The sequence below is a fragment of the Megascapheus bottae genome, chromosome 19 (assembly GCF_031878675.1).
Source record: "Megascapheus bottae isolate mThoBot1 chromosome 19, mThoBot2.hap1, whole genome shotgun sequence".
NCBI classification, from domain to species: Eukaryota; Metazoa; Chordata; class Mammalia; order Rodentia; family Geomyidae; genus Megascapheus; species Megascapheus bottae.
Window position 1 is genome coordinate 24,946,477 of NC_143527.1, and position 72,089 is coordinate 25,018,565.

The window sequence follows — 72,089 nt, forward strand, 5'->3', positions numbered from 1 at the left end:
CTTTCAATTTCCTGAGACATAGGGGTGATAAAAATTTCTTGTGACATTATTCAGACTTTGTCTCTGATTCTTAGTATAAATATTCTAGAAAGTGAGGGACTTCCCAAGTGATAGGAACTGTCCTCAACTGTTCCTAAGTTTACCCTACTGATTTCATTAGTACAGGATAAAGATGCCATGGAAGAGATATGAATCATGTGGTTAAGAGTCAAAATTTAGAGATGGGGTCGGTGAAGGGAAATGGGGACAAAAATCATGAGACATGACATAAATGTGTGAGAAGTAATGCACCTACTACCTGGTGAATGTAATTGTAACCCCTCTATACATTTCCCTGACAATAAAATATTTTAAAACATGTAAGAAGATAGAACACCAAAAAAAGGGTCAAAATTTAGGGCTGCAAATGTGGCTTAGAAATAGAGTACTTGCCTAGCATGCATGAAATCCTGGAGTCAATTCCTCAGTACCATATATACAGAAAAAGCCTGAAGTGGCACTGTGGCTCAAGTGGTAGAGTGCTTGCCTTTAGCAAAAGAAGCTCAAGGATAGTTCCCAGGCTCTGGGACAAGCCCCAGGATGGGCACACACACACACACACACACACACACACACACACACACACACACATGTAAAAATTCACCCCAATCCTTCCCACACACCTCAGTCAAGAGGAATTGAGAACTTACAATTTATACATAACTTCATCTCCCATTACAACTCTATTTTGTTGCATATTAACATACTTTTATCTTTTTCCTTTTATTTAGTTCCTTTTAATAATACAACATGAAGAATGTGTACTGATTTTGAAATATTAACCAAAGTAGCTTGATGGATTTCCTCGACCATACCATTTACTGCCAACCTAGGACCAAAGCCATTAATGACCATAAACAGGTGCCTCTATGCCATTGACAGACATGTCAAGAAAGGATTCTTGTACCTCAAGCAACATAACTAAAGCTTTATGTACTCCTATGTTTTAAGCTATCTCCAAACATTTATATTTGTCTCTGCTAGCACTTGTCAAATGAGTAATACAGTATCTTGGAAACTATCTTGTGAACATGCCACCTCTTTATATATACAAAACATCTTTCTAACTTCCGGTGCTCACAAGATAAAAAAAAATTCTTCCTCTTCACTTGTATGCACTTCCTGCTGTTGTGTTGGCTTGCTTGAAATACAGCACAATTTTTGTCTGCAGCATTCTGTTAACATCTATTTTTCCCTGCTTCCTTCATAAATAAAGTCTCACTATGCTTTTAAAAAACCCTTCCTTACATTTATCATTCATTAATATAAATGTACTATTCGTCAATTGTACATTCAAGGTGAGTTCAAAACAGTGACTTACAGAAGAACATTATAGTATTTTCCATATCATTCTCAATCATATTCTTGGTTAATTTTTCTGACCCGCATTTCACATTGAAATATGTACAATGATGCATAGATCCTTTTTCTGAGAGGTTACAATGCAGGGTGAAATAAGAATACTTTCTAGTAATATATGACTTGTCACCCAGTGATTTCAAAGCACTTTGTTAACAAAGAAAGATTATTACCATCAATTTAATGGGAAGTGAGACACATAAGTTAAATTACTTTTTCAAAGTTGAACAGAAAGTAAGTTACTACATTATGAACATAATTCATATTCTTGTCATTACAGTGTTTAATTCTACCTACTGGAACACACTTCCTTTCAGACTGTCTTCTATATGACAATTTACTGCCCCCTGGGCAGAGGAGAGTATCAAATTCACGGATATGAGAACCTAGCTCTATCTTAGAAGTGACTAGGTTTATCTATATGGCTTTGACTAGATGGAGAAAGAGTAATCACTTTTCAAGAGCACATCATTTCCCATATACAACAGATCACATTCACAATAGAAACCAGGAGAGAAAATGCTGACCAACAATCAAACTAGGGAGAGAAAAGGAACAAGCATTCAACCTGCAATCTGAAAATCACTACAGTATTGATTTTGATACCTCTCTAGTTCGTTATGGGAACAGAAGATTATGAGCACCTGAAACATTTAGTATAATCTATATAAAATCTGTAGCTTCTGACAGTTTCATATAATATTGTTTTTAAGCACTTTGTATAAAGCAATATTTTTTCTTAGCTATTTTTTTATTTATTGTAAAGATGATGAACAAGGGAGTTATAGTTACAAAAGTAAGGTCACCATCCTGGCCATTCTAACTGGAGTGAGGTGGAATCTTAGAGTTATTTTGATTTGCATTTCTTTTATGACCAGAGATGTTGAGCATTTCTTCATGAGTCTATAGGCCATTTTTGGTTCTTCTTCAGAGAAGACTCTCTTTAATAACAGATGCTGGAGGGGATGTGGCCAGGAGATATCACTACTACACTGTTGGTGGGAGTGCAAACTCATTCAACCACTATGGAAAGCAGTATGGCATTTCCTCAAAAGATTAAACAGAGAGCTCCCCTATGACCCAGCATTTCCACTACTTGGCATTTACCCAACCATCCATAAACAAAGACATACTAAATCCACCAGCACAACAATGTTCACTGCAGCACTATTTACCATAGCAAAGATATGGAACCAACCTAGATGTCCCTCAGTTGATAAGTGGATCAACAAGATGTGGTATTTGTACACAATGGAATTCTATGCTGCTGTCAGAAAGAATGACATTGGCCCATTTGTTAGGAAATGGAAAGACTTAGAAAAAAATCATATTAAGTGAAGTAAGCCAGACTCAAAGGAAGTTAGGCTCAATGGTTTCCCTCATTCGTCATAATCAGTAGAAACCTTGGGCTCTACTAGCAGAGATCTGCAAGAGAGCAAAATCTTGATACATAAGGACATATAGTATGATGCTAATTGAAAGGATCTCTAGGATATAGAAACATAAGCCATATAATGAATGATTGTTGTTCTTAAGGTACTATGTTATCTCTCATCTCGTTTGCTGTCCCTTGGTTATCTCATATTGTTACAGTATCTCACTTTGTTACCTGATATATCGGATATATTTCTATTTGGTTATTTGAAATTGGATAGGGAAGGGGGGAAAACAAGATGAGAGGTGGGGGTGGGAGGGAGGGAAACAGGGACCAAGACATGTGAAAGGGTATCAATGTATGGGAATTAATGCACCTTCTATCTGGCAAATATCATGTAACCCTTCTATTAATTACAATAAAAAATATAACATATCAAAAAATTGCCATAGGTCTAGAAAAAAAAGTAACGTCAAGTGTACATTTCTTTTTAAACTTTTTTACTCCTCCCTCATTTTCTTTTTTTTTTTTTTTACTATTCCTGAATTTTGAATGTGACTATACCAACATGTTATTTCGCTTAAGGTAAATGTGTTTTCATGTATGCAGGCATATACACACATTGTTTTAGATCAGTTTGCTTAATTTTCCATATTACTTATAAATAATTTAAATTTCTACACATCAGTCAATTGATCAACATTGTCCTTTTGAATACTGCCTTTTGTATGATTACACAATGTAATATTCTACTATTATTTAACTCAAATTTTTGTTTGTTTTTACAAAAAAAATGTTTAAGGCTAGCTCATATAGTGTCAAATACTTATATTTCCAGCAATAGGGAAGCAAATGAGGTAATCAGCCTGGATTATGTACCTAAACTTTGACTTAAAATACTCTTTATTTTTAACATATATATTTTTTCATCTAAAGTTGGGATATAGTTCAGTGATAGAGTACTTTTCTACCATTTACGGAGTATTGAGTTCAATGCCCAAGAATACAAAAGGATTCTACTGAGAACATATCGTCATCGTTCTAGAATCATGTAAAACTAAACTTGTAGCACTAGAATCCAGATAGTTTCTGTAACACCTCCCAGTTAATTATAATATACAAATAGTATTGAGATAAACATTTTGTGAAAAAATTTAAATATTACATATATACACATGCATATATATAAATAACTATGTATAAAACAGTTATTTACTTTTCCTTCTTAAAATATTTAATTAACACAAACTTTCTTTTATCATATATTTTCTTCAATGAATTATAAGATTTAGTATATTGTTTTCAGAAAAAATGAGATTTTGTTGTTTTTGTAAAGGTGATGTACAAATAAGTTACAGTAATATAAATCAGGTAATAAGTACATTTCTTATTGAATAGTGTCATTTCTTCAATTGTTTTCTTTTTCAGTCTTTATTTTATTACTGATATTCAATGTATTTAAAAAAACAGACTTCCTCCACTTCTTGGTGGTAAGGCCTTTTGTGATTGATTACTAGAAATTTAATTGGCTTATGCTTTACAGTTTGTTATCTTCATCATCTTAACATTTTAGGTTTCGTTATCTTTTTAGGAGCCTTAGGTTAGGTTGGATTTTGAGAATATTTGTCATCTGACGTGATGTGTGTTCTCTAATGATATGATTCAATGTTTCAAATATGTATTCATGGAATACAGATAAGTTATTACACAGCTTAAATCATCTATATTACTAATTATATTATGTACAGTTGATAAATTCTGGATTAAAAAGAATTTTGTTTTGTTTCCTTTCTTTTATGGATTTCTCTGCTGTGCTGTTTGACACAAACATATATCTGCAAATGTGATAAGCTTAAAATTATACCTGTCTTCATTTCACTTATGTGATGTGTCCTTGTATGTGTTTCATTCACCTCATCAGATTTGAGGAAAAAATGGAACTCATTTATCTTTCTATATAATTCTGTTTTTTTCATATATTTTTTGTCATTAATAGAAGGTTATATTATATTCGCCAGATAGAAGGTGCATTAATTCACATACATTGATACCCTTTCTCATGTCTTGGTCCCCATTTCCCTCCTCCCTTTCCCCACCCCTCATCTTATTTTCCCCCTTCCCTATCCAATTTCAAATAATCAAATACAAATATATCCAATATATCAGATAATAAAGTGAGATGCTGTAACAATATAAAATAACCAAGGGAAGCAAAAGAGCTGAGAGATAACATAGTGTATTAACGACAACAATTACTCATTATATGGCTTTTGTTTCTATATCTTAGAGGTCCTTTCATTTAGCATCATATTGTATGTCCTTATGTATCTAGGTTTTGCTCTGCTATGAGAGCCCAAGGTTTCTACTGATTATGACAAATGAGGGAAACCATTGAGCCTAAGTTCCTTTGAGTCTGGCTTACTTCACTTAACATGATTTTTTCTAGGTCTTTCCATTTCCTAAAAAATGGGGCAATGTCATTCTTTCTGACAGCAGCATAGAATTCCATTGTGTACAAATACCACATCTTGTTGATTCATTCATCAACTGAGGAACATCTAGGTTGGTTCCATATCTTTGCTATGCTAAATAGTGCTGCAATGAACATCATTGTGCTAGTGGATTTAGTATGTCCTTGTTTCTGGATGGTTGGGTAAATGCCAAGTAGTGGAATTGCTGGGTCATAGGGGAGCTCCCTGTTTAGTCTTTTGAGGAACTGCCATACTGCTTTCCATAGTGGTTAAATGAGTTTGCACTCCCACCAACAGTGTAGTAGTGATCCCTCCTGGCCACATCCCCTCCAGCATCTGTTGTTATTCTTTTCTTGATCCTGGCTATTCTCACTGGAGTGAGGTGGAGTCTTAGAGTTGTTTTGATTTGCATTTCTTTTATGCCCAGAGATGTCGAGCATTTCTTCATGTGTCTATAGGCCATTTTTGTTTCTCCTTTAGAGAAGACTCTCAAGTCTTTGGCCCATCTTTAATGGGATGCTTGTTACTTTGGAAATTTGTTTTGGAGTAATTCAATTTTTTTGAGTTGTTTATATATTTTAGATATGAGGCCTTTTTCCGTTGTTTGGTTGGTGAAGCTCTTCTCCCATTATGTTGGCTTCCTAATTAATTTACTAGCTATGTCTTTTGCTATACAAATGTTCTTCAGTTTAATGCAGACCCACTTATCCAGCCTTTCTTTGATTTGTTGTGATGCTTGGTCCTTATTAAGAAAGTTTCGACTTGTGCCAAGGAGGCCTTGTGTATCTCCTATTCCTTCTTGTACTGCCTTCCTCTATGCCAACATTGAGAAGAATGAGGCAACAATCAGCAAAGCAACTCCTTTTGCAATAGCCTCAAAGAAAATAAAGTACCTAGGAATTAGCTTAACTAAGAATGTAAAGGATCTTTTTGATGAAAACTTTAAAACCCTGAAAAAGGAAATTAAAACAGAACTGAGGAAATGGAAAAGCCTCTCATGCTCCTGGATTGGAAGAATCAACATCGTGAAAATGACAATCTTGCCAAGGGCTATCTACAAATTCTACGCAATACCCATCAATATCCAAATGTCATTCTTTAAAGAAATAGAAGAGGCAATCCAAAAGTTCATATGGAATAATAAAGGCCCCTGTATAGCAAAAACACTTCTTAGCAGAAAGAATAGAGCGGGAGTAATTTCAATACCAAACTTTCGACTCTATTACAGAGCTATAATTATTAAAACAGCTTGGTACTGGCACAAGAACAGGCCTGAAGACCAATGGAATAGAAGTGAGGACCCAGATATTAAACCACAGACCTATGGCCACCTAAGATTTGACAAGGGAGTCAAAAAAATAGAATGGAAGAAAGACAACCTCTTCAAAAAGTGGTGCTGGCAGAACTGGTTAGGTATCTGCAGAAAACTAAATTTGGATCCTTCTTTGTCACCCTCCACTAGAATTAACTCCAAATGGATCAAAGACCTCGAGGTAAAAGCCGACACAATAATTTTGTTTTTTTTTCCCCCCAATGGAATTGGTTCTGAAGACATGATATAAGTGCTCTATTTTTTTTTATATTTTTATTGTAATTAATAAAAGGGTTACATAATATTTGCCAGATAGAAGGTCCATTAATTCACATACATTGATACCCTTTCACATGTCTTGGTCCCCATTACCCTCTCCCAACCGCCCCATCTTGTTTCCCCCCCTTCCCTATCCAATTTCAAATAACCAAAGAAATATATCCAATATATCAGATAACAAAGTGAGATACTGTAACAATATGAGATAACCAAGGGACAGCAAAAGAGATGAGAGATAACATATAGTACCTTATTCCACCTCACTCCAGTTAGAATGGCCAGGATCAGGAAAAGTAATAACAACAGATGGTGGAGGTGATGCGGCCAGAGGGATCACTACTACACTGTTGGTGGGAGTGCAAACTCATTCAACCACTATGGCAGTGCCTCAAAAGGCTAAACATTGAGCTCCCCTATGACCCAGCAATTCCACTACTTGGCATTTACCAAACCATCCAGAAACAAGGACATACTAAATCCACTAGCACAACAATGTTCATTGCAGCACTATTTACCATAGCAAAGATATGGAACCAACCTAGATGTCCCTCAGTTGATGAGTGGATCAACAAGATGTGGTATTTGTACACAATGGAATTCTATGCTGCTGTCAGGAAGAATGGCATTGCCCCATTTGTTAGAAAATGGAAAGACTTAGAAAAAAATCATGTTAAGTGAAGTAAGCCAGACTCAAAGGAACTTAGGCTCAATGGTTTCCCTCATTTGTCATAATCAGTAGAAACCTTGGGCTCTACTAGCAGAGATTTGCAATACAGCAAACCCTTGATACAAAAAGCCATATAGTATGAAGCTAATTGAAAGGACCTCCAGGATATTGAAATAAAAGCCATATAATGAATGTTTGTTTATTTTAAAAACCAGTTTTTACTTAGTAATTTTACTTTGGCTGAGTGCTGGTTGCTCAGACTGTAATTCTAGCAACTCAGAGGCTATGATTTTAAGAGTGCTATCCAACCCATACTTCAGTGGTTAGCAGGAGAAAATAAAGGAAATAGTATCACTATTTAAAAAGCAATGCCGTCATCACTTCATTTACTTAACTGTAACTCCCCTGTTCATCACCTTTAAAATAAATAAATAAATAAATGCAAAGCTCCATGCATTAGAAAAGGTTTTGAGACTCTGATCTTCAATTAACTAGCAAGTATTTTGGGGTGGAGCTGTAGCTCAATTGCTAAACAGCTAGCATTTGAGCAGGAAAATCCAAGCAAGAGTTTAAGTGCCTATACTAGCACAAAGTAATAACAATAATTATACGTAAATTAAGTAATATTTTTCTCTGTAATAAACACCAAGTTTTTGTCTTGAGACCCAATCAGATATAATTTATATTTTTTGCTTTTTCTCCCTCCACTATTATGAAATTTGAAAAAAATAATTGATGTTGGTCTATACTTACTGTTCTATAATAGTCTTACTTTCTCTTCTTTACATAGTAAACTTGCTGGTAAATGAGTATAAAGGTAGTCTAATGCAGACAAAAGTATAAAAATCTTAGAACCAATTGTTACAAAATTACTAATGGTTGAAATGTAACAGACTAAAAGAAAGGAAAAAATGACAAGAAAAGAAACAGAAAAACTAAGATGAAAGAACAGAAAATCAAGATAAATGCACCAACCTAGATTAAAAATAGAAAATCCTGAAGAATAAAGTCCAAACTATCAACAAAGATGAAGGAAATATAGAGATAGCCTTTACTATGAAAAACTTGATGGAAAAAGATTATAAAAAAAGAAAGATTCAGAATAATCTGGGCACATAAATACACATCTATACAATAATGAAAAATAATTTTAAGGTATTATAAATAGTGATATATCAGCAACTTTGAAAGCAAGACAAAATATATAAATGTATGGTAAAGGATAAAAACAGTGATACCAAAGGCAGGGAAACAAAAAATTAGATATCTAAAATAGTACAAATAATTGAAATTTTAGCCAAATTATTGCCTCTAATAAAGCCCATTCCCCCAATAATAGGAGTGTTAGATTCAGAGGAATACAGAGATACAGAGATTCAGAGATACAGAGGAATTCAAGCACTTTCAATAAGTCTACAACAGCTTTGCTTACACAATTAAGTAAAGATTATGCAGAAAAGGTGAATTATGAACTTGATTTATTCCTGAATATAGATCTATAAATTCTAAATATTCATTAAATAGATCCATATTAAAACTGCTCCAGAAAGATAAATCATTTTATGTTCCAAAAGAAACATATAACAAAGCCTATATAAACAGATATGTAATAAAAATCTGTAGATATGCACATTTTATGTATACATGTATTTACTTTTATCTAAATATGCATGCACTTTATACATATATATGTAGATTAGTAGTTATAAACACAATTATTAAAATCAACATATAATTGTACTTAATAAGCATTAATATATCCATGAATATACAAGCATAGTGAGTATATTTTAAAAACCTTCCAAGATGGTGAACACTGATGACTGAGTTTAAAATTTAATATAAACATATCCATTGTATCCCTGACTGTTTTACATGTGGGCAGAGAGACAGAGATTTTATGAAGAGAATCACATTATCTAAGGATGATAGTGCTATGTACACAGAAATAAATGGCTTCACTATAATACTTGAGTCTATCAATAAGTCCTGTCATCTATATTAAATTTCTAGACAAGAAGGGATACCTATATAACACATGAGAAAATGGAGTTCCTGGAAATCATATGAACAATTAGTGTATAGACTTTTATGAAGAATATATTGAAATTAAAAATGTAAGAGCCATGAATAAATCCAGTTATAAAAGACATTAATAAATATGAGTACTTAAAATCATAAAAAATTTCCTGTAAATATTATGTTCTTCCTAAGACTAACATTTGATTTTGAAAAAATTTGAGAAGTTAATACCAAAGTTTATGTATTAAAAATTCCATGGAGAGCTAAGTAAATATTTGAAAAAAAAGTAAAAGTGGTACAATTCATTATATTGTATATACAAGGCCAAAAGATTATTCCTATCTAATACAAAACATAGATATAGATAACATGCATTATGTAGGTTGATATATTAGAAATTAATATCCTAGTATGCATAGAAAAATTAATATAGTCATTCTTTTCCATTTATCAATATCAAATTAACTTTAATTAAATCCTAGACCCAAAAGTTGTAGCTTGAAAAATATTAGGAAATACAGATAGAATATCTCTTAGATTTTGGAATCAATAAGGCCATAAATCAAATAATAAAGAATGAGGGAGAAAAATCAATGAATTTAAAATGATATCATATATAATGACTTAGGAGTTATGATATTCAGAGTTAACAGACAATTGATAGACTGAATGGAATTATTTTTATTGCTTAGAATCAACAAGGAATTAATGTCTAAAAGTATAATGCAAAGCTCAGAGAAACCGCAAAGAAGGATGAAAATAATATAGGAAGGTCAAAACTGTTGAAAAAGTAATTGCCATAAAGAAATCACAGCATTGAAGGATATAGGCACTCTTACCAATAACCTGAGAAATAGACATTACTGCAATGAGATATGTTAAAACAGTCTTCGTAATGTTCAAAATGGCGTTCCCATATCATATTCAGTAAGGAAACTTATGGAAAGCAGGGAAATCTCATATGTAATACAATGCTTCTGTTTATGCGAGCAATCCCGTCTTAGTGAAAATAAATTATACCTATCATTCTACTTTGCTCTGTGGAAATGTCCTTAAGGATTCTTCTCCCAGGGGTATATGTGGAGAATGTGATCATTAGTATTCTATTAGTCCTAGAGAGATTATAAAAATGTCAGTGATGGATGCCAGAGTAGGAGATATCCATGACATTAGGCACATGCATGGTGCATTATTTGGATAGATGTGTACACTTTTAATGAAATATCATTCATTAGTCTGCTAGGGTTGGCATAATGAAACATCACAAAACAAATGAATGTTACTCTTTCATGTTTCTGAGGATGGAATTTTCAGATCAAAAACTGTCACTTAAGGGTAATTTCTCTGTGGCATGATCTCCAATGATAATCTTCTTCCTGTTCCCTCAGACTCTTTATGCTTTTGTCTAGCTGCTCTAGTATTTCAACATCATTTTAGAAATATAGCATTCATACTGGAATGTAACCCAATCCTGATTGTCCCATTTTAATTTAATCATCTCTTTAAAAATGTGTGTACAAACAAGAGGATGTTCTGAGGTATTGGAGAAGGAGGAGGAGTAAGAGGAGGAGGAGGAGGAGGAGGAGGCATTGACATTGCAATGTTTACATCTTGGAGAGCAGGATACAATTCAATCCACATCCCACAGCAGTCATAATGAATAGTCAAACGCGCACTTGACACTCAACACAATATGGAAATTACTGACAGAAAATATTTCAATCTTGTGAAACTTTCCAAGTTTGTAAGCATGGAACAATAGTTAGCAGTTTTAGAACTTATGTATTATTGAAGGATATAAGAAGACTTAATAGGAAACAAGAGCTGTAATTAATTCCAAACACAGGAAAGAGTAATGAGCAAGGAATGTGGGTAAAGAAGGGGCTTCTTTATTTTTGCATGAAGCAAATTGTTCCTTCCTTCATCTTGAACTTTTGGTTATTCCTGCTCTGAAACTTAGTCAAAACCTCTCATATTTAGACTTTCAGAGACTCTAGAGTCTGACTGGTGTGGTAGAAAGAAAATGGATGTAGAAATCAAATCCTGTTTCGAATTCTAAACTCACATTATCACACTGTGAACAGGGAGTTATAACTTCATTTTGGTTGTTTTCCAGTTGCACTCTATTTGAAAGGGGTAATATATATATTTTACCTTGCATATATAAGAATCAGATAAGAAGAAAGAATTTATAGGCTATAGATGCAGTGATGTAAAACATGATACTTATGTAAGTCTATTTATACTTCGTCCATTACCATGTGATCTTTGGAATTTTACAGTGAAATGAGAATGTGAACACTTCCTTTTCTTTTATCCCATTAAGAATCCAAATACTTGCCAAGAACCAAGACTGGCTTCACTTGCATCTATGGCTGTTCCTCTCAATTATGTTTTGGCTATGTTCCCTGTTGTTTTCAATTTATGATTACTTTTCTGCATTGTTTACACAAAGTTTTCTTGTTATGAGGCATTGTGTTTTGAATTATTGAACTTTATAATTACAACAGTCTATTTTTCACTAATTCAATGACACTATTAGTAATGAGATGCATCATTATTTTATGTTGTACTGACAAACAAAATTAGAACTCCAAGCTACCTTGAGCTTAGGGTGTCTTTCAGTGATAGAGGGTTATTAGAGCAAAAATTAATTTTAAAAAATATCCAGCCCAACTCAATCCTGGTTTTAGAATTGCTAAAATATCAAGGAATATTTTGTGGCAAGTTGTGGCTTGAATTTGTGGAATTATTACTAAAATTATTTTTAGGGGTGAAAACAGAGCACTTGTGATTATACATGAGTTCAGTGTTCAATTCCCAGCACCACAAGAATTATGTGCTGGTACATAGTATCTCCAACCACCACCAAAAATATAATTAATTATTTTGATCAATATATGTGGAATGATAATTTACAAAATACAAGTTATTGGTTCATATTTAGGAACCAATGACATAATAGTCTAAGAAACATCTTCATAACAGGTTTTAAAGTGAAATAGTAGGAGGATTAAAAAAAGCTTAAGAGCTATAAAATCTTGAAGATAGCAGGGATAAATTGAGATTCTGGACCACTTTCTCCATTAACACAAAAGTCTTTTCTACTTAGTAGTTTTTTTTTGCCAGCTTATACTGAGCAAAGTTTGTTTGACTTGACCACTTTGTGTGACCCAGTAAATAGAGATATTTAGGATGCTATCATTCAAAAGACGTTAGAGAATGCTAGTGGAAACATACAAGCACATCAATAATTCAGGTCTACCCTACTTAGGCATAATTTCTACTACATGGAAACATTAAGCAAAAGAAAGATAGTAATATAGTAACGAAATGCTATTCAAGATATGAAGAATTGAACCCATGCCATGTATGGTGGCATATGACTGCAATCACTGCTCTACAGGAATCTGAGATGTGAGGATGTGGTTGTGGATAACCAGGCCTAAATTTGTGGAGACTCTGCCTAAGAATATACATACATGCCTGTCATTCCACCCAGCTGGGAGGCAGAGGTTGAAAAACCATGCACTTGGGCTACACAACGTAAAAAATCATGACATATTTTCTGAAAAATAAAATGGCTTGAGACATGGCTCAAGTAGAGGAACTTGTTTGCCTAGCATATACTATGCCTTAGTTCAAACTCAAATTACATATATTTTTTAAAAGATGAGAAAGCATCATCTAAAAACATGAACACAAAAGCATTTTGTAAAGGAAATAACCTCAACCCGTTTGTATTTTGGTCACAGAAAAATTCTTATTGTAAGTCTTATTTCCTTACAAATGAGGTGTTGTCGTTCTTTTGCCAGACTCAAAGGACCATAGGCCCAATAGTCTCCCTCATTTGTCATAATCAGTAGAAACCTTGGGCTCTCCTAGCAGAGATTTACAATAGAACAAAATCTAGAGACATAAGGCCAAATAGTATGACACTAAATGTAAGGACCTCCAGGATAAGGAAACAAAAGCCATATAATGAGTGATTATTGTCCTTAATGTACTATGTTGTCTCTCATCTCTTTTGCTATTCCTTGGTTATCTCATATTGTTACAATATTTCACCTTGTTATCTGATATATTTTATATGTCCTTAATTGTTTACTTGAAATTGGATAGGGAAGGGGGAAAATCAAGATGAGTGGGACGGGGGTGGGGGGGAATGGGGACCATGTCATGAGAAAGGATATCAATGTTTGTGAAGTTATGCACATTCTATCTGGGGAATATAATGTAACCCTTCTATTAATTACAATAAAAATATATGGAAAAAATTCTTATTGTACTCAATCATTGATTTCACTTCCAATACTAACATTGATTAAGCCTTTATAATGGATACCATATTTGTTATATAGTCTGACACTACTGGAAGAATTTTAGGTAATCAGTGATAATTTTGCATATTCCAAAGACTTATTCCATCTAAATATTTCATAAATATTAAATACAAAAAGAGATTAGAGTATTTCTGCTGTAGCACAAACAGATACACAGTGTCTAGTTGTAAGCCCAATTCTCCATGAAACAACCTGCGGAAATTCTCCTAAGAAATCTAAGACTCAGTTATCATGTTGAAGCCAACAATATGTTGGATTTGTGTTTATTGGACTCATTATTGGAATGACCGATATCGATCACATTACTGGAATTCTGAAACAGATGCCTGACTTCTATACACACACAGAGACACAGGAAAGGGCAAAGAAAATGCAATCAAAAGAGATAAAGCATTCATTAGAACTAGACTCGGTTTTGGAACAACATTAGAATGATATGGGATTACATTTTAATGATAATATGTTAAATAGTAGAAAGTTGAACCTTCCCTGTCAAATGAGTGATGAGTGAGGAAACTGGAAAGATTAAGACTATGAAAATTAATTAAAATGTACCAAATCAGAAATAATAGAATGGTGGAAAATTATTTTTGAGTAAGCTTATCAACTGTCTCATCACAGTGAAAGAATTAGTAAAGATGAATATGAATAAATAAAGAATAGATTCAAATTAAAACTTAGAGAAAGATAGGCTAAATATACTAGAATTTTCTGCTCAAGACCAGGCTGATAATATCACATGCCCAGACACATACCTAATTGAAACCAGAAGGTAAAGTATGACAACGAGCAGAAGAATAAGTTGTAAAATGACAACCTAAAGACTTAGGTTGACTAAGTGTAGATAATAAAACAGAGGACCCAAGGTGCTCAGCAAACATTAAACAAGGTAGAAATGACAATCAAATAATTAACCCAAAGTAAAGAAAGAAATCTAGGAGAAACAGTGCTATCAAATGTAAACTGCCTAAAGAAAATCTTAGAAACAGAGGCAAGAAATATATATAAAATATTATACATAAACCAGTACAATAAGAATTACATCAAATTTTCTGATGGAAGTTATTCAAACCAAATCTGACAAAATTATGTCTTTAAAATCTTTTTTTTTTCCTTCTCGTGGGTCATGGGCCTTGAACTCTGGGCCTTGGCACTGTCCTGAGTTCTTCAGCTTAAGGCTACCACCATACTGCTTGAGTCACAGGCCTAATTCCCCTTTTCTAGTGATTAATTGGAAATAAAATTTTTATGGACTTTAGTGCTTAGGCTGGCTTTGAACTGTGATCCTCAGATCTCAGCCTCCTGAGTACCTAGGGTTACAGGCATGAGCCACTGGGCCCAACCATTTTCAAATTCTTTTTTTTTTTTTTTTTTTTGCCAGTCCTGGGCTTGAGCTCAGGGCCTGAGCACTGTCCTTGGACTTTCTCAAGGCTAGAGCTCTACCACTTGAGCCTCAGCACCACTTCTGGCTTTTCTTCTATGTATGTGGTACCAAGGAATCGAACCTGGGTCTTCATGCATGCTAGGCAAGCACTCTACCACTAGGCCAAACTCCCAGCCCCCATTTTCAAATTCTTAAAAAAGAACAGAAAAGAAATACCCCAACTCAGTCTAGAATTATGAAAGTATCAAAAATTTATTTGGTTATTTGAAATTGGATAGGGAAGGGGGGGAAAACAAGATGAGGGGTGGGGGTGGGGGGAGGGAAATGGGGACCAAGACAGTTGGAAGGGAATCAATGTATGTGAATTAATGCACTTTCTATCTGGCAAATATCATGTAACCCTTCTATTAATTACAATAAAAATATATGAAAAAAAACTTAGGACAAAATAAAAATTTTAATTTCTTGTTTTCTTACACCAATAAACATCCCAGGACAAAAAAAATCCATGACAGCTGCTAGAATCTCATATTGGCACTAAATAATAATATAAAATTGAAGGGCCAAGGTGGAAGTTCAATGGTAGACAGCTTGCTTAGCATACATGAAAGAGGCAGTATTATATATTGAAGGGTTTGTTCTACTCTGGACCATTACTTCGTCATCCTGTATATAAATCCTTTGAAATTATTATTTTGACCATGTGTAGTTAAGTACTAGCAAGCCTCCAAATCACCAATGCTTCTAACTTCAGTGTATTTGCCCTTCTTTAATTGTGAATTTTTAAATTAAAGGTTTATAATAGGAATGAGGCCTTTGTACCATTTTCTTGAACCTGAGAGATACAGTATATGTAAGGACATGATTTACTGCCTAAGTAAACAGCCAAGGAAGTCTATAATGAACTGCTACTATCCAGCCAAGGTGTAATGGAGATGTGAATTAGTGCCTCACTCTTGCCTTGAGAACAGTATTGGTTCTGTGTTCCAAAGAGAAAGAGGAGTGTGAATTACTCTGGTTATTTTAAATGGAGTTATGATAAAGATTGGAATTGGAATTTGACATAGAAATTATTCTGAATTCTTTAATGAAAATTCTTGGCATATATCTCCTTCAAGTTTATTGAGTATCTGAAAGTGTTTCACTGATGTATTAAAGTCATTCAGAAAGTAGGTAAAGGAAAAAAAAATCCTTTCCACTTTCAATGTCATTTTCTAATAATCTGACTGTAAGACATTTAGACACTCAAGACTGAGTGTCAATTGACTGGAAAGAGCTTCTTTTTGGTCAGGGAAAAATAATTCATCTATCAATGTTATTTTAAGTGATTCCTTTCAATGATGATATGTAACCACCTGGGAAAAAAGATGTGAACTCTATCCGAGTGTGCACACATTTATAACTGTATCTAGAGAGCTGAGCCTGAGTACAAATGGTATATCCCTTAGAGAAATTATTTAAACTTTTCTGTAAGTAACCTAATGCAATAACAACATTTCAGGCCCTTTTAAAGTGCTCTACAACCAGGAATATGAATAGGAAATACTTTTCTTTTAAATTTTCAAATTACTTAGATGTTACCAGTGTGACAGTAACAAGAAGCCCACAGTCTTTTTTTTTTTTATGTTTGTTCCCTTCTCTGGGTTTTCAACTATATCATTCACTATGTTTGCAGATTGAACACTGACTCATTGATACCTATGAGTGTTAACCTAAGTATGTTGGTAGAAATAATGGCAGACACACTTTGGAAATGTTAAATTTCAAAGTTTCACATTTCCATTAGAGGCAAATGATGTCACAACCATGTGACCACTGGTTGTGTTTAGAAGAAATATTCTATCTCTAGCTCTTCTGTGTTTCTCTGTGCTATCTACCCCCCCTCTCTCTTTCCCTCCCTCCCTCCCTCCCTCCCTCCCTCCCTCCCTCCCTCCCTCCCTCCCTCCCTCCCTCCCTCCCTCCCTCCCTCTCTCTCTCTCTCTCTCTCTCTCTCTCTCTCTCTCTCTCTCTCTCTCTCTCTCTCTCTCTCTCTCTCTCTCTCTCTCTCTCTCTCTCTCTCCCCCCACTTATTACAAATAGGCTACTCAATCATAGTTAAAATATCAATTACCAGAATGTATACTTTTCTTCTTGCCTGTTAAGTATTTGATAGTCTCTATATTTATTTCCATCAGCACATTTGACTAACTTATTTGTGTGTGGCTGTGTACCCATTTCTGAGCAAATATATAAAGTTGAGCAAATGTAGTAATGTTTACCTTGTTCAGGTCAGTGCCCTCTGATGTGCCATCAAGACCAAACAGACAAAAATTGGGGACCATTATCCAGAAAAGCCCTGAATTCAACTACCAGTACCAGCACACACACTCAGATACACACACACACACACACACACACACACATACACACACACACACACACACACACACACACACACACACCAATAAATCCTAAAAAGTGGATTTCTTCCCTTTACTGGTGGCTCATGCCTGAAATCTTAACTACTCAGGAAGCTGAGATCTCAGGATCATGGTTTAAAGTCAGCTCAGGCAGGAAAGTCTGTGAGAATCTTTCCTCAAATTTACCAGAAAATCAGTAGTAGTGTTATGCATAAAAGTGGTTGAATACTAGCCTTGAGCAAAATGCCCAGGCCCTGAATTCAAGCCCCATGATTTTTTTTCTTTACAATTTTCAAACATTTGACGGTTCACATTTTACTCCATGATATCTTGAAGATAACCATGTTTTTGTATTAACCATATACTTAAAAGAAAACGAAGGCCCGATTACATTAAGCCTTTTGTTTTCTGAAGTTACATGAATAGCATGAAGAAGAACTAAGTTTCAGAGGCTAGTATTTCCAACTTTTAATGGAGTACATTTTGTTATATTTTTCTTTAGAGCTCTTATCAGTTGTCTATGCCTGGGGAAAATGTCAGGTGGGTAGGAGGCCTATGTTAGGTACTGACACCTTTCTATGTAGTGGTTAGTAATTGGTATGCGCTGTCTGCTGGATACTTTAGAATTCTCCCAGATGATACTGCTATAAAAATCATGGCATTCTCTCCAGAGTGGGCAAAAACTTAGTTAATGGAAAAAATGATTAGAGGTAGAAAGCTGCTCAGCAGCTCTAATGGTCTCAATTTTGTTCACAAAATAACTTATAAACCATTCATAGTATTCTACCAGTACCTCCTTCTCTTGATTTATAATCTCTTTTTTATGGGTTCAGAATGGAATCAATGGTCTGGAAGAGCACAGGAGTGTAATGTTTCCCAGAAGAGATGATATTAGAAAAAAAATATGCTGCCCTTGCAGCTTTATACAAACTCTCTCATTGGCACATAGGTTGTTTTCTGCCTCCACTATGATCTGGACGTGTACAACCAGAGGATCTCAATAAATGCTCCAGTGTGTGACCGGCTAATTTTATTAACATCAGTTTTCTCTGAAATTATACTGCATTTACTTGGTAACAGAAGGAGGTGGTATGAATGAGGAGGCTGTGGTTATGACTGAAAGGAAGAAAGTGCTGGCTCTGAAGAAGGGGCTTCCAGGTTCCACATTTCTCTCTGAATTAAATCTCAATCGGATTAAACTACATAATATCAATCTTCCTTTGAAGTGCTTCATTGAAGAAAATACCCTCAATCTTTTTGTTAGCTTTCATTTGTAAATTCTTTCCTTTCAGATGTTGTGTTTACCAGTGCTTTTTTAATGAGAAAAAAATTATTTATTTACTTTCATTCTGAGCCTCTTTTTGACTTTTCCTTTGCACTAGTGAAATGCATTTTCAATCACTTCATTGGGATTAGAAATGCTTCTGTAAATTTCCTCAAAATAAAAATAGCTTTAATCTTCTGAACATTACATAAGCAAGTATCTGTTTATTCTAAACAGCCTCTCATCTACTAATTTAGCCGATTAGAAATATGATTATGTGAATTTGGAAAATCTTCCCAATACTTTTACCAAGACCAATATCCCAGATTTCACTTGCAAATTGCTGTCTCCCTTTGTCAAGGCAGTTATTTTCTCACAACAAAGAAGAGCCTTAACTTTCCTGTAAACAGTGGGACTACTTGTCAATCTCCACTTTGTACCTGTTACATCCTCTGGGTGACATACAGATAGAAATGAAACATGGTTTCAAATGCAATGTACATCTGGTTTTGCTTCGGGTTAATTCAAAAAATTATGTTAAAAATAAAGCTAAATTTTTATTTGACGTTTGGCTACTAGTTATAATTTTAAGGATAAATTGATTATTTGGTAAATGTCTATTATGTGCCATGATTGTGTGCTGAGTATTTTTATTTCTTGGTGAATTCTTAAAGCAAAATTAAAACTCAATCCTTATATTCCAGTTTCCAATACTGACATAGACTTTTGATTGTTCTGTTTGAAGCATGCCTTGTAAAGCCAAGGTGAAAAGAGAACACCAACCTCACAACAATTTGCATGGGAAAGGAACATTGCAGAAGCCTGTAGAATGGTCAGGGTAGGGAGTAACTTCTCTATTGATTGAAACTAATCCTGCTCTGCTCCAGGGACCACCACCAAATGCAGTCAGAAGTATCTATTGTATTATTTCAGGAAGAAGAACAAATTCACACTTGACCAAGCAAAAGCACAACGAGATCCATAAATCAATGTGAGTCAGGTTTCTGTTCTTCCACCATGCAGGCACAGCTCACTGGCAACTCTCATGTCTATGGAAGCCATCCTTTTGTGCTACCTATTAGTGTAGGGAAACAGATTTTCATTAACTGCCTGAGGATATGAACATCTCTTTTCCTGCCTGTCCCACTGTGTTCTCCACCACAGCATCTGAAGTCATAGAAGATTAAACCTGCCTGCCTTCCAGAATCTAACATACTACTCAGCTGAGGCTGTCTGCAAAGTGACTGTTAATCTGTATTTATGTACTTTCTCTATTGAAAGAAACCATAGCTTCATGATTTCAGCTATTTGCTAAACAGCACTATTAAGATATAGTTAACACCTAAAAATGCACATACCTATAAAAGCATACTATGTGCTGAGTGTGAACACAGACATACCCAAGAAACCATGGTAATAAAGATGTTAGAGTATCATTACCTCCTCAATTATGATTTTTAGTGTCCATATAATATGGACAAAACTTCACAGGTTTAAGCTCTTTGGAGAGAGTAACACATGGTAGTAGCGTTTCCACCTTCATTTAGCACTGGTCAGGGTCAGTTTTTTGTCCACTTCTCAATATATTAAAATAAGATGATTTGGAAATCCTTATAAAGTTATCCCAGTGGGGCTGTACCCATGAGTAACAGCTCATTTCTTTTAAATAACATTTTAAAATAAGACTCATCCAGAAACAAGGACATACTAAATCCACTAGCACAACAATGTTCACTGCAGCACTACTTACCATAGTAAAGACATGGAACCAACCTAGATGTCCCTCAGTTGATGAATGGATCAACAAGATGTGGTATTTGTACACAATGGAATTCTATGCTGCTGTCAGAAAAAACGACATCACCCCATTTGTTAGGAAATGGAAAGACTTAGAAAAAATCATATTAAGTGAAGTAAGCCAGACTCAAAGGAACTTAGGCTCAATGGTTTCCCTCATTTGTCATAATCAGTAGAAACCTTGGGCTCTCCTAGCAGAGATTTGCAATAGAGAAAAACCTTGATAAATAAGGCCATATAGTATGATGCTAATTGAAAGGATCTCTAGGATATTGAAACAAAAGCCATATAATGAATGATTGTTGTCCTTAATGTACTATGTTATCTCTCAGCTCTTTTGCTGTCCCTTGGTTATCTCATATTGTTACAGTATCTTACTTTGTTATCTGATATATCGGATATATTTGTATTTACTTATTTGAAATTGTATAGGGAAGGGGGGAATACAAGATGAGGGGTGGGGGTTGGGGGGAGGGAAATGGGGACCAAAACATGTGAAAGGGTATCAATGTATGTGAATTAATGCACCTTCTATCTGGCGAATATCATGTAACCCTTCTATTAATTACAATAAAAAAATCTTAAATAAAAAAATAAGATTCATTTAAATACATTAGAAATTGAGTATACTGTCTTTCCGTAGTCTGCAAAGCTGCAATCATAGACATGTGATAGTAGGAAATATCACCAATTAAATTATTCAGTTAATCAACTAGTACATGACTTTTTGTTTATAGTCATATAGCAAGCCCTGTGATAAACAACTGTGCCGCCTTTTAATAAAAATCTTGTTGCATGAGTGATCGTGTGCCAAATCCAAGGTCAGTGTTGAGACTTCTTTTTATTTCACTCTTTGGGGCTTCTTTGCTTAGCTACTCTTGTATGTTTGAAATAGATTTTTGGGTGGAGGGGCATATTATTTATTACCATATGCTAGCTATACAGGGGAGGATATTATGATACCATTTCTACAATGTATACAACGTCTACTAATGAATCTCAACTCCCTTTACCACCCTGAGTTAACCTTTTCCTCCTTCCTAATACAAATTCAAGGATTCTTATGGTCAATTTTCATACTTGTCAAAAATCAATTTCAAAGACACCTATAATCTTTCACAGTCTTCCTTAGCCCAACTACCCTTGCTAGTACCCACTCTTTTCAGAGCATGTTTCTCTTTCTCTTTTCCTCCTCCCCCATCCACCTATACTTCTCTTTGACATTCTTTATTCTGTGTTTATATAGCTGCCATGTAACTCAAAATTATTCACCAATCATGTTTCTTCTCCAAATTCTTCTTCTTAGAAGGTTTATTTAAGCCCATGTTTATGCACACACACGTATGTGTGAGTCCCTTGCTGAGACTCAGGTATATATGTTATATACCCAAATTTTATATACACATATGTGTGTAGTGTGTGCGTGTGCATGCATGTGTGTGTGTGTGTGTGTGTGTGTCTGTGTCTGTGTAGGGGGGTGTATAATATATGTTCATATAAATGAGTATGTTCACCATATAGGTATAGCTTCCACAAGTTAATGAAAATAAGGATACATATTTTAACATGGCATATTTTGCCCAGTATGATATCCTTCATTTATGTCATTTTTCCTACAAATGACATGATTTTGTTTTTCTTTATCATGGCATATTATTACATAGTGTATTTATATCACCATCTCTTCTTTATAAATTTTTCTGCCTTGAGGCACTTTAGCTGTTTTCCTCCTTAGGTTGTTATACTGCTAGCATAGATATACGGGTGACTTTCATGTATATTAATTTAATCTCCTTTGGATTTAAGTCACTGATAGAGCAAGAGCACTTGGTAATTCTAGTTTTCCATTTTAGATGGAACTTCCATAATCATTGTCATAGTGGTTGCATTACTGGGAAGACCTAAGAGTATAAAAGGTTTCTTTGTCTTCAAAAAATAAAAGACTTTCTCCACCGCTGAAAGAATTCACCTTGTTTTTCTTCTAATCACTAGCCAGTCTTAGGTAATCTTGCAGCTAGAGTTTATTCTGAACTCTATATACTTTGCCAAAATACTGTTCCCATGAGAACTCATCCAGCTCCAAGATTTGTTTCCAATATACAAATTTGGATTGTCCACTCTTCTCTTTCCTCAGCTCTATAATAGCAAGGTCAACCACTGCTCTTAATTGGATTGAAATTTCCCAAGCTCTGTGTGTAAGTTATTAAATCAAAAGCATATTTCTTCAAAGTACACAATACACAGAATATACACAAACAGAAGTCTATCCTTTATATTTTAAATATTCATGTAAACTTTAGTGGTTTATTCACAAAATTTCTTAAATTGGAAGTAAGCTAAAAGTTATTTACTTGTTAAGTGGATAAATGTTGCTATACCTCAATGGTGATACACTATTCAGCACTTTTTTAGAAAGGGATTCACACAAGAATGTGCCTGAATCTTTCAATGCAATCAGTACTCAATAAATAATCAAAATTAATTGGGGTTTGTAGTCATTGCTTTCTGTTTACTTTGTACACTATTGTGCCTCTATGGTAAATTTTTCAGACAGTAGATAGATTGTTTTTAGTACTTAAGATCATGCTGTTTCCATACTTCAAATTTTATTTATTCTAGTAAGTCAGAGAATAAATTAAACCTTCTTACATGGTCTTTATTTAAGTCAATGTAGTATTTTATTCTTGCCTTTTTCTACAGTATCCTTTCTAAGCTGTTTCCTTTCATATTCTAGCCCAAATACAATCTTTAATTTTCTTAGACTTTTGAAACCCATTTCTATTCCAGATAATTTTGTTGAGTATGGTCTCAGTATTGAAAGCTTGTTTTCCCAGGTATTGTAAGTGGCCTCAAGGTCACTCCTAAAAGGAAACCAATCCAGTGGCCCCAGCAACAATTAGAAAGAAGGGCGCTGAGGTTGGAGTCTGCAAGGCAGGCATGTACTTTACACTGCTATACCATCAATAACAGGTTTGATATATGTATTTGGACTGGTTTTGGAATCGATTTGAAATATGTACACTTGCATGACAGATGAGGAAGTAAGTACTTGAGTAAAGCCTGATACAGTCAGCTATCATTGTGATACATGAGCATCAGTTCTAATTCCAAGGTGTACCACTTTTCAAATCAAGTATTTATGGACAGGGGAATCATTAAAATTAGCAAATATCACTCCTTCAATTTGCTTTGTAAATCTATTCTAAAATGTTTTTCTTTTCTCAACATAATGAAATAAGATTCCTTTGCATCTCAAATACTTCTAGAAATTTGTGGTGAGATCTTAAGGTTATAGGATCAGATAAGATCTCACTTTGAGAAGATATTATAATACAAGGGCTTGAGATGACTTGATAAATCATGTTACAGGATGGCAAAGGAAATGTTTTGAAGAGTAGGTCATTGGTTTGATATTAAGGAATGAGGTAGTGGATGCCCTTTGAAGAACTGTAACCTAACCAAGCAGCTCACACATAGTGGTTTTCATTAAAAACTGGCCATTTATCTTATCATGGTGAGTTTATCTTACCGTGAGCTGTCATTGAAATGATAGAGAAGAACTATGAATAAATTCAGCACAGCAGATATCAAAAATCTAAAATAAAAGACAGATGGTAACTTTTTAATGAGATACAATGTTCTCCAGAGTGTATTCACATATAGAATCAGAAGCTGAACCATTAGTGCTAACTTCTGGGATATACCTGAAAGGAAACATAATAAAGTGATTTTAGTTTAGTATTAGAATCTGGAAATTGTGGAGAAAAACCTGGATTCTTTTGAAAAGTGTCCTTCATTTTACTGGGAAAAATGAGCATGATGTATTTGAATATTTTAATCCTAGCTTTTAAAGTCCTACAAAATGTACCTGAGGAATTATGATTTTACTTATTATTTTAAGTCCTGTGATGCTGAGCCATTAATGCTTCAAAACCACCTTTTTCTCTGTGTATCATGCTTTCATCTATAGGACAGGAAGTGTTCTCAAGATGTAAAGCTCTATATGAACAAGTCAGAAACATGAGAACCTGAATGAGTGTCAGCATTGTGTGTGGGTGGGGGTTGTATGTGTATGTGTGGGTGTGTGTGGGTGGGTAGTAAATAATGAAATGCACTTTTCTTGGTTTTATAGTCAGTAAATCTGATCTACTTCCCCAGACAAATGGAGATAATTAAGAAAGTCTATTCTTAAAGCAGGCTTTAAATTTTGTATACATACATGAATTTAAATCTTATCATAAGAGGTTCCTAATGCCCATTGTTCCCTTAAGTGATGAATGCCCACATGAAGAGAACTTTCATACACCCCTAGCTTTCCCAGTTAGGCTGGTTCATGAGAATATCCATTTTTCGTTGTCATTGAGAGAATGACAATGATAGTTATTTGGTCCTTTCTCATACATTGAGTTTTATTGACTTGTAAAAGAGTTATTTTAGGAGGGAGTCACAAAGGTACAATATCCAAGAGTACTTCATATGGATATAAATTAATGTACATACTGAAACAAACCCCAAAGGTATGGAAACAAAGGACATTTTCTGTATTTTTTTTCTTTTTCTGATGACTCTGTATTCCTTACCATATATACAGTGTATATGTGAACTTCTGTGAGAAGGTGGGGAGAGGGCACAGAATCTAAGGAAAAAGCGTGAAAAGGTGCAGCAGCAGAGCACAATGGACTTTGAAGCGAGTAAACCAGAAAACCTGGGGTGAAGATAGAAGGGATGGAATGGGAAGAGAATGAGGGGACAGAAAACACTGTATGCAAGGAAATTTACTTATTACCAGATGTGTGTAAATGTAACTGCACTATATATCACCTCTAAAATAACAATAAGGTAAAATACTTTAAAAAGAATCATTTTTGATCATCAACTGATGATTGGATCAAGAAGATGTGATACTTATACACAATGGAATTCTATGCTTCCAGCAGAAAGAGCGACATCGCTCCATTTGTAAGGAAATGGAAAGTCTTAGAAAAAATCATATTAAGTCAGCCAGACTCAAAGGAACATTGGCTCAATAGTTTCCCTCATTTGTCATTATTAGTATAAACCTTGGACTCTCCTAGCAGAGGATTACAACTGGGAAAAACCTAGATACAAAAGGCTATATAGGATGAGGCTAACTGAAAGGACCTTCAGGACATGGAAACAAGAGTCATATAATGTGATTGTTGTTCTTAATGTGCTATGTTATTTCTCATCTCTTTTGTTGTCCCTTGGTTATCTCATATTGTTACAGTATCTTACCATGTTATCTGATATATTGTATATATGCTAATTTGGTTATTTGAAATAGGATAGGGAAAGGGGGAAAACAAGATGAGGGGAGAGGGTGGGGGAAGAAAATGGGAATATAAACATGAGAAGGGGAAGCAATGTTTGTTAAGTAATGCACCTTCTATCTGGTCAGTATTAATTCCAGTACAAATATATTTTAAAAAGAATCATTTTCTCTTAGACTTGGAAATGTGGCTTATGTCTGTAATGCCGACTACTCGGGAGGTAGAAATGACAGGAATCTTAGTTTGAATCCAACCCAGAAGAAAGTTAGTGCGGTTTCATCTCAATAAACTAGATAGAGTGAGTTTAGCCCTTTGGTACCAGTCACACAGAAGACTATAGGAAGTCATAAGAAGTTATAAGAAGACCATTATAGTGTGTGGTCTGCCTGGGTAAAAATGTGAAGAACCTAATCACCAAATATAAAAGCCCTGGTTGGAGATTTATTCCACATAGAAGAGTGGCTGCCTAGCAAAGATGAGATCTTACATTTTCTTCACTGAACCCTGGGTTCACAATCTGCTGAATAGCGAATCTGATCAGTCATGTTAGACTTTATTCCAGTTGAGCCTGCCTTCTCTAATTCTAGCTACTCCTATTCAGGAGGGTGAGATCTCAAGGATCCATGTTTCATGCCTAGCCCATTAGATAAGGACAATAAATGACTTACCCAATCATAAATTTTGTACTAAGTATTCCATATTTATCTACTCAAGGCACAGTCCAGATGCAAAAGTTTCCTAGATTCCATCTTCAAAGCAACCAAGAAAATAGAGTACTGGAAGTGTGGTTCAAGTGAAAGAGCTTCAGTAAACAACTAGTCTGAGAAAAATCCAGGCCCTCTAATCAAACACCAATACTGCAGAAAAAGCTAAAGACAACCTTTATTCTAAGGTTACTATCATTGAATATTATTTCATAAATTTGGACATTTTTGGGACTCTTTCCTAATTTCAATACATTTCACAAAATTGGTATAATATTTTTCTAACCATATGTAATAGGATTGGTCATAGTCCTCACAACTTGAAACAAAGGGGAAAAATAGCCATCAGAGTATGGCTACTCTCTGCTGGATTAGAAACAGAATAATCCTGGAAATACTAAAAACCGTGAAAGTCTTTTCGTGCCAGGTTGCTTTTAATTCCTTTCAGTATTTCCTTCCTTCTTTCAGTTCCGTTCTTTATTTCTCCATTTATCAGATGCTTAAAAACTCTGAAGAATGAAGTTAACTAATTGTCCATTAGATGCCATGGATCCTTTATCTACTTAAGGATGCATTCTTGATGCAATTCTTCTCATTAGACAGAGCTGTGTGCTTTGCTGAGCACTGGCAGACAGGATCCTGTCTTCTATAGCAGTGGGCACTTAAACTCCAGGAAGCCCTGTTTAGACAGGGATGCTTTAATAGAGCAGTCCACAGCCAACCTCTCACTCTTGCCTAAGTACCTGCTGGTGATGATCGCTTTGCTTCCTGCTGCTCTAAGTGGAGTCATTAAAAGAAATGCAACTTTCAGCACGATTGGGAGAGGGTGGAAGCTTCTTTCTTCATCAGAAGGTCACTTCATCAAATGTTTATCCGTGTCCAGCTCCATCCATTTAATCATTATGAGAAAATCAGATAACCTCTGTCCTTAAACAGTATGAAGACTTTAGTCTCTCTCAGTCCCTTTCTCTCTCTCTCCCTATCTTCATCTCTCTCTCTCTCTCTCTCTCTCTCTCTCTCTCTCTCTCTCTCTCTCTCTCTCTCTCTCTCTATATATATATATATATATATATATATATATTTCTCTTAACAGCAGGGGTAGGAAGCAGAAAAGTATAAAAATTTAACAGCCTCCTTAATTTACATTTTTAGACAGAGATGAGAAGAATATATTATTTTCAAGAATGTATTTCAGCATTTGATATAATGAATTTTTGAGGATAATCTGTGATATTAAGACCTCAGTTCAATGTTGGCAACAGTAGAAAGGACAGTGATTGCTTGCTAGCTAGCTTCAGACTATCATGATTAAGAAAATAATTTTAGAAATGAAGCTTTACAGGTTACTGAATAAGAAAAAGTAAATTCTATGGCCAATACTCAAATTTCATGAAAGTCTTTTAAGTTTACCAATAGGTTTCTAGTTAATCCCTCAAGTAATTTTCAAGTAGATTTAAGAATGAGCTTGTTATTTCCTGAGGGATATATCAAAGAATCACCTGATATGATACTGAATTCTGAAATTTACTTGGTTAAGAGACAGAAACATATATAAACATAAAATTTCCATTTAAATAGGGAATGGAGGAAATTGTAAAGCAGTATGAAGGTAGGCACTACATTTACTATAATTGAGCATGAAAATAGAGCATAAAGCTTATATTTGCAACATATAGGTGTATAGTCAAGAGAGTATGATTATTTAGGTTAATGCCTCATAGGGTATTTTGACTGAAATGAATTTTGAAGGATCAAGAAACAAATAAAGGGTGGGAGAATACGATTGAACAGTGGCTGAAATAATTCCTTAACCCAGAGATTCTAATTCACATACTCATCGTGGAAGAATGCTACCTTTTTATATAGCTCTTGAAGGACTTTATCAATTTAAATGATTATCCACATGCTTTCTATGCCTGTCTGTTTTATTTTTTATTTCAATTGTATATTTATAAAATTTCACCCTCCACTTTCAATAGCCTCAGGGCACAAGTACCAATAAAATTCCCATTGATTAAAGTATTAAAATACATAAAAAGAAACAATAGCCAGCAGCAATAATGATTAAACACGTTAACTATCAAACAAAACAAAATTGCATTAAAAACAACAGGCTCCTCAAATCTATCCTCTAGAATGGAGCAGTCAAGCTTAGAATGGAAGAAAAAAATTAGGTGAATTGGGACTAGGTGCAAGTCTGAATGGAAAACATAGTGAAAATCTCCTGCTATTGTTGGACTTAGTTACTGAGCATGACTGGTCACATTATCAATTCTTTCTGTGTGCCTTTGTTTCTTTAGCTATCAAATGGGAGAAACGCTTATAATAAGAAAATACTGCAACCATAGGGATATTGTAAGGAAGAATAAAATCTGGAAACTAATTAGGCTAATATGGCCTGTTTCTTGTATTATCTATCATTATAATATTTCAAAATAGATATGTCCTTCCTGTTTCCTTACTCTGATAAGGAAATCTCTAGAGTTTTATCCTGTGACAAATATCATAAATAGAGTATATAAATGATTATGGCTTTACTCTTTTGTAAATATCTGCATATGATGATAATGACACATTTTACAATTTATCTGGAACATTTCTAAAGATTTCATCCAAATTATTGAACTGGAATTGTACATATTTTAAGATAAGAACTCAAGATCCACCAAGACCTACCTATCTGGCCATTTTGCTATCTAGACTTGTAAACACAACTGTATAAATGACTCTATCTGCCAAGGAGAACACTATGCCTGTTTGCTTTTAAGCTTTCATTTTTGGGTTAAACCCTAGAGGGCTTCTTACTTGTATTACTTACAAAGTCTATTTAAAAACTTAGCAGACACTCAAATGCACACATGTGTAGAATTTGCCTTGTGCTTCTTAGATATTGTGTCCTCACTTCCACTTTCTGGGAAAGAATAAACTTGGTTCTCAGCTTCATTACAAAAGCATGATGGATCCATAATGGTCTGGAAATAAGACCAAGAAAATGGCAAGTTAACAATAATAATGAGAATGAAAAGGTAAACTTTCCATGTATGATTTTAGCATGGGAGCAGGAGCTGAGTTATTCCTTTGTTGAGAACTGGTAAGATGGTTCTCATACAATTGCAACATGTAGAAATGTCTATACTCAATTAAACAGAATGTCATAGGAAGAGGTATTCTTCAAGAGAATGCATGACAAGCTAATGCATATCTTTACCAGTAATTAATAATTTATTATGAATCCATATCTTCTGGCTAAAAATTTCAATTTCCTATAATTCTAACAATATGTTTGGATTTGTTACCAGCAAGGCATTTTAGAAAAACAAATATTAGAAAGTCAGATGATAGCTATATATTTTACATATACATATAATACATTTTTGCACATGAATATAAATTTCTGAATTTCCTTAGACATTGACAAATCTTTCTAAACTATGATTACTTATAGTAGATGAGTACATTACTGCAAAAAGAGAGAGGTCAAGCGTATGTAAATTTAAAGTAAGCCTACATTCATATAAAGCAAGCAGACTGTCACATGAAGAATATTTGTAGATTCTATTGGTTATATAACTAGATTTTCTCCCACACTAATAAAAACTAAGATGATAAGTTTTTTTTAATACATAGAGTAAGCCCATTTGAGTTATGATTATTTTTGTAATGGGATAAACCTATCTTATATATTTAATTCAACAGATATTTATTGAATTCTCTCTCACAGAATTCTATATTGTAGAATGGGAGTTAGGCAATAAACAAAGGGATAAAATACACAAATTTGGGAAGAAAAATAAACAGAGAGAAATATATAAAATATATCAGATATAGAAGGTGAGGGATAAAGCAGAACTTAGGGGAGAAATTGAGAACAATGGAAGGGGAGGAAGAAAATCAGGTTAGTCAGACAGGTGCTACTTTGTTCAGACACTCAAGGAATTGAGCAGTTTCAAGTATTCCTAAGATGTCTTTCTAAAGTGAATAACAGAACAGTGTTGATCTGAGTAAATAATATGTATGATTTCAATGTATTTTTTGTTGCATTGTTTTATTTTGTTTTTTGGTTTGGTTTTTTGCCAGACCTGGGGTTTGAACTCAGGGCCTGGCCACTGTCCCTGAGCTTATTTTGTTCAAGGTGAGCACTCTACCACTTGAGCCACAGCATCACTTAAGTCATTTTCTGTGTATATGGTAGGGAGGAATTAAACCCAGGGCTTCATATGTCCTAGACAACCATTCTCCAACGAGACCACACTTCCTACATTCATTGTAATTTTTTACAGAGTTTATTTTTTAATTTGTTTTCATCTCATTGATTTTTTGTAACAATACAAAGTAGTACATGTTATAAGTATTCTTTAGTCTAAGATTAATTTATTAATTGAAGCTACTTTGGGAATTGATATTTAAAACCCCAAATTGACTTTATTAAACTGAAAGGGAGTGGTGTGTTCAAGTGTTCTAAATTTTTTTTGTTTAGAATGACCTAATTATACTTGGAAGATATATGAGAATTTAGAAGACATTCCAAAATAGAATACCCTAAGAAGTAGGAATCTTGTCACATAGAGTAAACATTAGGAAGAACTCAAAGAAACCACAGGAAATAAGGATAATAACACAAATCTTCAGAAAATAACATCTTAGTTGAGGTATTTGGATGACTTACACCTAAGAAAGCTTAACTGGATGATTAGCTCAGGAACTACTAGAAAGCTAGGAAACTGTGTGATGGAAAGTACCTATGGCCTATAATAATATTTACATGGAAGAGTCCTCTTTCAGTGACACACACAACTCAAATGCTGAATGACAAGAGACTCTGCATCGAGAAGATGTCCTGAAACGGATGCAAGAGCAACACAATTGGAAACACAATTAGTTACTCCATTCTATCTGTGTTCAGAGGAAGATAGACGATTAACAGCCCAATCAATTGCCACCAATGCATCCACAATGACAATACTATCTGCACTTTTTCCCTGAGTCCGCCAGGACCAGACATTAGCAAGCAGAGTTATCTTATAGCTAAATACATAATGGACTGTATTTGTGTGTTTCAACACTAGCCTTAGATATGAATTTGGGCATACATGAACACTCACACAATATGTGCACATTTTCTTCCCTCTGTCTCTACTAGCAGAAGATGTAAGATGGTGAGTATTGTGTTAAGTCCCATTTTGCATTAGCCTTGCAAACAGTTCCACAAGTGTGAAGCTACTTTGTGTCCAAATAAATTAAATTAAAATGTCCTTGTATAGATAAAGGGATGTGTACCTGTTTGAATGTTTTTGGAAACTCTATAATAAATGTATGCTTATGAAGGAGTGTCTCTTTGCTCTTCGGTGAATACATAGCTCTGTTCCTTTAGGCAATGTTCTAAAAGGTGGGGTGAGAGGAAATGCTTTTTCTGATGAAATATGCTTCGCTGAACAAATCCAAGAAACTTTGGAGAAGATTATATACTCCTGACAGCCCAAATGTGATAAGTATATCAAGATTTAGTGTCCCTTTATTAGTTTCTCTTACAAGAGAACACCACAGCTGCCAAATCTGAATCATTACCCTCATTTTTCCTGATATAATCAGTATGAAAATGGTGACTACTTGGATATTGACTCAATGTGAGCTTTTCTAACCGAATAAGGTGGGATCAACCTTATTGTATCGCTCACTGATTAGAGTTCTGATTAATGCTTCTTCTTTTATTTTCATTTCCCAGGTTGAGATAATGCATATGCCCCTGAATTACCAGGCCTGGCACCTGTCTCTGAATCAGATCTTTTCTAATATATTTGCTGAGAGTTTGGGAAACCCACAGGCTTCTGGGAAAGTTTAATTACTGTCAGAGTCTGCCTTTTCATCTCTTTTTCATTTACCACAACTTTAGACTAAAGTAAAAATTCCCTAAAGCAGTGTGGTGTGTTTATTTCATTATAGCAGGCAATGTCCAGTTCGAAACAGCATTGGTCTGGCAGCTCTAAATACAGACACTTTACATTCTCTGTTGAAAGACCTTTAAAGAAAGAAGACAGAAAGTATTGAAATTCACTGACCTCCCCCCAAGTTCAACTGACAGAAAATCTTTTACTGTTACCTGAAAAGATTTGGCATTAAGTATAAAGACAATAGAGCTGGGTTGAGAAAATAATAGGTGACTTTCCTGTTGTTCCCTTCTTCCCTAAGGAGAGGCAGTCTGGTCCCCCGGATATCAAACGGGAGGGAAAATGGCTCTCCCAGAAACCTAGGAAATACAACAGAGAACAAAGCAGCTTTTTTGTCCACTATAAGAGCACTGTTATTTTAATGGACCGATTACTTTCCTCTTACACAGGCACAGTAATGTTTTTCTCTCACACCTATTATACTACAGCATCTAGATGAACAAGAGCAGGAAAGTAGAGCAGGAGTGCAGGCTGAGGGATGGCAGAGAACCTGCTGAGAATGATAGACTTTCCTTGAATAAGCCAATGAAAGTTTTTGCCTTGACGATTTCTTTTGTCTACAAATAACAGCCACAATTCTAAAGAAATGAAAACAGAGAATGTCAAAGGTTAACTAGAACTTGATGACCTAAGAACACTCTTCTTAGGAATAGTTTATTGTAACATGGCTATCTTTGTGACTTTACCTGCACCTGTGTCCATTACAATAGCTGAGATGAATAGTGGAGACTCCTTCTTCCTCAAACCTAGAGATGAGTTGGGATGGAAAGGGAGAATACTGGAACTGTTGGTGTCTAGAAAGATACATTTTACTTACAACCTGTCTGTTGAGGGTCTCACGGCTTTGTGCAAGAAAAACAGTATTTTTTAAGTTAACTATGATATGATCCTTTCCAGGCTTCATTTTTTTCAGTTTTTTTCATATTTTTCCTTCTTATATAAATAAAATTTCCAAAGATTAGTTGAAATTAGCACATTTAGAACTCAGACAGGACCTGACTAGAAATGTATTCCTCTTTCTCTGTCTGTCTGTCTGTCTGTCTGTCTGTCTGTCTGTCTGTCTGTCTGTCTCTCTCTCTCTCTCTCTCTCTCTCTCTCTCTCTCTCTCTCTCTCTCTCTCTCTCTCTCTCTCTCTCTCTCTTTCTCTCTCCTCTCTCGCTCTCTGTCTCTGTCTCTCCCTGTGTCTCTGTCTCTGTCTGTCTGTCTGTCTGTCTTTGTCTCTCTCTCTCTCTCCCTTCTCCCTCTCTCCGACTCTTCCTCCCTCCCCCCCCCCCTTTATCATAGCACCTTATTCTAAACCCTTGAGTAGGGATCAACTATCCACCCCCAAGTTGACAAGGTGGTTTAACAGATTGCTTGAATTATGCTTTCATGTTAGCAACACTGGCAGTGAAGCACACCTTTTATTTATTTATTTATTTTTTTGTGGGTGATCAGATTTGAACTATGTGCCTGGGTCCTGTCCCTGAGCTCTTCAGCTCAAGGCTACCACTCTATTCCTGAAGCCACATCACCACTTCCCTTTTTTTAGTGGTTATCTGGAGATAAAATTTTCATGTACTTTAATGCCCGGACTGGTTTTGAACTGCGGTCCTCAGATCTCAGCTTCCTGAGTCTATATATAACAGGTGCAAGTCATGGCACCTGTCTGCGAAGCACTTCTTTTACGTATCCATGGCAGAAGTCTTGGAGTCTTTGGCTTTGATGCCAGTGACATCAATCAATTCTGAGGTTAGGCAGGACTAAAATACATATATACTATGTGGGAACTGGGCAACTTGATTCAAATCCATGGTCTGAATATGACCGTTATGAATTTGTAGAAGAGCAATGAGTGGATCAAGGAGAAATGAGGCAAATATAAACATCTCAGTGGTAATGGGGTGCAATACAAGAAGGCCAATAAGTCCTAGGGTCTTAGGGGTTGAGGTTCTGCTGCATATGGAATGTGGAACAGATGTTTAATGCTGAGAGCTGAAATGAACTGTGTTCCTGTTGTCAGTGAAGCTTCACACCAGGATCAAAATAAACCATGTATATATTTTAAATTGTAAACAAATTATTTTCATTGACAGACCCAATGTCTATATTTTTTCTGTTAATTTCATATTTTCAAGAAAAAGTAATCATTGTGACCTTATTATGTTTGAGTCATGCACTCTTTTAGATTTGGATGTAAGAAGGTGAGAAGACACTAAGAAACACATCATATGATTGTAGACAGATTTCTAAGGATTTTATAATGACTCATAATTATCTAACACAATGAAGTTAATTCTAAATTCTGTTACAATGCAAACAATATCCATTCCAAAGTATCAAAATAAGAACATGGTACTGTTTGAAACATCGTACCACGGTGGCAGCATTAAAAGTAAGTAGTCTTTTGGATGTATATGCACATAACTAATAAAAGAATTTAACTGGGAATGTTTTGTCCATCTGTCCTCCCTACAAAGAAATAAATAAATACAGCTCTATCCCCTCTGAAGATGTACCATCAAAGTACCTTCTTAGAAGAAGGTAACCAGGCTTCTGTCACAGAGAGTACTTGGGACTTTTTCTTGTATTTAGCCTTTAGAGCTGTGAAAAATGTATTTCTATTGTTTCTAAGTTATGTATGTAGTTGTTATAGCAACAAAAGAAGACAAAGGCTATTTATGATTTGCTAGTGTTACCATTGTGACACTATGCTACAAGAATATATCAAATAGAGGGAAGTAGACACTCATGAACAAAATAGACAACAGCATAATCATCAGATTTAGGAAGGCAAATGAATAAATGTGATGATGAGACGCTAATATGAAAATAAAGATAGTTTTGTATATTATTAACAATAAAAATGGGGACATTACCAAACTTAGGACTTTCCACATGTTTGGGTTATTTAATTTCACAAAGCTAACAAAATTGGGTAAATTAATTTACAAAGGTAAGTACCAGTTTTGATAGATAAGATTATATGCATGAGTTACAAATCTATTATATATAATAACATTTATATGGTGTTAAGTATAGCACATGAACAGAAAAGGGCTAGAGGTCAAGAGAGTTCAAGGGATCACTTATCTAGCATATACAAGGCTTTGTTCTAATCCCTAGACAGCAAAATAAACTAAAATGAAAATAAGAAAATAGTTAATATATAATACTAAAACATAATATAACATAATTTGTGGGAAGTAGCAAACCGTTTATAATGAATTAAGGCATTTTGGTATTCTATTTTTGCCAATCCATGGACTTGAATTCTGGTCATTATCCCTGAGATTTTATGTTCAAGGCTAGAACTCTACTAGTTGAAACATAGCTCCACTTCCTGGCTTTCTTTTAAAATTTAGTGACAATAAGTCTCGTGGACTTTCTTACCTCAGCTGCCTTTGAACTATGATCTTCAGATCTCAGACTCTTGAGAAGCTAGGATGACAAGCTTGAACCACAAGTGCCTAGATAAAATGGAATCTCATAGCACATATTCTAAGCTTCCAATCTGAGAAGAGACAATGAATACCACAAATTAACAAAAGCCTATATTTTAATGTTAAGCAATGATTGCACAGGATGCACAGGATGAGTGATAAAGGCCAGAAGGAATGAAGTGGGACAATCCAAAACAAAACAGGGGTATTATGATGTCATTTCAGAAAGATAAAATTCAATTACTCTCTACAAAATACCTGAAACATTATTTTAAGTCTTTATTTCTCTAAAATTTGCTGCTGGCTCACAAAGCTGTCAAGGTAATTCAAGGTAAAGTTCTATTAAAACTAGGATTCTTTATGAAAGAAAACAATAATGAACATCATTAATTTACCTGAAAATATGTACAAATATTAATGTGAAATTAATAAAAGATGTACAAAAACATCACCACTAAACCTTTATATTTCTTTAAGTATAGAAGTATGCAATATAACATTGGAGTAAGTGAAGATCATTGTAGATAAGAAATAGTAAATCACTACTTTATACAAGAACATAATAAACTAGTTCATATCAGGATTAAATGTCCTTCACTTCCAAATGACAGACCCTAATGGCGAATCAAAGTGTCCCTAAGTTAACTTATGAGGGACTTTTATCAGAGTATATTATGAAACCACAAATCATATATAAAAATGCAACACAATTCCATACTTCAAAAGATAGGTAAAACTTTACCCAAATAACCATTTTTTGTCAGTTGTTGTGTTTGAACTTAGGGTCTGGGGCACTGTCCCTGTGCCTCTTTGCACTCAAGGCTAATTCTCTACCCCTTGAGCCATAGTGCCACTTCTTGTTTTTGTGTGGTTAATTGGAGATAAGATTTTCACCAAGACTTTTCTGGTTGGACTGTCTTTGAACTATAATCCTCAGATCTAAGGCTCCTGAGTAGCTAGGATTATAGGTGTGAGCCACCAGTGTCTGGTCCAAATAAATACATTTTAAAAAGGACCCTGACATCACTGGATGTAAACCTCACCATGTCACTTTATAGCTAGTAACAGATGGATTGAAATAAATACTCCATGTCAACTGTTCTTGTAGTAATAGAAAAATTTAAAACTCACTATTTGTTAGTAAATATTAATGTTAAAAACAATTTTAAATCAGTCTAACAGGGTTTTGATCTATTTATTTGATCAACAATTCACTTAATAAATTGCTTGCTCATTCTACTAATGGTTAATTTATAATATATATCTTAAGTGAGCCTTTATTCATAATGATTTTTTAAATTTAAAGAAATATTACTACCCATCAACAGGAAAACAATAGAAGAAAAATTATCATATTAAGGAAAAATGAACTATGGGTAAATGTAACTAAATATATGAATATAAATTTGTATATTAAAGAAATACAAAATGTACATGTTTAGTTAGAAACTATGCTAGTTTTAATCTAAGCAGTGAATGAAAGAACTCAATTACTTAATACTAAATGATTAAAATCCACTTATTTTAATTTGCACAATATTTACAAAAATATTTAAACTAATAATTGGTAATTAAATGAAAAAAATAAATGATCTAAGGCTGGTAATTCTCTCCTTCTAGAAAATAATACTCTAGACCAAAAAAAAGAAAAGAAAAGCAAACTGACACTTTGCAAGTTATTCCTGCAATGAAACAAAGTAATCTTAATTATAAGGGTACAGTATTAAAAGTCCTTATGTATTTCTATCATCATTTGACATTAATTAAATATAAAATATAATGTGAACTAAAGCTTGGTGGCAAATACCTGTAGCCCTAACTACCCAGATGGTGAGTATGGAAAGACTGATACAATGCCATTCTAAACCAAAAACATTTCCTTAACAAAATAATGAAAATGTGAAATGATTGTCTTCATAAACAATGATTAAATGACATAGAATGGTTCTACATTAAGACACATGAGTAAAATGAGAAAGGGGAACAATGCAGTCCTAATAGTCAGTACATATTCTGTTAAGAAATTTGGAGGAAAGGAATGAGATGGGAGGGACAGGGATGAATGATGAAAAGATTGACACTGAACAAACTGTATTATATTCATGAACTGATTTTTTGAATCATAACTTATTTGTGTAAATACTTAAAGATAATTTTAAAAAATTGTAAAAGACCAGTACAGTGACCAAGACACAGCTGAGCTGTTACCTGTAACCTGGGCTACTCAGGGGGCTGAGATTTGAGGTAGCTATTTCAAAGTTAGACATACAGACAAGGATCAATGTCCATCAAATATTTTTTTTATTTAGTAACAAATAGAAAAAGAAAACAAATGATGGCCAATCTTGAAAATAGTCAATTTCTGAGAACATTCTAATATGTATTATATGATACTAACATAAAAATTATGTATTTTGCATTGAATTGTTAAAAGTGCCAATGTTTAGCTGCTGTTGATTGAAAGATGAAAACATTTATCACAGTGTTTTCTTTCGTTTATTTTTTAACAATAATTAGCTACACATGCCAGGCATGGTTCTTATGCCTATAATCCTAGCTTCTCAGAAGGCCAAGATCTAAGGATCAAGGTTCAAAGCCAGCCCTGGACCAAAAAGATCTGAGACTCTTATCTCCAATTGACCTCTAGAAAATGAGAAGTGGGGCTTGGCTCACGGGATAGGGCAGTAGCCTTAACTAAAGAGATCATGGACAATGCCCATATCCAGGGGTAGGGTGGTAGCTCAGAGTCAGTGCCAGACCAAGTTCCATCTGCATGACTTCTCACTCAAAAAAAGAATCTGTTGTACAAGTAGATTTTTTCCACAATGTGCACAAGAATATATAATGTACCTTGGTCAAACTCATCACTCATCTTCTGTGCTAGTTTTGTTCAAAAGTGATACTTTCATTTTGTTTCTGTATGAAAAGAGATTATTAAAGGCATAGAAATACAGTCTTAAGATAGTCCTAGAATTTCGAATTGTTAACATTGGTAATGTAATTTAAGATATTTATCCTTTTTTTAAAAAAAATGTACCTTATCATTATATAATAATGTCTTCTAAACCTGTATACACATATTCTATACCATCACTATAAATCATAGTACTACTCACACATAATATATCCATAAAATGCATAAAGTCGATTCAATAATTTATATGCTTTCCTAACTAAGCATGTTTCCTTGGTAAATTCCATGAGGATTCAAAATATAGTCATGGAGTCTAATAATTGGCTAAGACAGATTGAAATGTACAACTGTGAAACACTGGATTAATAATGTGTATTCTATATATTTTCACATTAAGCTAAAACTTATCTATAATAGTGATAAAATTTATAATTAAGGAATAGATCATTATTGACATTTTACTGAATGCAGGATTTTAATTTGTCCTAGATGGAAAAATAGAATTTAGAAAGTTTCCTAACAGAGAAGTATTTGGTTAGTTTCTTCAGGAAATAGGGAAGATAACATGCAATCTAGGTAAATTCCAGTCTGTAGTTTCTATGCTTTGCCAATGGTGGATAGGCAGAATCATCTTTTGCTGTGAAAGATGGCATAGTAATTGTGGGCCCTTCAATAAGCAACAACATAAAATGCAATCATGAAGAAACCTCCAGAACCACTCAGCTGGAAATGCTGAGATGTATTCTGCACCAGAAAATAGCAGCTGTCTTAAAAACAGTTTCTTATTGATTAGAGCACAGGGCAGGCCATTTTTAAGGCTCACTTTCTGGAAACTTCACCAAGTTGTTTGTCATCATGAAAATGCGTATATTTTCTTCCAGAAAAAAAAAATCCCGTAACTATGGAAGAAATTTTAGAATAAAGAATTGAACTGGCTTTTCTTCCTTTTCTGTATCAACCATAAAGTTATTTTATGTTACCCTCTAGGTCTTCCTAGGTATATTTCCTGTGTGGGCTACAAAAATCACTTAAATGGTGAAGATTCCAAAATGTTCATTTCCATTCTCTTACTATAGTGACTTACTATGTCATCAGAACAGCTTCTATTTAATACATTCTTAAAATTCTTTAATACACCCAAGAGATAGCTCTGCACTGGTGGTTGTGCTCATAACACTGATCCTCAAGTACTTTTCAATGCAACAAACAAACACATGTCAAAATCAAAATCAGAACCTTTCAGTCTTATAACAAATCCATTATGTAATCCCATTGTTTGCATCCAGCTCCTTCTGTTACCATCATATCCAACTGTTACCTAATAGATTGAAATTACTTTCTCTTTATTTTCCTTTTGTCTACCTCCTACTTTTCAAAATCCATAAACTGTTCTTTTAAAGAAAACTCAAATCACATGGTCATGTAAGGTAGTTAATAGCTTCCAGTTACACTCAAGAAAAACAATGGATGAATCTGGCAAAAATCTTTTTCCCCCCAAAAATCTTAATTCTACTTCCAACATTATCTTAAACCAATTCCTCATAATTATTGAACTTTTAGTGTTACGGTATTCTTTGAATTTTTCCAGCTATTTTTCCACTTAACATTAGCAGGGTTTAATACTCAGACAAGCTCTAACTCTGTGTATGTGAAGACTGATTTTCAAAGCCCTGCTCTATTCGGCAGTATTTAACAACAGTGGCCATTATCATTCCTAGGATAACACTATGAAAGCCTATAGAAAATATTCTGTTCTTTCCTTGCTATCCCATCCTTAATGGCCTTCCATTACATAAAAAAATGAACTCAATATGGGAAGTTCTCAGAGCTGTAGCTGTTAAGTGGTTTCAAATGGCCCAATTTCTGTTGAATAAGAACCTTGAGAAATAATCTTTTACATAGTATACTACTATTCATATAGCTTTTCTTGAATAGTGTATCACAATAATTTTGGACACTTACATGTTCTCTTATTCAACCTCACTCCAGTTAGAATGGTCACTCTCAAGGCATCTAATAACAACAGATGCTGGTGGGGATGTGGCCATAGGGATGACTACACACTGTTGGTGGCCATATACACTTGTTCAACTACTGTGGTGATTCCGCAAAATAATAAACACAGAGCTCCCCTATGACCCAGCAATCCCACTTCTTATGTCCAGAAAAAAGGCCATACTAAAGCCACTAGCACAATGATGTTCACTGCAGCATTATTTATCATTTCTAAGATATGGAACCAACCCACATGCCCCTCAGCAGATAAATGGGTCAAGATGTAGTATGTATACACAATGGAATTCTATGCTGCCTCAGAAAGAATGACATCGCCCCATTCATAAGGAAATGGAAAGACTTGGAAAAAATCATATTAAGTGAAGTAAACCAATTCCAAAGAATATAGGTGCATTGCTTTCCCTCATTTGTAATAATTGCTGCAATCTAGGATTCTTTTAGGAGAGTATCACAATCGCTCAGAGGCTATGTACATGTGGCCAAATAGGATTAGACTAAATGAAACAAACTCTTGGGTATGGAAACAAGAGGTATATCTTTGTGATTGTCTTTCTTAAGGTACTATCTGATGTTAATTCTTTTCTCTTTTTTTCTCCCCTTTTGGTTTATCTCATGTTGTTACTGTATCTCTCTTCATTACTTGTATATCATATATATATATATATGTTTGTTTATTTGAAATAGGAAAAAGAAGGGGTATAAGAATATGATTGGAACCCCTTCCAATTTTCCCTAGGGGTAGGGAAAGTGAGATGGAAGCATGAGAAGTGGTATTAATATTCAAGAATTAATGTACCCACTAACTGACCAATGTAACTCTAAACCCTCTTCATGTTACCTGGACAGTAAATACAATTTTAAAAAAAGTTCTCTTGTTTCCTCGTTAAAGCCAATATAAGCCTGACTCCAACTCAACCATCTTACACAACCCCAATCCCCAAGAGAAAGTTGTTTACCCCTCATTGTTCCTCACCATATATATATATAGATAGATATATATATAATTATATCTTGCTGTTTCATGCTTTATTTAGTTTCTACTTTAAACAATGTCTTAACCTAGTATAAAACACATGTATATTATCAAAATTAGTACCTTTTTATCTCCATAATCCAGGAGTATATATATATATATTATATGTCTAAAAATATAATTCAGTCTCTGTCTCTCTCATCTGTCAATAACTTCATAGACAGATAAACACATAAATAGATGGATAGATAGATCACATAAATGTATGTGATACTTTTATATGTGTATACTCTTTCACACATTAGACTTGGTAAAAGAAACTTACATTTTGTTTTATTATTTATTCTTATATTGTTAATCATAAATTAACACATAGAAAGTGAACAAAACACTTCTTGTGATATTCAGGAAATTTGCAACTACTAACTTTTCTTGTTTTTATATGAAAGCTTCTTTCATTCTGATTCCTATTTTTGTGTAATGTCAGAGTAATGAATAAATACAATTAGAAAGTCAATAATTATCTTCAGGGTAAACTCAACTTGTTTCTGGTGAAAATGAAAAATTATACTTAAATGGTGCAGTCATATATTTCATGTGCATTATTTAAACCTTAATTTTTATTGAAAAAAAGTATTCTCCCAGAGGTGCTTACATAAGCAATACAGTATAATCATCTTGATATTTGAATAATAATATAAGAACAGCTTTTTATAAGTCACAGCAAGTATTTCCATAAATAAAAGCATATTATGCATGTGCCTTATGTGTATGGTGCCTGAAGGTACCTTAAAGGCAATACTACAAAAAAAGCATAGAATTTCTGAAGGCTTTCTATTTCTTAGAGCAGTCAAGGCAAACATCAGAGATAAAGATCATTTGAGCTATGTTTGTCTGCCTTATGGTGTTAATTAAATGCCAATATTTTTTTTCTCTTGAGAAGCTCAGAATTAGATTCATGCTGTCCTTTGAGAAAGACAAGATAATAAAGTATGCTTGTCATATGGTATAGACTTCCCATCCTTATGGAAAATCCCCAGGAGGTATTTTCAGTTTACATACTTCTCAACTATTATTTAAAGTTGTAATCTTTTGGAAGCACTCTATATATTTCATCAGAGTGGTAAATCTTCCAGTTTCATATACTGAAAATTGATGTAGTTAGGGTCAGATATCATTTAATGTTATTTGATATAACAATAAAATTTAATCTATATCTTTCAACAGTAATAAAACTAGATTTATTTATGGAGGACATTCTATGTACTAATAAAAAAAGGAGCCAGGTGTAATAGATAACAGGAAAACATTTTAATGCAAAATCTCAATAATGAAAGCCATTCATGGCTCTAGAGCATAGAGTTCACAGTAAAAGTCCACCAGGTGTGGGGTTGTGGAGGTGGTGAAGTATGCATGCCTGTATATTCAAGGATTATTCTGGAAGCATTATAGTTCTAAGGATGTCTTTAATAATTATTACGATTTATTGAGATGAAATTCCAAATATATGTCAAGAATTCTAAGAGGTTACAGGTAATAATCCTAGCAGGAGTTGAGGTTATTCTAAAAAATGCAAATATAAAACTTCTCCCAAAGGAATGAAATGTGCTTTGCTGCTGCTGCTGCTGTTGTTGTTGTTGTTGTTGCTGTTGTTGTTGTTGTTGTTATTGTTCTTCTTCTTCTTCTTCTTCTTCTTCTTCTTCTTCTTCTTCTTCTTCTTCTTCTTCTTCTTCCTCTCTTCCTCCTCCTCCTCCTCCTCCTCCTCCTCCTTCTTCTTCTTCTTCTTCTTCTTTTTCCTCTTCTGCCTCTTCCTCCTCTTCCTCCTTATCCTCCTAGTCTTCTTCTTCTTCGTCCTCATCTTCTTCTTCTTCTTCTTCTTCTTCTTCTTCTTCTTCTTCTTCTTCTTCTTCTTCTTCTTCATTTTTAAATAGAAATGATATCAGATATTAATATATAGACTTCTTTCTCTGATGAAGAAGAAAAATCAGCCAAATATTACCTTATTTACTCTTCCCTAAATTAGAAAAGAATTGGACAAAAATGTTTTCCCAGAAGTTATTATTTACTTTTAATGTTACATTAAATAAATAACATTTGCACACAAGATAAAATTATCAGATTTTTATCCACATACATTGCAGGAGGTCCATCAATTATTTAAAATTTTAAATCAAGCTACTTCATAGGAAAAAAATACCTTAAATGTTTACAACCTTAATTATTCTTCCATAAATAATTTCATTTCTTCATTGGAGAATGCAGACAGTTTTAAAATCAACGAGATACAAAAATGATTCATGAAAGATGGAAAAAACGTGTAGTCCTATATTTATTCCTCAATCACTGTGGTAGGAGACTTTCTAGGCTGCATTAGCCAGATCATCATCACACGTGTAAAAGGCATTTCTAATTGCCCAGGAAGTCCAAATCTAGAGTCATGTAGATTACCTGAGAGAAAAGAGTGAGCTATAAAAGCAGTTCAGCATCCATGAGTGTGCAGTATGACAATTCATCTTAGTACCATGTCCTCTGAGTGAGGTAAAGATCCACTAGAAAGACCTAGATGATGACACTGCAAGGACTTTTCTTATCACAAAGATAGGAAAACCTCATAATACATGAGATTTACTCATAAAAGGGGTCTTACCTCAGTACAGTGAAATAATTAGATTTCAAGTCAGCTGTTTTTAAAAACTGACATAAATAAAACCTATATCCATCCATCTTTATGCAAGAAAGATAAAAAGAATCCATCATATGAAAGGTATAATTCATAATAGCTGGATGTCTAATAAAAAATCACCAGACATGAAAATAAAAGAAAAATAGGATCCAAGGTGAAAATAGAATCAATCAAAAGTAATTCTAACTAGAATTTAGCAATAGAAATGAAATAATATGATTATGATACATCAATTAAAATTCTAAGTAGGATTGCATAAAGAATTCTTAAGAGATAAAATTGAATTTCTGGAAAAACTACAATAGCTAATAAAAAGGAAACTCCATAGCTTAGTTATAAATTATATATTACAAATAAAGATGAGTGGATATGATGGTAATGCTGTTAAACAGAATTAATATAAGAAAGAAGCAACAACGATCCCTGAAATAATTTGAAGCACTACAACGTGTCTAACTGGAATATAAAGACAAAGAGAAAGAAAAAGATATTCTACTAAATGTGGACAAATGTTTTTATATTTAATATAAATATAAAAGTTTAAGAAGTTCAACAAATACCAATGAGACCAAAAGAGACTATTCTTAGTAGAGAAACATAAAGTTTGGCTGGGAATTTGGCCTAGTGGTAGAGTGCCTGCCTAGCATGCACGATAATCCAGGTTCGATTCCTCGGTGCCACATACAAAGAAAAAAGCCGGAAGTGGTGCTGTGGCTCAAGTGGTAGATTTCTAGCCTTGAGAAAGCCCAAGGACAGTGCTCAGTCCCCAGGACTGGGGAAAAAAAAGAAACCATAAAGTTGTATACCTACATGCCTCTTCATACAAAATAATATACATAGTAAAACAAACTCCAAAATATGAAAGCTAAAGGCTTATTTTTTTAAGTTTTCACTTTTTGATGATTCTGTCTTCTTTAACATTATATGTGGTGTAGTCACATGTATATCTTTGGGAGGGTGGAGTAGGAGGGACAGAACTCAAAGGAAAAATGTGCAGCGGTGGAGTTCACTGGACATTGAGGAAAGTGAACTATACAACTCGTGATTGGAGCATGGAGCAGGAGAGTTCAAGTAGTAGAGAATAAAGGAACAGAAGTCACTATATAAAAGGAAAGGTACTCATTATGTGACTTATGCAATTTGAATCACCTCTCTAATAATAATAAAGAAAATCATTATTTTTTAGTCTGAAAGTGAAGCTATGGCTCAAGTGATATAGCACTAGTCTTGAGTGAAAGAGCTCAGGGATAGTGTCCAGGATGTGAGTTCAAGCCCAAGGACATGTACCAAACTTGAAGTACAGAATGTATCTTCCACAGAATGTAAATCTTCAAAAATAATATCAATATATTTCAATTCTCAATTTTCATAGCAGTAAAATATAATTGCTAAATATTAATGATATACTCTAGATCTGATAGACATTAAGTGACAGTAAGATACACTATAGAGAGGAAATGAATATTTATAGACATGAAATCTAAACCCATTTTAAGAAATTGTCTATCATTATACTAGAAAGTAGAATATGATAAACTAAAAACATACACTATAAACCATAAAGAAACATTAAAATTAAAATGGTATAACTCATAAGCTAATAAACAAGAGAAACAGAAAAGACCATTAACAAGAGAAAATTAAAAAAGAAGGGAACAAATAATAGCTGAGACAATTAGAAACCCATAAAAAGATGAGAGATTTAAATGTAAATATAATCACAATACATCGAAATAACCTAAAGATGGTATTACACCAAATTGAAATGGCAAAATTCAAATGCTATATGCTCACGGCAGAATTGTGTTATACTTATAAGCCATTTCAGGTTAAAATAAAATAAAGTGATGGGGAAATCATGGCACCCTGATATCAAACAAATAAATTAAGAGTGCCTACACTCATAGTTTACAAAATAGGAGGGACCCCAAAAGTATGCAATAATAAAAGGGTCATGATAAAAATAGCATTCATCAACAATACTAAATCTATATGCATCTGAAAGCATAATTTCAAATGCTATAAGTAACATAATTTCTAATACAATAGCCCACAGTGCAATGATGAGCCATGGGCTGGCCCAATCTGCCTAGAATAGGTTACATTTTAGAGCTTCTAATTTCAGGAGGGAGAGGAATAGCTGAAAAAGTGTGCTTTTGTGAGGAGCTTCAATTTGTGCTTTTGACTATAAGAATTATCTATTTTTCCTCTGTGTGGATCAAAATATCAAGAATATCAAAATGTCAATATGATTTGCAAGTTGTACTTATATGTTTAAAAAAAACACCTGAATAGTTGATTGACCTATGAAAGTCCAAAAGATCTAAATAATATTAGCTTGACTTAATTGATATATAGACCATTCCATCAAGTTACAATAGAATATACACAAAAACCTTTTGTAGGGTATCAAAAAGAATGAATAATATAGTGAAAACATTAAATTTGCACAGTATGTTTAAAGGGTTTAATGTCATGTTTATGGGGCTTGGAATCAAGCTCAGTGGTAACTTGGTTGATTAGTATTCTCAAAACTAGAGTTGGATCAGGTGCTGGTGGCTCACTCCTAGCTGCTCAGAAGGCTAAGGTCTGAGAACAATGGTTCAAACCAGCCCAGGCAGGAAAGCCTGTGATAGTCTTAGCTCCTCTAAACTATCAAACAAAGCTAGAAGTGGACCTGTGTCAAAAGAAGCTTAGGGATAAGCAATCAGGCTCTGACTTCAAGCCCCACAACCAGAACAAAAAAAAAGAAACAATAGAAAACAGAAACAATAGAAACAAGAGCCTTATAATATGTGATTGTTGTTCTTTTTTCATATATTTTATTGTAATTAATAGAAGGGTTACATGATATTTGCCAAATAGAAGGTGCATTAATTCACATACATTGATACCCTGTTGTCCTTAATGTATTATTTTACTTCTCTTTTGCTGTCCCTTGGTTATCTCATATTGTTGTAGTAACTGACCTTGTTATCTGGTATATTGTATATAAGTTTACTTGTTTATTTGAAACAGAGTAGGGAAGGGAGGAAAGTAAGATGAGGGGAGGGGGAAGAAGAGGGAAATGGGGACCAGCACATGAGAAAGGGTAGCAATGTTTGTGAAGTAATGCATCTTCTATCAGGCGTATATAATGTAACCCTTCTATTAATTATAATAAAAATATTGAAAGAGAAAGAAAGAAATGGAAATAAAGAATAAAGCAAGTTTATCATAAAACAGAAGCTAAAAGTTAAATTATTTGATGAAAACAAAACTAATTTGACAATCAATAGTATAATATTTCCAGAGATTGTTTTTTTTTAATATTTGGAAAGAGAAATAGAATGGATCATAGGAACAAAACAACAGCAAAATGAAATAGAAATATCAATGAAGTTCTTTAGAAGATTTTACTAATACAATTAACAAATGCAACCTAATTAAGTCTGACATAGACAAAGCAAATGAAAGTACTAAATTGTATCTTTATTTTAAATGCATATGGTTGTCTGCAAGAATTACCAGATGTCGCTTTATAGAGTCAATACTCTTTTTAAACAATTGAATATTTTCATACTGTAATATCTTACCACAGAAAAAATTAAAACAGAAATCAGTAACAAAAATAATCTAGGTGATAATTATTTTTCAGCTAAGACAAAATGTAAAAATAACTGTGAAATGAAAAAGAAAATTCTGTCTAAAATGGTAAAAAAAATAATTTGGTTATGATCTATTGCTTAGAAAGTAAATGGCATCTTATTAAAATATATAATTATTAATATAAAATATTTACTCTTTTTGGCTTATGCTTTTAATATATTTTAATATATTTATTTTCAGAGACGCAATGCAGTTATGTTACTAATGAATATATCACCACTTTCATTCTACCTTATTATTTTGGTTGGTGGTTTCATACATTTTTCATACTGTAAGCTTACCATTTGTGAGTATCCAATTCTCTATTTTTTTGCCAGTCCTGAGGCTTGAGCAAAGGGCCTGAGCATTGTCCTTGGGTTTTCCCAAGGCTAGAGCTCTTCTACTTGAGCTACAACACCATTTCTGGATTTTTTTCTATTTATGTGGTACCATGTGGAATCGAACCCAGATCTTCATGCATGCTAGGCAATCACTCTTACCACTAGGCCAAATTCCCAGCCCCCAATTCACCTTTTTGACAAGAGTATATTTTCATATACATACAGTATATTGCCAAATTATCAGATCTATCATGACAAAAATGTTCCCGTGTTACCCTTGTAAGCAATCTTCACTTTTACTCAAATCCCCAACAAATACTCTTATTCTTCCTTTTATAGAGTATCATATAGTCCAAATCATGTAGAAATTTTCAGTCTGCTTCTTTCCACTAGGTAAACTCTTCTTTTATTACTGATTTCATGATTGTTTGAATTTGGGACCATGATTTTAGTGCTGTCTTTGCTTATACCTATTTCTGTTCTTAAATATCTAAATTCTTTTATTTAAAGCCCTCTTTAAAGACAAGCTTCTGTTAAGGAAACATATTGCAATCTTTTAAAATGAGTTTATGAAAACATGTAGCAATTCCTTGTTTAATTTCATAATTTTTCTAAGAAATGTTTTATTAGGCAAGTTTATCATTGTGCTAACATCATAGACACAGAGTAAGGCATCTATGATATCACAAGGTAATAAAGTTTATGGGACTGCTATTGTCAGTGCAGCAAGTGCTTAGACAGAATGTCATTATGTAGCTCATAACTACACACATTTTATTACCTGCATTCTCAGGTGACAATTCAAACAACCAAGCTTGATGCTTGAGTGAGTGATTTTTGTTCCTGATGTGACTTAAACATAATAGTATTCTTGGCATGTGTTTTTCTTCTCTGGTTCTCAGTTAATTCATGGATAAAATGAAGTTTATAAAAAATGGTCTTCTCCAGGTTCAGGTTCTTCTATTGTAGTACTTTATTGGGCTATAATTTGCTGTCTATATTATCACACATCGAATGTGGCCCATTTGACCTAAGATCTCTTTTTGCTCCATAAGATCTATGCAAGCTGTGAGAGAAATAATGTATATAAAAGGCTCCTATAAAGGACTTATGTAAAATGAAAGGACACTTGATAAGAATAAAGCCTTTTAGATAAACATATAACAATATCCCAAATTTTATTTACATGCTTTATAATTGTCACTTTAATTATCAGTACACTGTTGCTTCAGTTTGTTAAAAAATTGAAAAACTATTGGTGAACAGATTGAACAGTTCTAATCAACATATTTTGTATGTATATTTAAGTTTCTATGTATGTATCTTTAAGCTAAGTGGTCTCATAAACTTCCACTCAGTCAAAATCAAAGTACATAGGTTCTAAAAAAAAACTATGATAAACATTTTTGTTATGGAGGTACTAAGAACTGTGCTCAGTTTGTGAAAACTGAATCTAGTCTAATCCAGTGAGATTATATGTAGAGAAGAGCTGGTTAAAAATATACATTCCATCACATATTATAACCATTAAGATTTATTAAGATAAATTGGAGACATGTATTGAGAGTCAGAAAAAGTAAAGTAATCCAGTTCAACTATCTGAGGGTGTACTCTGAGTTGGATATTTTCCATGTTCTGGCTATTTTTGACATCATGTAGCCTCAGACTTAAAACCTTTCTGTAAGGTACTACAAGGAAATAAAATTTTATACTATGCCCAGGTGAAGTTCCATTTCCGATTTAGACAGCAGACAGGATGGAGTCACTCTATGACTCTGTTTTTCTTTAAAGCAAATTATTCCCTAATGGGTAGATCCTCACCTTCCTCCCCTTCCCTGGGAGAGAACAGTCTGTGGCATTTTAGAAATATGTGCTGTAAATTGACAGGCACAAGCACCCTAAAAGACTATAAAATAAACATGAACCTCTTTGAAAAAAAACTTTATATTTTCATCACATCTCTTGTAAGCTAAAGCACTGCACTGTTTACAGTCTTCCACGACAATATATTTTGAAACGATTACCTTATTCTGAGTCATTTGTGTCATAATGTTCTCCATTGGTACCCATAAAATGAAAATGTAAGCCGTTTTTATTGGCTGCACTACATCTTAATTGAAAATATTAAAGGGGATTGCTCTCCGACTGATTTTTCCCTTCATTTAATTGGCTAATCATATGATATTTCTAATGGAATAATTGTGAAAGAAAATATGAATCTAATTTAAATTCAAACTGGATTTGGGATATTTAAGAGATTATCCCAGAGTAGCAGAGGGTACATGAGGCAATAAACATCTGTTCATCCTGACCACTAGCCTTGCTGTTTATGAGCTCAGGGGATATTTATTTCCAGGAGACATGACTCTCTACATTTGAGCTTCAGATGTTTTACTGCCATGTTTTTAGTGACTTTTCTAAAAAAAAAATCAGCAGATTTTGTCTACAGTTTTTCACCCCTTTCTTTACACTTATAGACAAATGCTATTCTGACAAATGGGAAATTGTCTCCAATCCACTGTGCCTTACTAAAAAGGAGAATTCAGCCCCTTATTTGTAATTGGCTTGAGCCTACTATAAAGTGGTAAAAGAAGATATGTAATAGCAACTAACGTTGGCAATGTATAACACTGTCACAGCTTTGCTGATAGAAAATGAAATATTTTATATATTGTTTGTACAGAGTGGAAACTCCTCTAATCAGACGAAGTAAGGTAAGTTTTGTGAACTTCAGGGAGTTTGTAGTTCAGGGAAGAAGACAGTCTTCCATTGTGAAGAACATCCCTGTAATTAAAACAAAGTGTAAGGCACAAATACAAGCAATGATACCTAGCTCTATTAGTTCCTTAAGTAATAATTCAAGTTTTTTAAGTAATAGTTTTGATATGCAAATTCAAAGATCAGAGAGAAACAGTAATGTGCTCAACAAGCCAAGAATGTATTCACTGTACAAGATCAGCTTTTGATTCTAGGACAGGGAAAATCATCCAGGATGCTTATGAAAGGAAATCAAAGAGCAGCTATGGGGATTGTAAGCTCCAATGATTGATGACGTCTATTGTCGGAGGTTCTTGAGTCTAGCCATCACCTTCTCTTAAAGTTTCAGGGAAAGTGATTATGAAAAGCCAAATCTATGAGTGTTCCAAGTACATCCATAGTACAAACTTCACTTTTGAGTTAGGTAAAATGGAGATTACCACTTTCCCCTTTTCATGATAGCTGCTTAGAGGAATTTCAGGAAGTCATTTTGTGAAACTACTGTCTTAGGTTTCTGATAACTTCTAACATAAAGCTCACGAAGACTCAGGCTTCAGGGCCATACGTTCATCTGTAGCATTGTTTTTTTTTTTTCTTTGTTCCCCTCATTTAGCTCATTTGAGTAGATCTCTTCCCTTTCTGTTAATTCTATCAGGAAAATTCTAGAAAACATGGTTTTATTTAGAACCTTCTATAAAGGCAATTAGTCCTGTGGTTTACCACAACCATGGCATTAACATATATACTTCATGGGCTCAATGCAATATCTCAGCAAGGAAATAAGTCATTCACAGGTAATAAGCATACTGAACTTATAGTGTGATACCAGAAATATTCTCACAATATATCCTTCATATATAAACTTAGTTACAAAACATGGAATCCAAATCTGACCCCTTTGTGGGTGTCCAAATTATTTTCAGAGAGGCTAGGAAAGACTTTCAGAGCCTGGCTTTCAGATTAGTGTTTGGTTTGAGAAAAAACCATGTGATTTTAAATAGCATTCAAGAGCCACAGGGAGAATAGAAAGGGAATGTTGAAATTCTACATTACTCAATTACATAACAAATACTGTGCCTTTGTATTTGATCTGTTACTGTAAAGATAAGATGAACTGGACAGGGATTTTAGCGACCAAGTTGTTATTGTCAGTAGTTCAGATGATAATCTTTCATTATAGACCAGAACAAATTTTTTCTCAAGGGGAATGTCTCACCAAACAACCATTTGCTTTAATGTGGAACCAAGATTTCAGATCCACCTTTGCTTAGAAATCAGAAAGAAACTTTAGAAAAAATGCTATGTTGGATGAGGGTTCAGAGTTAGGTTAACTGTATCATGACACAGAAATGAGGAAGTAAATGTGGTCAATGACCTCATAATACTGTTTCTGTTCTGATATATATATAAGGCCTTTTATTTAAATCACTCTATAAAGCCAAATCTTTGGGAAGGAAAATATTATAATCTTCTAAAATGGATTTATGTAAATATATTGCAGTTTCTTGCTTAATTATATAATTTTTCTGAGTAATGTGTTGTTAGGCAAATTTATCATTTGCTAACATCATAGACACAGAGTAAGGCATCTATGATATTACTAGGTAATAAAGTTTATGGGATTACAATTGTAAGTGCAGCAAGTGCTTAGACAAAATGTCATTATGAAGCTGATAACTAAACACACTTTATTACCTTCATTCTCAGGTGATAATCAACCAAGCTTGATGCTTGGATGTATGATACTTTTTTTCCTGGTGCAACTTAAATATGGTATGTTATTCTATACAGGTGTTTCCTCTTTCTGGTTCTACATTTATTTAAAATTTGTGTTCCCAACATTCTTCTACTCTAGTATTCTATCGCCCTGTAATTTGCTGTTTCAATTATCATGTGATGGATGAGATCCACTTCAACTGAGTTGGGTTTCTGCCCTACAAGGGCTATGTAAAATAGGACAGCCAAAAATCAATTTTTCTTTCTCTTTCTCTCTGTCTCTGTCTTTCTGTCTTTCTCCTATCTCCCACTTTCTTTCTTCCATTTGCTGGTCCTTAGCTTAACCTCAGAGATTGCTTATGTGCATGAGCTTTTTTTGCTCAATGCTAATGCTTTAAAATTAGAGCTATAGCTCCATTTCCAGCTTTTTTAAAAAAAATAATCTTAGTAAAACCAGAGTATTACAGACTTTCCTGTCCAGGCTGGCTTTGAAACATAATCCTCAGAGCTCGGCATCCTGAGTAGCGAAGATTATTGATATGAGCCACCAGTGCCAAACCAGAACCTAGAAATATCTACCGCAAAAATGTTTGGCTCTACTGTCCTTTTTTGGTGTATGCCTGGAGTTTTCTGGTCTGAAATAACTTACTTATCTGTTTGGAATGACTTTAAGGGAAGTTGAGTTTTTTTCTTTATCAATGATACCTTAAAACCTAAGACTCCCTTAACCGATTGCTCTACATATTGGACTTTTGAATTTTTGGGGGGAGGGGATCATAGTGCAATGAACCTGAGCTCTTCACCTCAAGGCTACCGCTCTAATCTTGAGCAAAGCCATCTTTTTTCTAGAGGTTAACTGGAAATAAGAGTCTCAGAACCTGCTAAATGGAAGGACCTCCAGGATATAGAAACAAAAGCCATATAATGAGTGATTGTTGTCCTTAATGTACTATGTTATCTCTCATCTCTTTTGCTGTCACTTGGTTATCTCATATTGTTGCAATATTTCACCTTGTTATCTAATATATTTTATATATGCTTATTTGGTTATTTGAAATAGGAGAGGGAAGGGGGGAAATCAAGATGTGCAGGGGGAGGGGGGGAAGGAAATGGGGACCAAGACATGAGAAAGGGTATCAATATTTGTGAAGTACTGCACCTTCTATCTGGTGAATGTAATGTAACCCTTCTATTAATTACAATAAAAATATATGAAAAAAAGTCTCAGGTCCTTTTGTGCCTGGGCTGGCTTTGAACCTTGATCCTCAGATCTCAGCCTCCTGAGTAGACAGCATTACAAGGGTGATCACTGTACCCGGCTCCCTTTTTGAATTTTAAGCTGCATTGTGCTTACTATTTGGTACTATATTGAAGACTAAATAAACCTTAGTGTTTATATATTAGGACTAATGTATTTTTTTCTAGCTTTTTAATGATGGTCAAAATAAAAGATTCCTATTTTCAAAAACTCATGAAACTGAAATGACAACCACAGAAGAGTAGTAATTCCATTTATCTCTTCATGTAAATTTTAAAATATTATTTTGAGATTTCAGAAAGAATGGAAATATAATTTATAAACCTTCCTGGCACTTCTTTTTAAAATTGTATTAGTATGTAATTATAATTTTCATAAGTACATATTAATTGTACTAGAATAATAATCTTTGTGATATTTTATACATGCAAATAATTTGATCTATTTTTAACTCTCCCCTCCCTTAGCATCTCAATTGTTTCCTTTAACAATTCTCTTTAAATTTCAGTTCTTTTTGTTGTAGTTTTTCACTGCATTACACATATGAGAAAAAAATATGTCAGGTGATATATGCTTTGTTCAGTCTGACTTATTTTGCTTAAGATGTTGGTCACTCAAACCTCAAAAATTTTAGATGCGAGGCTCATTTCTTAGCTGTTATGTTTAAAATCATATTTCATGTTCACTGTAGTATGAGTCTAAATAATATCTTCCCTTATAAGCACTATTCTAAATTTGGACATTTATATATGTATACACACACCCACCCATCCACACACACACACACACACAACTTACATATGCACACAGTTTTCTAGATACCAGATAAGAATGCTAATAGGAGGTAAATTACCTACTTTCATGCCAAGTGTCTGTAATTCAGGTGAAAAGAAACTTAATAGATGACTATGTGAACAAGTCTTGCTGCTTTAGAGTATAACCTTGACTCTCACTGGGAAACAAGTGGAACTCTATGAAAAAAATGATTTGTTTTTGTTATCTGTGTTGGGTTTCATTCTGAAAATCCTTGTGGTTATCCTACTGTATCACTATTGGTGAAGTAATTTTGCTCAAACATAACATGTGACCGCTTTTAAATATTATATGACATATCTATTTAAGTCATATATTTTATTTTATCAGTCCCCAAATACTTCTCTAGTCTCCATTTCCTGAGACTGACCTTCTAATTTGTGCACATACATGAAGTATCCTAAAAGAAGACTAAGACAAAGGTCCCAGAAGAAAGTAAAGAACACCATGCGAGGTGAGTTTTTTATTTAATAGTTATAATAATTAGATAGAATGAAAGTGTACAGATTAGAATGGTTATGTAAAGAGAACAAGTAAACCTTATATTATTATAGGTCATTTCACAAAAACAAAAAAATAGAAATTGTCAAAGATTATAGATAGCAAAATGGGATACACAGAAAAATAGCATGCAGAGGAGTTTGGAGGAAATTGTTTTCATTAAAAATTGTGAAAATCTGTGGTATATTTCATTTCCTATCCTATCATCCCCAAATAGGCATAGCAGGCACATATAGATAGGATTGGTAACTACCTGTTGAAATGAAAAAATAACAGTTATCTGTATGCTAAATCATCATTCTTTCCCTCATTGGAATGCACTGATGACTTCATGATATAACTCATGAAATTTTCTTTTCTTTTTTAAAAAATTGTGTTTTATTGTCAGGATAATGTATAGATGTATAGTTACATTTATCAGGTAATGGGTATATTACTTCTCAAACCTTGATACCCTTTCTCATATTTTGTCCCCCTTAGAATTAATCCTGATATGTTCTGGGTAAATATTAAAATTTGGTGCCATCGTATGCATTTCTCAGGCAATATCTTTTCATAACTTCTTTTTAATAGAAGACACCGCCTCTTGGCCTATTATTTTAATTCTCACATGCAAATTACTCATCTTTTGATGCTTATTACTCTATTGAAACTTTATAGGACATGAAGTGACATAGAAAATTTAGAGTCCCCCACCGTCATTATGATCACATTAATTAAGTAATAAGACCCAGAAGTGCAGGAATTATATTGTGTTAATTCATATCTTGGGATAAATGTTCGATGTGCTGCTTGGGAATGAAGCCACAGGACTCCCATTAATGTCATGAGGCTATGTAGATTAATGCTGGACACCTGCTTCTCACCCTGCTATTGGCTGCTAACAATGGGTACTCACTTATCATAACCTTTGCAGAAATGTTATTGTTCCCCACATCTCTTTTCATTCTCCCTAAGGGAGACACTGGATTAATTTATTCATGTTAAAAATATGACTAAATTTTAGGTGTGTAGTTGAAAAACCAGGGCAATTTATGAATATGTGTTATTGTTTCATGGCATATAAGCTACAATTACTAATACCATGGTAATACATAATTATAAACAAAACAGAGCTTTAATAGATGTCTATTCATGATATACTTGGAAGATACTTTAGGTTTGCGTTTTTTTCAGTTTTTGTAAAAAATTATATTTTTGTCTTTAAGTACTTGTCCAACATACCATTGAACAAATCAGTCTATAAGTATCTTGATTTATGTCACTCCTTTCTGGAATCAAGTCTTCCCATTTCCTTACAAATGGAGCAATGTCATTCTTTTTGATGAAAGCATAGAACTCCATTGTGCATACATACCACATTTTCGTGATCCGTTCATCTACTGAGGGTTAGTTCTGTATCTTATCTATGGTACATAATGTTGCAATGAACATAGTTGTCCTGGTAGCCTTAGTATGTCCTTCTTTGTGGCCATTGTGGTAAATGGACAGGAGTGGCATTGCTGGATCTTAGAGGAGCTCCATGCTTAGCCTTATGAGGAACATCCATATTGCTTTCCAGAATTTTCACTCCCACCAACCATGTACTATCATCCCCTTTGGGCCATATTCCTGACAGAATTTGTTATTAGAATTCTTGATAATTATTATTCTAACTCGGGTGAGGTAGAATCTCTATGTTGTTTTGATCTGTATTTCTTTTTTTCATATATTTTTATTTTAATTAATAGAAGGGTTACATGATATTTGCCAGATAGATGGTGCATTAATTCTCATACATTGATACCCTTTTACATATCTTGGTCCCCATTTCCCTCCCCCCACCCCCACCCCTCATCTTGTTTTCCTCCATTCCCTATCCAATTTCAAATAATGGCCAGAGATGTTGCACATTTCTTCATGTGTGTATTGACCATTCTTATTTCATCTTCAGAGAAGTCTTTAAGTCTTTAGTTCACCTTTTAATGATGAAGTTGTTTCTTTGAAAATATGTTTTTGGAGGATTTAATTATTTGAATTTTAATTATATTTTAGATATGAGGCCCTTGTATGTGTACAGCTAGTGAAGATCTTCTCCCAATCTGTGGGCTTTCATTTATCTTACTAGCTATGTCTTTCACTGTACAGAAGCCCTGCATTTTAATTTGTCCCATTTGTACAACCTTTCTTTGATTTCTGGTGTTCCTGTGTCATAATTAAGAATGTTTTCACTTGTGCCAAGGAGCCCTAGTGTTTTCTTATTACTTCCTTAATATTTTCAGGATATCTGCTTTTACACTGAGGTCTTTGAGCCATTAGAGTTGATTCTGATACAGGATGATATATACTAAAATTTTGGCAAAGAGCATAAGATTAATATGGAAAAATCAATGGCTTTTCTGTATGGCAACAATGAGAAGAGTGAGACTGAAATCAGGAAAACAACTTCTTTCTAACAGCTTCAAAATTTATGAATTAACTTAAGCAAAAAAAGCAAAAGACCTGTACGAACAAAACTTTCAAAACCTTAAAAAGGAAATTTGAAAAGAATTGAGGAAGTAGATAAACTCCCCATGCTCCTGGAATAGGAGGATTAACATCATGAAAATAGCAATACTGTCACAGGCTAACCACAAGTTCTATGTAATGCCCAAGAATATTCCTACATTATTCTTTAATGAATAGAAGAAAAAAATCCAAAAATTCATATGAAATAATAAAAGACCCTGAATAGCAAAAAAAAACAATGCTTAGAAGAAAGAAGAGTGCTGGAGGAATATCAATGCCAAACTTCAAACTCTATTAAAAAGACATAGTAATAAAAACAGCTTGGTATTGGCACAAGAACAGGCCTGAGGACAAATGCAATAGAAATGAAGACCTAGAAACCAATCTGCAGACCTATGACCACCTAATCTTTGATAAGGGAACCTCAAAAGAGATAGCCTCTTCAACAAATGGTACTTTAAGAATTGGTTAAATACTGGTAGAATATTATAGGTTTTAATAAGAATATAGAGCTCTAAAACCTGGGAGTTACTACAAATTTTAATATGGTGGTATCTTTTAGATTTCAAACATTTACTTATATCATATCTACTTATGACAGCTACAGATGATTTCTGATTGGAAAGTTTTTGGTAAGGAAGAGGTATGTGATTACAATTTGACGAATGGAAAAAAATACACATAAATTTTTGTGTGTGTCCAAAGTGCATGCTCAACATGGTTTGCTTTATCAGAGAAAGATATTTAAATCAAATAGATCAGATAACCTGGTCTTTGGATGTCAGTCATTTTCTCAAGTAATTTCTGCCACAGCCCAACTGGATTATGAAGAAAGTATCTATCAGGCATAAAATTATGCACAGACTCATTAGCATGGGACTTATCAAAGTCAGTCTGGCTGTGGCTACTGAGGAATGTCTGATGTGCTTTCTTCAGAGACCAAGAACCTGTCACGATTCACTGGGGTGATCAGGTTGTTGGTTCAGTTTCTCCAACACCTAAGATTCACAGGCCAATTAATCAAAGTGTGAAAACAGGATGCTTTCAAACTCATCATTGCCTTCATACACAATAAGAAAAAGTTTGTTTACTGTTTCCGTGAACACATTTTCTGCTGGTTTAGTGGTCTTACTTCCACATGGAGGAATGTTTCTAGAGGATAAGGAAAAATATTTTATTAGCATGAATACTGTCATTTCTGCCCAACCATTTTACATGTTTCATGCCTCAGAATCAAGTAAAAGAATGTTAGTGGCTAGGTTATTTGATGGCATCTATCAAGTCGGAATGTAACTAGTGGCCCACTTTGGAGACAAGAAATAGTATCTATATGTACAATGTGTAAGACCCTTCATCATGTATATTAGTATTGACTCGTTCTATCATTAAAATCAATGTGACATTAATAGTCTTGCCCTAAACCGGGGGGGACTACTAAAGCCCAAACTTGAACAAACTGGATGAAGCCTACACACATATAAGATGACAATCTGCTTTACTTAGACTGCCAATTCAAATGTTAATTCATCTAAAACCTACTATAGACATGACCAGAAATTTTATTTTGCTCATTATATGGGTACTCTCAAGGAAGTATAATATATTTGCTAAAGACAAAGGGAATGTGGTATGAATTGGTTATGGGAAAAATGCTTATACATAACAGATATAAATATATTTGTCCATGTATATACATATGTGTGTGTAGATATTAAGCAAATAATTCTTCTTCCCTTACCATGTAACAGAAGATATGTTAATTTTATTTCATAATATTAAAGCTTGTTTATTTTATGTGATAGTTATGTAAATATTGAACATTACTCATACTTTTCATTTAGAGAAAATGTTTATGCATTTCAAGTTACACACTGGATTGTTATATTCTGATAATCAAACTGGTTACCTTTATTTCTTTTGTGATTTAAGTATTACTTAAGGACTGGGAGCCAAGAGGTCCCCCCACCTTTGCTAGAGTAGATAGTGGCTGTATATTTGGTTATATGTTATTTTTGGGTGTGTCTATGAGGAGAATTTGGATGAGATTTACATCATAAATGAGATTAAAACAGCTTGTCATCTCAAATGTATCTCATCCAATATATTGAAGGCCAAGAGAGGAAGGGGGTAACATATGAATTATTTTTTTATCTAATTTTATGGGTGTTTTTTTTGCCAATCCTGGTGTTTGAACTCAGGTCCTATGCACAAACCTTGAGCTTTTTCAAGGCTAGTGCCTAGTCTACCACTTGAGCCACAACACCACTTCTGGCTTTTTCTGTGAATGTAGTACCAAAGAATCAATCACAGGGCTTCATGCATACTACACAAATATTCTACCATGAGGCCACACTCCTATCCCCTGCCTAATTGTTTTTGAAGCTGAGATGTTTGCTCTTTTTATCTTCTTAAGTTTGAACAAAGACTTTTGGCCAACACATTTCTGATCCTCAGGTATTTATGCTGAGATTGGAAGTATATTAGTTATATTCCTCAATCTTTAGAGTATAAACTGCTAATCTTGGACTTTTCTGATTCTGAAATTGTGAAAGCCAGCTTCTTAGAGTAATGCTTTGCTTTCTATTAAATACATATATGCACACTTGTAGACTGCAATTATATTTGTATTGTATACTTTAAAGTTAAATGCTTAATTTGTCAAAGTTAGTTGCAAAGGTAACCTTATAAGTGGTTTTTAATCAAATCTATTGATTTATAATTTTCATTAGAGTATAGCAGAAAAAGAAATTTCCTTTCCAATGTTGGACAATTAGATATTGGACTGAGCTAAAAGCTGTCGAATGATATTTTATTTTCTTTCCTTTTTGTATCAATTTCTCATGGAAGAAATAATAAAATACACATTTGGTTATAACCTGTAAAAATATTATTTTCAATTATTGTTCAATATAAATGTATAATATCAATGAAATTTTCTCCCATTTATTACATAAGTACAGACATACATGTACTTTGTAATCCTGCCAATATCCTACAAAATATATCTCATTTATAAGTATATATACTGAAGTTGAGTTAAAGATAGATTCTTTGTTAAAAAATTGAAAATAAACTTGGTTCCTGTTCATCTTTGGTTTTTTAACCAAACTGGGATAGCTTAACAGTTCAAGAAAAATATCACCAGGGTTTTTGTTGCTGTTTCATTTTTTTTCTTTAACTTACTTTGAACTGAAATTCTTAGGATGAATGGAGAAAGAGCAATTGTTGCTAAACAGTCTACACAGGAAATATACTAGCCTGCTCTATATCCACACATGAAATCCACATGTATCTTCAGAGTTAGAAAACACCCTGTGTATCTTCTGAGAAGTACATTTTTGTTTACCATTTTTTTTCTCCCAAATGATTAATCATTAAAAACTTGACAGCATGGTCACATGGTGATAGATTTGAAGAAAATACAGCATGGAGCAGTATTAACTGAGGTATTACAAAACAGAAAAAGCTAGAAATGGTGCTGTGGCTCAAGTGGTAGAGTTTTAGCCTTGAGAAAGCAAACATGATTATTTCCACATATAAATGCTCTGAGTTCTTATTCTCTTTCTTTCTTTTTCTTTCTGTCCTTCCTCCTCCTCCTCCTCTTTCTTCCTATTTTTTTGCCAGTCCTGGGGCTTGAACACAAGGCCTGGACACTGTCCTTTAGCTTTCTCAAGGCTAAAACTCTACCACTTGAGCCACAGCACCACTTTTAGATTTTTCTGTTTATGGGGAACCAAGGAATCGAATCCAGGGCTTGGTGCATGCTAGGGAAGCAGTCTACCACTTAGCCACACCCCCTGAGTATTTTCATTTAGGTAAATGTAATGAGACAAAAATCTATTATGAATTTTCTGAAAGCTAAATTTTTCCTGGGGTTGGAGTGAATTGATGTATGAATTAAAGAATAATTACTTGGCCCTCTGGATTTCCAAAGGAATGAAGTAGAACAAACATCTAAAGCAAGAAAAAAAATATCACAAGCATTTCACCTCTCCTCACATTTATCTTGAACCACAGCTCTGGGGTATAACTCAAGATTTGATAGTAAAGTGTTTCATTTGCAAGCAATTAGGTCTAGGATTAGATTCCGTGGCCTACTTGTCTATCAGGACAATAGTGAGATTTCCAGCAACCGTATTCCCACTCCTTTACCCCCTCACACATCTCTTCAGAATCATCACTGCCTTCATCAAAACAATTCCATTTGTACTTCTGAAAGCATTGGAACGGGTAAGCAGAGGTGTGGAACAAGCTTAACCACTGTAGCTTTTTCCCGTCTGAATATCACGAATCTTGTATCTCACTGTGGTGTAAGGTCTCTGATTACATCAACCTCTCAAAATTATGCTGAAATGAAGGCCATTCAATTTGCTACAATCAGTAACTTTCGACAGAGCCCACATAATTGATTTCACCGTAATATAGGCATAGGTGACTGAGAGCCTCCGCTTCATTTAGACAATGTTTTCTTTCATTCCGAAGCACTGTATTCAATAGAAATCAAATCCCCTCCCCCCCAACAGTTGGCAGTAGCTAAGCTCTGGCACACATAAAGCGTTTCTTTCTTTCTTTCTTTCTTTCTTTCTTTCTTTCTTTCTTTCTTTCTTTCTTTCTTTCTTTTTCCTTCTTTTTTTTCCTGTAGTGCAGAAACATGAAAATTGAAACTAATGCTCAGAGTGATCTAATAGAAGTCGACAGGCTTTAGGTGAAATAACTTCTTTTTGGAGCTTGCCTTGATGAGGATTTCAGCCAGCAGGCAAGGAGCCATTCTGAACACCATTCAGAACTCCAGCAGCATTTTCTACTGAGATTGGTCCTATGCAGTCAACCAGCGGAGAGGTCGGTGTGCATGAAGCTAATATGTCAAACTGAGGGGCTCTGATTTCCATTTCTTGCTGACCTTTCACTGTGGATGATCTCAACAACTTCTAGATCACACTTTGAATTAGTTTAGCTTCCTTCTTTGACGTTGTGATGAAGAACAGTGGTGAATTCCTATTTTTACTGTCCAGAATGGGAACTGGATGAAAGCAAAGAAGGAAGAATCAGGCTTTGATACAATACACACACAAAGAGCCTATGGTCATATGATCATAATCCATTTGCATACCTGTTTGTGAGTTACGTAGTTTATGCAATTTTCACTTCATAATTTTTAGTTATTTGAGTAAAAGGAAATATGTCCTAGCTCCAAAAGCTATTAGCATCAGATTCAAATCTCAGCCGTACTTCTGTATGCATTATCAATCTTAGGAAAGTGACTTTTCTCTGATTTCAGTTCACTCAGTTATAATAATTTGAACATATCCTCATTGACAACTGACAGCCATTACCTCAGTTTCTTTACTGTAACAAAAAGCATGTCTTGGGGGATCAAGTTAAGTAATGTCTGTGGAGGGTTTACAACCATATGTCACTAATCATGAAAGATTTCATAGCTATTTTGGTTCAAAATTGAATTTTATTCTACCAAAGGCCTTTGTTTGGAGAAATATAGCGATTATTTATAAGTATGAAGTCATGTTATAGGCTCAAAATTTACAGGTCAAACATAACATGCACCATCATTTTAATGCAAACATAAAAAAGAGAAAATATTCATCTTATTCTAAAACATTATAAAGCATAATCATTGAAGAGTTTTTATTCTTTGGAAAATAAGGAGCAATTCAAATAACTTAGGCATTGTTGAAATTATGGTTGGCTCTAAAGCATCAGAATGAAGAGACACAATGATGGAAGAAGAAAAATATTAAAATTTTAAAAAGATAAGGAGGAAAACGTGGACTGTGGGTCAATATTTGCCACAGAGTGGGCTATATACAACAATGGAATGCTCGTGCACTTACTATTCCTAGGTCCAACCTTGCTTTGATGTACCAACAGAGTTTAACACATGCACTACCTTAAAATAGACCATGATTTCATTTTGTTCTTGTTGTTTTGTCTTGGACTTTTATTCCACTATTCTAGTATCCATTAGTATATAAGAGCACATTCATTTTTATATGAGAGTAAGAACATGATTATTATTATTAAAAACTTTTAAGTAGAATTAGTATAATCAGATTGACCCTCTAAAAGATATGAATTGGCTATATTTGCTAACTAATCATGGCAATGAATGCAAAGAGACCTGGATTTTAAAGAGTAGAGTCTAATATGACTATTTTAAAGATAAGCAAACCGAAAACAACACTTTTGGCTCTTCTGTATTTAGTGAAAGATGAAAAGGAAAATATGCTCATTGCATCAGATTACTCTATAGCAAGTAATTATGGTATGTGTACTAATGTATTTTTTAAATAAGTGATATTATAGTAATCATGAATAAATTCATTCACCTATCTGGCCATAAAATAAATGTAAACCAAAACAACTCTGAGATTCCACCTCACTCCAGTTAGAATAGCCATAATCAAGAAATCTAATAACAACAGACGCTGTGGAGAGGATGTGGCCAGGAGGGATCACTACTACACTGTTGGTGGAATGCAAACTCGTTCAACCACTATGGAAAGCAGTATGGCAGTTCCTCAAAAGACTAAACATAGAGCTCCCCTATGACCCAGCAATTCCACTACTTGGCATTTACCCAATCATCTAGAAACAAGGACATATTAAACCCACTAGCACAATGATGTTCATTGCAGCAGTGTTTACCATAGCAAATATATTGAACCAACCCAGATGCCCCTCAGTAGATGAGTGGATCAACAAGATGTGGTATTTATACACAATGAAATTCTATGCTGCCATCAGAAAGAATGACATCACCTCATTTATAAGGAAATGGAAAGACTTGGAAAAAATCATATTAAGTGAAGTAAGCCAGGCCCAAAGGAACATAGACTCCATGGTTTCCTTCATTTGGAATAATTAGTACAAATTTTGGACTCTCCTAGCAGAGGATTACAATCGCTCAAAACCTAGATAGATGGCACCATATAAGATGATGACACTAAATGAAATGGCCTCCAGGATATGGAAACAAGAGCTACATAATGTGTGATTGTTGTTCTTAATGCACTATATTATTTCTCATCTCTTTTGTTGTCCCTTGGTTATTCTCACATTGTTACAGTATCTTACCTTGTTCTCGGTATATTGTATGTACTTTTATTTGTTTATTTGGAATAGGAAAGGGAATGGGGGAAACAAGTTGACAGGAGGGGTGAGGGGAGGCAAATGGGGACCAAAACATAAGAAGGGGTATCAATGTGTGTGAAGTAATGTACCTTCTATATGCAAATATAATGTAATCTTTCTATTAATTACAATAAAAATAATAAATAAATAAATTCATTTATTAGAAATATTATTTTAGCTAATAGCTATAACATAAAATATTGTGTAAGTTACATGGAACATCAGTAGATGGAAACCCAAGAGTGAGATACCTGGATGTTAAAAAAGCAGAACTTACAATGGTGTATAAACAAGATGATTATGTACAAAAGACTAGTACTTTACTGAAACGAATTCTCTGCCCCACCCCACAATTCATTCTTTATGGTTTCATTTGTATATTCATACAACAAAATTCATTTAAAAAATCTCCTTGGGAGAGCTTGATTGGAGGTTCTAGCAGGGGAGCGCAGCTACTCATATATGCTTTACCAAAGACCTGTCCTCCTCTATCAGGGATGGTTGTCCTCTTCCACTGAGTGCGCAGCTTTGGGAGGGACGCACATGGAGCGGTGAGGGAGGAAGGGGACAACCACCTAGCCAGCCAGATCAGCCGAATCAACCCTGGCAATCATTTGGGTGACAGATGTCACAGCCAGATCTCCCTCACAAGGCCATATAGTATGACACTAAATGAAAGAACTTCTAGGATATAGAAACAAAAGCCATATAATGAATGATTGTTGTCCTTAATGTACTATGTTATCTCTCATCTCTTTTGCTGTCCCTTGGTTATCTCATATATTTACAGTATCTCACTTTGCTATCTGATATATCAGATATATTTGATTTGGGTTATTTAAAATTGGATAGGGAAGGGGGAAAACAAGATGAGTGGTGGGGGTGGGAGGAGGGAAATGGGGACCAAGACATGTGAAAGGATATCAATGTATGTGAATTAATGCATCTTCTATCTGTCAAATATCATATAACCCTTCTATTAATTACAATAAAAATATATGAAAAAAAGAGAAAAAATCTCCTTGGGAAGGAAACTCAGGGTTTGAAAAATTAGTTCAAAAATTGTTTTCCCCACTTCTCTACCCAATTTCAAATAACCAAATATGCATTTATCCAATATATCAGATAACAAACTGTAACAATAAGGGAAATGGGGACCAAGACATGAGAAAGGGTATTAATATATGTGAAATAATGCACCTTCTATCTGGTGAATATAATGTAACCCTTCTATTAAGTATAATAAAAAAATCCCCAAATAATAAAGTGGCTTTTCCAAAGCTACTAAAAAAAATTGTACTTAACCACATATATGTGCATGGTTCAAAAATATGTTTAGCTTCAAAATAAAAAGAAAAGAGTCCATAATAAAGATCAATATCAAATTTTAAAAATTATAATTTCAATTAAACACTAAATAAAATATTGACATTTTGAAATGTATATTTTCTAATTGCTAATGTTTCAAAAAGTTGTGTCCTAACCTCAGCTATTCACTCATTAGTTATTTGCTATTCTTTTCTTTTCCCTCCTAGACACAATCTTTATTCTTTATTTATTTTTTGTCAGTCCTGGGGCTTAAATTCTGGTCCTGGACACTGTCACTGAACTCTTCAGCTCAAAGATAACACCTTACTTCTTGAGGAACAATACCACTTCCTGTTTCTACTGGTTAATTGGTGATAAGAGTTTCATGGTCTTTAGTGTCCAGGCTGATTTGGAACTGCGATCCTCCGATCTCCATCTCTTGAGTAGCTAGGATTCCTGAGCCACTGCTCTTGGCTTTGCACTGCTTCACTGTGTTTTGTAAGCTAACAGACCAATCTTCATGAATGAAAAGAAAGGAAACCTTTCCTCTGGCTTCCACTAGATTTAAATTAAAGAACTCATTGACAAAAGATGAAAAGTAGAATGTTGACTTGGAAAATTCAATCTTGTTTTTCTTACTTGAACAATATCCCCAGAATACCTGTGCCCTCTCTCTCTGAAGTCACAAACTTTGCTCATTGTTCCTCCTTTATAACATTATTTTCCAGGTTCTTGTAGCCACTTATTCCTCTTGCCCATGGAGTAGGTGGTAGTAGTACCAGGAGACACTGCCTCATCTCTTATTGGTGTCTCTTACTCCCAATTGTATTTTGCAGTTAGTCCTTTTCTTTATCTCCCCATCATTACTCATTTCAGTACACTATTTATGGGTTAGTGAGACACTGAAAAATGACCTATGGTAAAAGATGCTGGCTTAATATTGAGACGTAGCCTTCCTCAGGTTGTCTAATCAGCTGGTCTACATTATCATTTAGAGATGCAAAATTGAGAGGGTAGAAAAGCAAAATGAATAAATGTTTTTCTTGAGGAAGTCCTAGAGTGGGAAGATTGGCCAAGAGAAAAAGCTATGACAGATTGGTATCCCATATGCACATAACCAGGCATCATTAGAATAGCAATTTTGTGTCTTGCTTCTTCACTTAACACATGATTTAATCATTTTTGTCATAGTCCTACATTCATTGTAAATATCATTCCTGGTCCATAAGATTCAAATGATGAGCCGGGCTTCTCAGATACATAATCTCTTCAAGTCTAAGAAATGTTTCACCTAATAATATTTGTTGCTTTTTTTCTCCCATTCCTACTATTCCTACTGCTTTTCTCTCTCTCTCTCTCTCTCTCTCTCTCTCTCTCTCTCTCTCTCTCTCTCTCTCTCTCTCTCTCTCTCTCGCTCTCGCTCTCTCTTTCTCTCTCTCTCTCTCTCTCTCTCTCTCTCTCTCTCTCTCTCTCTCTCTCTCTCTCTCTCTCTTTCTGTTTGCCTTTGTGATTGTCTCTATTCCTGTCTGACTCTCACATACACATACACATACACATACACCTACACATACACATACACATACACATTCACATACACATACACATACACTGAATGAATGGCTGAATGAATACCCATACTAAAATTTTCTCCAGGGATACTTGTATTCATCTTAATCATATTCCCTTTCTTGACTCAATTGCTTCATGGTAAATATAATCCATTAATTTAGTCATATATCTTAAAGAAGGTTCCTATGACTTAGCTCGCAGGAGTGAACAGTGGAAAGAGTTCCAATCACAATGACAGATAGAAGTGAACAGATGTTCTGAAAGATTTCACAGCATATTGAAGGATATTCCAAACTCATGCCAAAAAAGAAATAAATTCTATGTGTAATAGAAATGCCATTTAAGCCTGTGTCTACTCTAGTAATTGATCTCTTAGATCTTTAGTAGAGATCTAGAGATTTCTATGAAACACTATGGAGTTTAACCTTGGAGGCAACACTCATGGTAAATATCTTCATTGAACTCTGAAGAAATACACATCCAATAATCAAAGTGGAGGTAATTTGGGTTAATAGAAAAAATAAACAGAGGATGTACAGGACAGAAAATATTATCTCATTATTATTAATGGTCAGAATTATTTATTCATGTGGCTTAAGAACTTTCTGGATATAAAGTATGCTACCCCTTGTTCTCACTTCTTAGTCTGGAATCAGCAATATATTTCCCTGAAATGTTCCCTCTTTAGTCATTGCCCATCTCCAACCAGATATACAGAGAGCACACATAACAATCAGACCTTGTGCCATTCTTCCCATTCCTTTTGGATGTGCAAATTTATGAACAGAGATCAGACTTGTTTCGCATGAGACTCATTTTTATTAAGATTTATTTAACATTGTTGAAATAAGCAGCCCATCCTTTAGTCTAGATACTTTGATTTAAAGACAGTGAATTTATTTAAAAAAAATCTTGTTGTGGAAATTAATTCCACATTCTACTTACATTCCAGAAATATTTCCTGTCCTGGGCATTAGCCTAGGAAAGACACCATTTAAGAGATGTTCATTGTTGTTGTTGTTTGTTGTTGTTGTTTGCATGCTTTAAACATCAAAGTTCAGTTATAAAATAGCCAGGAGATGTACTTCAACAGAGAAAACTTGAGCAACATTAAAGTTTATGCTGCTTAAATCACTTCAGATCGTGGGATATTCAGATCTCTGAATTTTATGATAATGTCAAGAGAGCCTCTAGTGAGTCACATTAATTTTTTGGTATTGTTTAATTTTACATGAGTAAATATAATTACTCCTTTTGTCATGAAGAGCAAGTTCTAATACCAATTTATAATTCATGGAGCTAATTATGTTAACGAGGAGGCAATTGTTCCTCAGCTATCTCCCCTGTAATTTTAAAGGATTTTGATTTTTCCCCTTCCCTCTACAATTTCTCTTCCAGCTATGAAAAGGAAGTGTACACAATTCATGTGTGATATAATTATTTACCATGGCAACTCTTTGTGAATGGGATTGGGAAGTTGCACAAAAAGAGAAAGAAGCTTAAGGGGAACAGCTTTAAAAAAAATCCTTTCAAGACAAGTGAAGAGGCCTTTTCAGGTGGGAAAGATTTTTGTTTTCCCTACATTCTAAGGAGGGGCTCTGGTTTTCAGAACATTGTAAGAACTGTTGTTGATCCCAAAATAAAAAGAGTCTGTTTTCTACAGTTGCATTTCAGAAAATCACCTTGATTAAGAGGGTGGCAGAAAATGCAAACTGACATTTTCCCCCTGGCATTTGAATTAACAGCCCCTCGGAAGTCAGAAAGACTGTGCTGTCTGCTGTATCTTCAGAGAACATTGTATAGGAACCATGAGCAAAAGGAATTTTCCTCCTTCCTGAGCTCAATAATAATCCTGAACTTTGGCAACAAGCATCTTTCCCTTAGCATGATTACAGATTCCAAAGATGGTAAAGAAAATCTATCCTAATCCAGTGGCCCAATCCTTGAGCTTCACCTGCGGCTGCCAAACAGGTCTCTCTGATTTCTCCTGTTCAATGGCAAATTGATTATCTTCATTCCTGTAATGCCAATCAAAGTAATCAATGTATTTCCAAAGACTACCACCTGACTTGCTCTAATAGAAATATCACAATACAAGCTACCATCTTCTGAGTGATGTTACTTCTAGTCTTCTTTTCATTCAGTGTTCACCCATGACTTTCATAGACCATTTGCTGAAGTATTCTAGCTTACAAAAGGAAGCTACTTATGCTCAATATCCTAGTTTTCTAATTATATCAAGTACTGTTGGTAAAGTTTACAAGTAAGAGTTATACTTGTAGAAAACTCCAGAATGCTTGATCTTCTCAGAATCACATAAAAAAAAATAAAACAGATGACACTAGAAAAGCATCTAGTGGTAAAACATCTTAGATAAAGATTTTAATAAATATAAGTTGATGCTATTGAAACACAGGATTTTATGTTGTAGTTGCAGAGCTAGAAAATTAAAGACCAGCTGGGCTCACACCTGTAATCCTAGCTACCCAGGAGGCTGAGATCTGAGGACCACCGTTCAAAGCCAGCCAGGCACTAAAAAGTCTGTATGTCTCATCTCTGATTAATCACCAGAAAACTAGAAGTGGTACAGTGGCTCGAGGGGTAGAGTGGTAGCCTTTAGCTGCAAAGCTCAGGGACAAAACCCAGGCCCAGAGTTCAAGTACCAGGACCAACTAAATTAAAAAGAAAGAAAGAAAAGAAAGAAAATTAAGACCTGTGGTATTATGAGTTGACTGTATTGGGTTGACTGTATTATGGCTGGCAGTGACACAGGACAAAAGGGGAAAAACATCCATTATTTTTGTTCTATCGCTTACAGAAAATGGATTTGAAACAAGAGACCTCAAGAAATAGCTTGTTTCTTTATAATTATATAAATATGTTTTCTTCAATTTCTTCCCATTAACCTTTTCTTTTGTATGATTTAGGATAACAAAAGAATCACCTATTGTTTCAAAGACTACTAGGATTAGATGCAATGATTGAGAATCATATTCCCATTTCTTCATTATAATAGGAAAATTGGGCTTCCTGACATATAAAATGATATGTTTAGTCCTCAGGGCTGTTTTACTGCCAACATTTATTTTTCATAGAGCTAGGTGTATAAATTTGATTCATAAAGACTTCTAAAATAAAGAACAAATGCAGACAGTATATATGTGTGTGTGTGTGTGTGTGTGTGTGCAACAGTGATCAATTCTACAAAATCTACAGAAGAAAAGGAAACCTGTGAAAGGAATCCTTCTGGAAGAAGGCATGTTGAAATTTATCACACATGGTATGTGAAATTTTATTTGGCTGACACTAGAATGAAATCCTTTCCATTCAGAGAATGTGCTGGACTATCACTCAGTTCTACCTGTGTGATGCTGTTGATGAAATCCTGGTATTCTTTTTTTATAATTTTTTATTGTGATTAATAGAAGGGTTGCATTATATTCACCAGATAGAAGGTGCATAACTTCACAAACATTGACACCCTTTCTCATGACATCTTGGGACCTAGAAAATGGGTAAATGTTCTTCCAAAGAAAATGTAATTGATGGGCACAAGAACAAAAAGAAAGTATCATTAGTTCGGTTCATACAAGTAGGAACAGAGGGGCATCATAGATAATTAACAAAATATTTTGTTTTACAACCAAGCATCCGCCAATTCAGTCAGGTATCTCAATTTCAGGATTGCGGGTGTCATCATTTTCATAACCTAACATTTTAATCACTCTTTGCTTCTATCACTATGACCGAATTATTGGAACTATGAATTGAATTTCAGAATTTCAGGTTGTTTGTTTACATATATACATATACATGTGTATATAGTATATGTATCTTCTCATATATATGCTGTATGTATTATACATATGTATGCATATATGAATATATGTCTATACACATATAT

The 72,089-nt window shown here is 34.2% G+C and overlaps 1 long non-coding RNA gene across 2 annotated transcripts; it reads right to left on the reverse strand.

Annotated features, from left to right (window-relative positions):
• Nucleotides 1-24,237: 24,237 nt before the first annotated feature.
• LOC150049739 (uncharacterized) lies at nt 24,238-35,232 on the reverse strand. 2 transcript variants are annotated; one of them, XR_016538875.1, is made up of 5 exons: nt 35,161-35,232; nt 33,338-33,445; nt 29,525-29,678; nt 27,450-27,633; nt 24,238-24,306 (listed from the first exon to the last, which is right to left on the reverse strand). It is a non-coding gene; the product is annotated as an uncharacterized LOC150049739 (long non-coding RNA). The 2 variants fall into 2 exon arrangements; XR_016538876.1 differs by lacking the exon at nt 29,525-29,678.
• Nucleotides 35,233-72,089: the final 36,857 nt, after the last annotated feature.